This window comes from Schistocerca nitens, chromosome 1 (genome assembly GCF_023898315.1).
Source record: "Schistocerca nitens isolate TAMUIC-IGC-003100 chromosome 1, iqSchNite1.1, whole genome shotgun sequence".
NCBI lineage: Eukaryota > Metazoa > Arthropoda > Insecta > Orthoptera > Acrididae > Schistocerca > Schistocerca nitens.
In genome coordinates this window covers 766318534-766390622 of record NC_064614.1, presented here as the reverse complement: position 1 = coordinate 766390622, position 72089 = coordinate 766318534, and the positions used below count along the sequence as shown (strand labels likewise).

The 72089-nt window shown below is 41.1% G+C and overlaps 1 protein-coding gene across 1 annotated transcript; it reads left to right on the top strand.

The window, feature by feature from the left end:
• The first annotated feature begins 19091 nt into the window (after positions 1–19091).
• Positions 19092–56288, top strand: LOC126237041 (odorant receptor 85c-like). The gene is made up of 6 exons (XM_049946806.1): positions 19092–19156; positions 26915–27393; positions 44233–44332; positions 44697–44810; positions 48327–48482; positions 56177–56288. The coding sequence occupies exons 1-6, from the start codon at positions 19121–19123 to the stop codon at positions 56234–56236; spliced, it is 945 nt and encodes a 314-aa protein (XP_049802763.1). The 5' UTR covers positions 19092–19120; the 3' UTR covers positions 56237–56288.
• Positions 56289–72089: the final 15801 nt, after the last annotated feature.

Below are 72089 nucleotides of genomic sequence, written 5' to 3'. Positions count from 1 at the left end.
ACTGAATATTTCACTGCTATTTATTTATGGTTCCTACCAAACTTCTGTCTCATGCATGACAAGTAAATTCTTACTGTTAATGGTTCTGAGAAACGCTTCTGAAGTTAGATGGTAATAGGTCAAATATTATTTTTCTGACTTCTAATTATATGTTATCTCCTAATAAAAATTACAAATGACCAGTTTTTCACTGTTAAAGTCTTCGTCTTATTCCTCTTCTTCCTACGTAAAGCCTGTTTACTTCAGTACTCCTCAGTTTACCCCAAGGTTGAACCTTGATCTTTCCCTTGGACGGCAGGTATTTCTTTGAGCAGCTGGTGATTTATTCCTTACGATTTTCACAATCTTGCTTACATCTATCCTGTCTATGTGTTCGTTCCATTCATACTTTCTCTTATGTACCTATCCGTTAATGGAGTCCACTTTACATGCTTTTCTAATGCTTACACTTTTCTATCTCTCAGTGTCTTCCCTGTAATCCTTGCAGAATTTTCATTTCCATGTTTTCCCAAAGCTTATTTTTTTATGTTTCCGGTGTTGTCTCAATTTTGTATGTCATAGTTGAACTCACTACGTTTTGTATGTTCTTGCCATTGTATCTGTTCCTATATCCTTGTTTTACCAAACAGCGCCATTTAAATATCCTGCCACTTTGCTTTTGCTACTAGTTCTATGGATTCCTTTTCGATATTCCACTTTTGGAGAGTTCGTTGTCAAGATATACAAAAGTCATTGCCTGTAGAATAATTCTTCCATCCACTTTCAGTTTCCATCCAATCGGTTCCATACATTTGGTTCCATACATTTTGTTTTTGGAGTGGATATGACCACATTTAGTTTCTCGCTGCCACGTTTCTGCTGGTCATCCTCACTGTTTGCCTTCAGCATAACAAGCGATTTTTGTCTCTTCATCACCCATAACAGCTACCAGCCATTGCCTACTTTATCACATTGTCCATGGCCATATTAAAAAGTAGCGGGCTGGAATGTCACCTTATCTGATACCACTATTAACTGATATGCAGCTAGTTACCCTGGAACAAATTTTCGCCTGGATGAAGTTGTTGGAACAATTTTCTTCACCTGTTTTACTAAGTTAGAAGGGATCCTCCTAGTGTAGAGCACGCTTAAAGCATCCGTTAACTGAATCGTATCAAAAGCTTTCCGTAATTTAATAAATCAAAAATAATTTCGTCTGCTGGGTCAATGGACTTCTCTACAACCTAACTAAGAATGGATACTGCATCTGTCTGCATGACATACCGGCTCTAAACAATACCGCCTCTCTGCAAGGATTGTAATTCTTTTTATTTTAGTTGTTATTAGTGTCATCATCCGTTTAAGAACTAAAGTCGGTAGACTTATCCCTTTGTAGCTGGATGGGTCTCTCATATCGCCTTTTTTTGTACATGAGAATTGTAATACTTTTCTCCGTTCGTTTGGAATTTTATTACCAGTTACAACATTGTTAATCGACTTGATTCATTGTTCGGTGAGTGCATATCCTCCAAACTTTAATAATTCATTCGGAATCCTATCTTTCGCCGAAGACACTCTATTTTCTAACAGACTTACAGTTTCTTTTACCTCTGCATGTGAAATAGATTCATCATCATTTACTTGTAAACTGATCTCTAATCTATATTCATTTTCTGATGATTTGTTACCTTTGCACAACTCTATTAAATATTTAACCCATGAGTCCTGATACATTTCGTTCACTTTCAAAATATCATTTTATTCTTTCCTTTGCTGTCGTACCATTCTCCAAATTTGTTTCACTGTAAGGTGTTACACAAAATTGTTGACCTGTAATACAGAGGAGAACCTCCTCTCTAAGAACAAAGCTTCATACACATTAAACGCTACTCAGATACCTAGGTAGCTGCTTCTGGAGTGTAATGAAGCCCTGGGTCATTCAAGGGGTCACGCAATCTTACAGCTCATAACATAGGTCAAAAGCTTTTTACCAGAGATCGCCACACAATTCATTACACCTATGCTTCAGAACTCCCACGCGACTCCATAGCGAGCGCCACAGGCCGTCTTGGAGATGAAGCTACAAATCGTACGCTGGTCTCCAACGATTCATCCAGCTACCACATGGAATCAAAGATGGCCTTCCAGCCAAGGTAATATTGATGCCTGCATGAACTACAGTTTGCTGCTGGTTCTACTCACTGAATTCAATAGGTACCAATAAATCCTCTTCGACATTTTTAAAAAGGGCTCCTTGATAAGTACTCTAAGTAATTATTGGACGCTCGTGTTTGGTGTTTTCCTGAGAGTTCCATCACCGCTCTCACACTGGAGCAATCAATAAGATGCAACGCTACTCTTTCCGGGAAGATGACTCGTGCTGATTCAGCTGTACTTTAAGAATTTCGTATCAGTTCGTATGTGCCTGTTACGCTGCTTACGGACAGCTGCTGGCCATGGTGGTCGTGCGGTTCTAGGCGCTGCAGTCCGGAACCGCGTGACCGCTACGGTCGCCGGTTCGAATCCTGCCTCGGGCATGGATGTGCGTGAAGTCCTTAGGTTAGTTAGGTTTAAGTAGTTCTAAGTTCTAAGGGACTGATGACCTAAGATGTTAAGTCCCATAGTGCTCAGAGCCATTTGAACCATTACGGACAGCTGTTTGGTCAGTATACAGATTTGCACTCCCTCTACAGCCCCGCGACCGACGGGCATGAACCAGCCTGCTGAAGCCCATGTCCAAGGAAATCTACATCTACACCTATATCTACATCTATACTCCGAGAGCCTTCTGACAGAGGGTGCTTTGTGTACCGTTTTCGCTTATCCCGTTTCCTGCTACAGTCGCGTATGGTTCGCGAGTAGAACGATTGCTAATGAACCTCCGTGTGCGCTCAAATCTCTCTAATTTTATCTTCTAGGACTTTTCTCTAGTTATACTTGAAGGGAATCATGACATTGATTGGCTTTTCTAAGAACGCACCCTCACGGAATTTCAATAGCAGACCGTGCCGTAATCCAGGACGCCTCTCAGCCACCGTCTGCCACTGGCGTTGACTTCGGCATCTCCGTGACACCTTCACACTTATCAAATGAACCTTTAACGAGACATGTTACTCTTCTCTTGATCTTCTCTGTTTCCCTTGTCTATCCTGTCTGGTGCTGATTCCAGAACGAACAGTTATATTCAGCTATTGATGGAATGAGTATTTTGTAAGCTACTTCTTTTGTTGATGGAATATGTTTCCTGGATCTCAGTGTGCCGTCTGCCTTATGATCGATTAATTTTTTACGGTCGTTCCACTTTATATCGCTTCGTACACATACGCCTAGATATTTTGTGGAAGTAATTGCTTTCAATGCTTTTTCTGCAGTCGTGTAATCTTACAATAAAGGATCTTTCTGTCTATATAGTCGCAATACGTTACATTTGCTTATGTTGAGGGTCAACTGTCGTCCATGCACTGCAACTCGACAGTGGTTATTGTTCTCTCTGGAGAACGAATAAGTTTTAGAATCACCGTATGCCATTCGTGTCCAATTGACAAAAGATCCGGTGTTCTTTCAGGCCAGTGGAGTTCTTGCACTCTATGAAGAGCGCTTTGCGCCGCAGTGGCCGTTTGTGGACTCGCATTGTTCTGCTGGAAAACAACGTCACTTTCCTTTCGAAGGAACTGCACAAGCGCAGGGACAACAGACCGCAATGCAGGGGGCGCTCGTTTCTTTATGACACAAAAACATCAAATGTGACCACAGGTTGTAGCTGATGGCCTCCCTTCACTATGAAGCTTGCGATTGTGTTCGTCGTCAGTGTGACTGCATTGAGAAATAAATATATGGATATGAAGAATAAAGGTGTACAATGTTAAAAACCTTTGCTTTACTTTAAAAGTCTTAATAGTTTTGACATTAAATATTCGGGGGCATTACTTTCCTGCACGCCCTCGTACTAGTCACCACAGACTAGAGAGAGTTGATTATGGTACTCTTCCTCACAAAAGTACATCATAAGATAACAAAATGCTTTATACGAACTACTGCGTCTGTTTAGTACTGCACACAGATTTTTTTTACCGTGTACAAATTTCATGGACTGATCGATCAGAGGATACGGAACAGAAAAGTTCTAATGAACTTACATCCGAAAATTCTTGGTTTCCATGATAGGGACCGTTTATTAAATCACACTTTGTTACAGATTCTGCGATCTAATAAGCGCTGTACCATGCAGCCACAGTTACGCTATGCCTGGTTTCCTCCTAGAGGGTGGTACTGTTCCTGATACGTCATGGCCCAGTGCCCTCTCCTGCTGTAGTAATTGGTAATGTTGCGTCCGATTTACTTCTCTCGTTGACTCACCTTGTAATGGATGTGATACGGCGTTGTATACAATGGCTCCCTGCTTGAATCGAGAGCTTTCCGACATGCTGTTTACTCGCAGAAAGGCAAATGGCATCGAGTGGCGGGCATCGAAGATGTATCAGCGGACCTATACCCGCCGACAAAAATCACAGCATTCAAATTTTGCAACAGTGTTTCGCCACTTGTCTGAGAAAGGATCGTTTCAGGATGCAGGAAATCATCAAGGACGTACCCGAACTGTTCGGACACTAGACGTGGAGGGAAATGTGATTAACACTGCGGGAGGCGGCCGCCGTGTCATTACCATGCAGTTGACCCACCACTACAGGGTACGCCATACCCCCATGTGGAACATTCTCCAAGACAGTTTTTACTACACATATCTCTTACGACGTGCGCAGGGCATACTAGCGGCAAACTTTCCACATCGGGAGCAGTTTTGTCACTGGTTTATTCACCAGGCAACCACGATTCCGGGATGTGTGTCATCCATCCTATACACAGATGAGGCAACGTTTGTGCGGAGTGATATCTTCAATTTTTATAACAGTCATCTGTGGGATAATATGCAGAACCCCCATTGTATGGTCACAGCGAATCATCAGCATCGCTGTAGCCAGAATGTGTGGGCTGAGGTAAATGGCGACCATATTTTAAGACCAGTCTTCCTTTCACGTCGCCTAACAGGCCGGACCTACCGGCTGGTAGAAGTGCCATTGAATATTCGAAGGGTTATACGGCTTCTACATGATGGTGCTCCAATCCACTTCGCCATTTTCGTCCGGACGCGTTTCATTTCAATCGTGTCTTCCCTGGTCGATGGGTCGAACTATGGGGTCCAGTTTCATGCCCTGCTCGTTCACCGGATATGAACTCATGTGATTTCTGGTTATGGAGCTATCTAAAAAGTATATATGCAGAGCCCACTCCAGATGTGGAGATACTAGATCAGCGTATTCATGCTTCCTTTGACAAATGTTCGGATGCACCCTGACCGAAATCAACCTGTGAGACAGAACATGCTATGGTGCATGTACGCATACGCTGAGGCACACGGAAACAGATTCTGTAACTGTGGCTGCATGGTACAGTGCGTATTAGAGCGCAGTCTCTGCAACAATGTATGAAACTTCCTGGCAGATTAAAACTACGTGCCGGACCGAGACTCGAACTCGGGACCTTTGCCTTTCGCGGGCAAGTGCTCTACCAACTGAGCAACCGAAGCACGACTCACGCCCGGTCCTCACAGCTGTATTTCCGCCAGTACCTCGTCTCCTACCTTCCAAACTTCATAGAAGCTCTCCGGCGAACCTTGCAGAACTAGCACTCCTTGAAGAAAGGATATTGCGGAGACATGGCTTTGCCACAGCCTGGGGGATGTTTCTAGAATGAAATTTTCACTTTACAACGGAGTGTGCGCTGATATGAAACTGCCTGGCAGATTGAAACTGTGTGCCGGACCGAGACTCGAACTCGGGACCTTTGTCTTTCGCGGGCAAGTGCTCTACCAACATTTTTTTTTTTTAAAAAAAAGATCTCATTTTGTTCGTTCAGGGCGGACGTCGTAAGACATCCTTTTAAGTTCGTTGTTGATCGATTAACTGTTTTTTTTATTACAGAGGGTAGCTAACCCTCTGACCGAACACGCTGAGCTACCGTGCCGGCGTCAACTGAGCTACCCAAGCACGACTCACGCCCCGTCGTCACAGCTTTAATTCCGCCAGTACCGCGTCTCCTACCTTCCACCTGGAAACATCTCCCAGACTGTGGCTAAGCCATGTCCCCGCAACGTTCTTTCTTCCAGGAGTGCTATCTCTACAAGGTTCGCAGGAGAGCTTCTGTGAAGTTTGGAAGGTAGGAGACGAGGTACTGGCGGAATTAAGGCTGTGAGGACGGGGCGTGAGTCGTGCTTGGGTAGCTCAGTTGGTCTTGGCCTCTGTAATAAAAGAACTGAGTGGAAGGATCAATAAACGAACTTGAACGGATGTCAGGTGACGTCCGCAACGACCAAACACAACGATCAATTACGAACAAAATGCAAAAAAAAAAAAAAAAGTTGGTAGAGCACTTTCCCGCGAAAGGCAAAGTTCCCGAGTTCGAGTCTCGGTCCGGCACTCAGTTTTAATCTGCCAGGAAGTTTCATATTAGTGAAAATTTCATTCTGTAACAATGTATGAATAAATGGTCTCTAGCTTGGAAATCATGCCTTTCCGGACATAGGTACATTGTAACTTTTTGTCCCGTATCGTCTCATTGACCAATCCCCAGAATTTTTCTACAAGGTGTAATAAATGACTTTGTGTAGGCACGGTTTTTTCGAGTTTTTGATTAATTTTTTCCGGTTTCATCGCTTTACATTTATCTACTGTTTAAATTTTAACCTTATTAATTGCTTTATCACCATTGTATCAAAGATTACCTTTATTCTGTGTTCACTATTGATGTGTAACATCTTTTTAACGTCGAGCGCGGATATTGTATCCAGTTCCATTACGAGAGTCAGTTGAAGTCTGGTCATATACTTGTAAGCCGAAAACCTAACAAAAGAAATTTTTTTCTTAGAACATACGTTTTGTTATGATTTTCCTTTGGAATTATCTTTTTCTATCAAGAAAGGAGAGAACAATCAGTTAACATGAGTTTGTGTTCCGTCACGGGAAAACAACAAGATTGTTGAAACCAACTGTTGCTCTTCGTTGACTTTTTGATTCTTTGTTATTAGCACTACTGGACTCTGCAAACCAGCTCCAACTTTATGCTGGCTTTGAGCGTATACACTGACTCCACCCAGCACGACCTGTACATTGAGTTTTGCTACAATTGTACTTTCATTGATTTCACTTTTTCTCATCATACATATAATTCATTCTTTTTATGTGCCGCTACAAACACAGATTAAATAAATATGCGTAATTTGCGTGAGGAAAATAAAAATGATAAGTTAAAGGATTGGATAGTACTAAAAATACATAAAGCAAATTGTGTTGTGTAGTACTTTTACAGAGATTGCTTTTGAGACCAGAAAATCACCCCAAGAAACGAAATCAGCTAGGACAGCGTCATAGTAGTGACAAAAGACTGACAAATAAAAAAAAATTTTTTTGAAAGTTGAAATTATTATTCAGCTGTTACATTTCCCCCAGAATATCAGGCTAACATATTATCCCATTCATTAATTATTGTCTGAAATTACTCCTGGAAACGCCACATATTACTGAATTCTGAAGATAATTAATTCAAATAGATTTTTCTATTTGACGTATATACAATGACAGTCGTTGTTCTGTTGTAGCTTCAGAGATCTTATTTCGTGAATTACTTTCATTGCATGCTTTCAGGAAAACGGTTTTGTCATCTACAGTGGTACAGTTTTTGTTTGTATCATTTAAGTCATATCATTTCACTTGTTGAAAAACAATACAATTTTTTAAACTAGAGTGATGGTGTAGAAATTCATTGTTGATTTTCATCTAATGATCTCCTACCAAAGATAGACAGAAAACAAAGCGGTGGCCAGAGGCTCGAATGCTGTCTCGTAAATAACTGTCCAGCCATTGTAATTTACGTTTGGGGAGATTGGTGTCATCAACTGCCCATATCAAAGCTGTGGAGGGCGGATGTTCGAAACGAGCAAAGAATGGTGTGCGTCAGAAGATACAGCACCGTCTCGTCTCAGAGCACCCGCTACAGAAGTGAGTGAAACGACAGCACATGTTTGATTATAACAGATTCTTTAAATTCATTTGTCGTTCAGTTTCAGAATCCTTCCAAAATTTTAGAATCTCTGCTAGTTCGTAGGGTAGTTTAGTTCCACATTACTCTTTTGAGCGTTTGGTGTCTCAGTCGATTCTTCGCCACTTTCGTTTCTGATCATTTCTCCCGTCATTCTTTCCGGTTGTGGTAGATCCATTGGATATTGTCCACTGTAACTTTCGCCTACCCTTGCCTTACATATCACCACCCTTTGAACTTAATTTTTGCACTGAATTTAGACAATGATTGAATCGTTGTCTAAATCAGTCAAAAATTTTATCTAAATTTTGTTGCCTACTGTTCAGCCACGTTATTCTGGTTCTATGCTAGTTTGTATTACTAATTTATATTTTTATATTCTTCCACATTATAATTAAAAATGACAAGAAAAGACTATTTTTATGCTATTATTAATTTTTAATTATTTTCTTTCTTTATTTAAGTGTGAAGTTTGTTTTTTAAGAAGTTTGCTATCGAAAGTGAGGAGTCTTTCACATCGATTTTCTTAGAAATATTGTTTTTGTAAATGTAGTAATTAAGTAAAATCTATTCCTAACACATTTTCTAAATATCATGTACAAGTAAAATGTTTTTGTTTCTAGACACTCATTTCAACATTGTTACACTAACAAATAAGAATTATTCCCAAGAATTGCTTTGACAAAGAAATATACATACACAACTATTGAGATATTATCCTAACAAATGGTACAAATTTTAAAAAAAAGGGAAAACATCCAACAAGTTAATTTTTTATTATTTGTTTTTATAAGTAGAAAATAAGTAAAATATAGTTATTCTTTTATTTTTATGAGGAGAAAATAAGTGGCATATAGTTTTAGTGTTTATTATGCCTTACTTTTGTTCTTTATATACTGTCCATTTCAGAACTAATGACTTATTTTTATCGTAGTCTGTTTTTTTATTTAAGTCCATAGTCAATGACTGTTAATTTGTAGTTTATTAGCTGTCTGGTGTGCTTAACTTATTTAGTTTTTCACACATTTCTTTTGCACAATTCCTACATCACATAATTTGATTTCACACATTCACACAATCCTATGAATGTTTAAGCATGAGGTTGGCAAATGTTTTTGCACGAAGGTGATGGACTTGAGCGAGATGGATGTGGGCAAGTATTTGATGTACAGATTCGTTCGTTGTTCCTTGTTGGTTTGCAAGTGTGTGTTGCTGTTGTGGAGGTCCCATAATGGAATGGAGCTGTGAGTGCAGAATATCATGGTTTACTGGCTTTGTATGCATGAAAGTCATCATTATGTGTCATTGAAAGCGGTCGTTTTTCGTTGTAATACTTCGCATACGACTAATTTACATTAGGATAGGGATTTGGGAAGGTATGTCGTCTATTCTTCACCCATCTTCTTCCTTGGTCTCAATCTTGCGAATCTTCAACTTCTGTTCTTCCTGCTTTTTCTCTCCTTACTTGATTCTTGGTTCTTCTCTGGGCAGGATATGGAAATATTTATTGATAACTAGTCGCTTTGAAGTTCTCCTCCTAGTAACAGTTTGATAAATTGTTTGGGCATGTCATTTTTACTTTGTGGAGGTTTCCTTCAGTTTTGTGCATCAGCGTGCTGTTTAATAGCGGTAGTGTGACTTTTACACATATTTTTTGCCAGTGGTGGCTTGCCCAAGCAGTCTTCTCGTCGGGCCGTTTTTTGCTCGCTCCGCTGAGTGGGGGCGCTCGGAGACCCTTCCGGCGTTCGGCGTCCCGTCGCGTCATTGTAGGGTGTTCTGTCCCAGCAGGGTTGCGCCTAGCAGCCAAATTTATTGCCCACTTCAGTTACAAGGGCCTTCTGTTGGTCTCGCTGTCCTTTCCCTTCTCTCGACGCTTCTGCCTTGTAGGAATCGTGTCTTGCTAATTACGTCCTTTTCTTTCTTGATACTTCTCGCGTTGCAACTTGTGGGTCGTTGCAACTCGTCCTTGCTGGAGTTTTTACAATGGTCTTACAAAACGTTTTACTTACAATCATCTAACATATGTCTAGTACCTACATTATTTTGAGCCTTTTTAAAAGCTTTACAAATTTCGGTGTTCTTTCCATGTTACAATTCTAAAATATTTTGAATCTTAACTTCTACAAAAATCCTCAAATTGGTTTTTTATTTTTGTGTAGTGTCGTGGTGTATAGCATTTTAGTATTTCATGCTGTTATACTATCTACGCTTTATCCCTTCACCTTAATCTATGGTACTATAGATGTTATTTTTGTTTTTGTTTTTATTGAAACTACTTTCTTTTTCCAACCTTCCTCTCTCTTCATTCTTCTTTCTCCTGACGATCATTTCTGCAACATAATCTTGAAATATTGTGCTGATTATTTACCAATAATAAAATTAATCTTCAAACTTGTACTGAAAGTGTTTAATACTGCCAGTCTTAGGTAAAAATACCTCTGCTTTATTTCGTAAAATACCCTCTAATTCTCTTTTACTGTGTTCCGAAATTCCTTGAACTTCTTGCAATTTATTCATCGATTTCTTTATGGACTTCTAACATGAGTTGAGGCGATTCCCCCTTTTGTGCATACCATTTTAATTCTTCATCCTCTTTATCTCACATTATTCTTATTTGTTTGTTTATGACTGGTATTTCTTCTAATTTTAGCTTTTGCTCAAAGAGAAGTGTGACATTCCCGAATGTTACACTTCCTTTCCCCATATCTATTATCGCTCATCTCTCATTTAAAAAATCTGCACCTATAATCAAATCGACAGTTAGTTTAGGTATAATCACGAAGTTGGCTTCGATCTTTTGACCTTGGCACGAAAGAGTTAACCTTGTTTGTCTCGTAACTTCCGCAGCATTGTTTCTAATAGGACCTCTTACTTTAATCTTATGTGTTTTCAGAACTGGCAATTCCTCATTGGTATTACACTGCATGAATAAATTTTCTGAGATCGCAGTCAGTTCACTTCCGCTATCAATTACAATATTGACTGGGATATGCTTTACCATGGCCTTCACAATTGGTTGAATTTGAAAGGGTTGGTTCTGTTCTTCTTCTTCTTCTTGCATCAACGAATCCTCCACTGAATCATACATGAGTCCTTTTAGGAATTTCCCTTGTGAATTCGAACATTCTGTAGGATAAGCTTCGACTACTACTTCTCTCTCTTTTATTTCCTCTTCCCTATTTCTTCCTTCATTTACGCTTTCTTCAACATCCTCTACTTTTTCCTCATCCTCGTCTATCTTCTCCTTCTTCGTCGTTACTTCCACATAATCGCATCTAAATGCTCTAATTATTGCTTCATAACTTCCTTCATTATATACGTTGGGTTGTGTGCCCACTCGTAATTTATTTTCAACTTCTGTCGACTGCGCATTATCCTCATTGTATTCGCTTTCCCTGGATTCCATCTCAAATAGCTCTGCAATACTCATTACTTCGTACTTTCCTCCTACATTCGTTGTGCATGCCTCTGGTAATTCATCTTCCTCGTCAGTATTCTCCCAATTAATTTCGTCCCAACATGGTATTGTTATTTTCTTGTCTTCGTTTTCATCTGGTCCCTGCGGATTTGTTTCTTCCTTCTTCTCTTCTCGTGATAAGATTTTTACTTCTCTGTTCAAGGTGCTGCAATTATCCTGGGTCGGTGCGTCATTCTCTTTGGCATGGGCGCTTAGCTGTCAATTCGAACGTTTATCGGGATTTGGTGGTCTTACCTCCACCTCTTCTCTGTGTATTCTTTTTTCTTGTTCAGCTTGTTGATAGTGGTTTCTTTGTTGATAATTTGTCGGTCTATTGGTTCTCCAGTACCCGCTCCGGTTGTCGTTATTCCCTCTGTAATAGTTGTTGCCGTTCCTGGGTGAATTATAGTTATTGCCATATTCTCTTCTAAATCGATAACGGTTCTTTGTTGAAATCTATTGTCGTTTCTTGGTGCGAAGTTATCACATGGTTCGTAATTATAGTTTCTTCGTACTGTGTCTTGTGGATTCCAGTGCTTTTTGCTTTCGTTTTCACGTGCGCTTCGTCTTTTTCTTGCGTCATCTTCCGAAAATATGAGCTCTAGTTCCCTTAGAATACCTTTAAATGCTTCGACGTCATTGCCGCCGCGACCTACTAATGATTGCTGGTATTTCAATGGTAGCTTCATCGCGCATAATTTAATCAACTCTCCGTCACTGTAAGGTACATCGAAGCATTGATTTTTCTTTGCCATTAATTCGGAAAACTTCACGGGACTCTTCTCTCCTGAATTTTCAAAATATGGATTCTGTAATAATTCGTACTTCACTCTGTTCTGTGCTTCGCTGGACCAGTATCGTGAGAGAAACTTCTCTCTGAAATCTTCGTACGATCGGCATGTCGCTGCAACATTCTGCATGGTTTCTGCGACTGTGTGCACATATAAACTCTAATTTGTGTGCTAGCGTCCAGTGTTCTGGTAATCCTACTCGGAATTGATCAATAAAAGTTCGTGGATGTAATGAGTTTCCTTCTCGAAAGTGTTGAAATTTTCTGACTGTGAGGAAATGATCGTTGTCGTACTTCGTCATAGTTCCATACGAAATTCGCGATTCTTCGCCACTTTTGTTTCTGATTATTTCTCCCGTCGTTCTTTCCGGTTGTGGTAGATCCATTGGATATTGTCCACTGTAACTTTCGCCTACCCATGCGTAGGATCGTTGGAGTGGTACGCAATAATTTTGTTCCATCGGTTGTGAACGTGTAGCTCAATGCATTGCACTGTACTCTTCGCGACCTGGCTTTCCATTGTCACGTATGTTACTTTCCGCCTGTGATTGGAATCGCAAATGCATGATATCTTCGTTAATTGCTTGTTTTTACGGTGCTGTTACAGACACGGATGAGGTTGCAGACTCTGTGCTTCTTCGATCCTGTTCACTACGCTCTTCAATGGTTTGCAACAACTCTGTTCGCAGTTTCTGAAATTGTCGCTTCGTTTGCGCTTCTATTTTGACTATGCGGTTATCATATCATTTCAGCGCTGCTATTGTGATACGTTTATGTAGCACACTGTTTTCAACAATTTCACGCGCTCTACTCACTGCTTGTCTAGTAATTTCGTTTATCTGTTTCTCTAGTTTCTTGACTTCTCCCTGGGTGTTGTTACGTAATGTTTTGATCTCGTCCTGAATGTCATTACGCAATGTTTGTACGTCCACTTGAACCTTGTCAATGTCGGTTCTTAATTGATTGTGACCTGTTCTTAAGTTTCCCATTACTTCTCGAGATTCTTTTGTCTCGTATTCAATATGACTTAGGTGTAACTGAATTTTTTTATTTTGTTCTTTATTCTCACGCATTTGTCTCATGGTTTCTGCATTTTGTTTCGTCATTTCTGCATTCTGAATTTTAATTTGGTTCGCAATTTCTTTATTTTGTCTTGTCATGGTTTCTGTCATTAATTTTAATAATTCTGCCAGATTGGTGGGTCCTATTGCGTTTCCTTCCGACGTCCTACGCTCTGTGTTTTCGCCCAAGTGTTGGTTCGCAACCGATTGCATTGCACTGTGCTGTGACACGTTTCTGCTCGCATTCCTTGTACTCTGTGGTGAGGGAGCTCTGATTACTTGTACTATGGGTTCTACGTATACAAGACGCAAGTTAGAATCCTCATCGACTGTCTCTCTGCTTTCCTGCTCCTCTGTCGTATGCTGACTTACGTTTTCTATGCCTTGACGTACATTATCCTCGTTATGGTGCGTTATATGTCCTATTTCTCACGATACTGCATCGTCTGTTGTACTGTCCTCTATTCTCTGTCCATTTTCGTGCTGGGTCTCTACCTCAATTCGGTCAAGGTCTCGATCTGCCATTGCTAATTTTTCCTAATCCCTTATTTTCTGTTTTAAAAGCAATTCACGCGCCCTACTTCGCGTCAACATGCGCTCATACGATCTCACGCGTTTCATAAACTTTTTGTTCACACGACTTGACACTACCAAGACTGACAATCCATTCACTTACTTGTTGGGTCAGAACCAACTTGTCAACGATGTATCCGCCACCTGTGCGCTTGCATTGGGGAGAAAACTCAATTCTAACAATTTTTAAAATTCATAACTTAATTATGCTATTGTCTCTGACACTTTCTTACTATCTATCGCTGCAGCTACTGTTTTCGAGCATTTAAAACTTTAGGAAAAAAAAATTTTTACTACGAAAATTTTTCGATAGGATATTTTTCTGACCTAGTTAGGCATGTGGTCGACCTTCAATCATGGTATTTTACCATCCTGGCAGGGTCGCCATTTTCTAAACATTCTGCGTGGTGTCTGTTTGTTCTATATCGTGTCTCCCTACCACTTTCGAGCAACGACGTTCTGAGCATGTTTTTTAGGGAATTGACTAGTTTGAACCTGGGACCTGTTGCTGGTAAGGAGACGCCAGACCACACATGACATGTAGAATTCAGAAGAGTTCAGTGAGACTAGCGATGATATAACCAAATACTTAATGATTTCAGCGTCAGCTCCACTGTACTCCCTGTAAAAGAATCTTAATACTATCTAAATTTAGTGGAAGGGGTTCAAGGCTTTCCTATTTTTAGTTATCTGGTAAAATAACGTCGAAAAAGCAGTTAAATTTACCATTGGAAATTTTATTCTACTCACGAAACATTGTTTATAAATTGCACTATTGATAAAAGGAAATGTTTTAATACAGGATGGTAAAAACCAACTGCGTTCAACAAAAATGTGAACGAATATTCCCTGAGAGGGTTTCCAAGTTCTACAATGGATCGAAGGATGACCTATGCCATATCACAACTATAATCTAGGTTTAAATTAAGTTTCACAAAAGAGAAAACTATCAAAATGGTCTACAGTGACCCTCAATTATCTTTAATTACTTATCTAACTTGTCGTAAATTACAGTGGCTGATGTGGCTTCTCAATAACTATATAACAGAAAAATCATCGCGTTTCAGATTTTTACTTCAAGTGGCAAATGTGAACACCATGAGCTTTAATTGACGATTTACACTAGTATTACGCAAAAATGGGGTGTAACAGATGAGACTTCTGCAGTTCTGACTGAAGCTTTATGCACTGTTATGCGGCATCGCGTGCGTTCATTACCTTGTCGGTGTTCGTCAGGGGGCGACGGGCAGCACAGCTCCGCTCACCTCACTGTCTCGGAAGCAACCCTTCCTAACTTCTCCTTACTACAATTTACCGAAGTTGGTTTAAAAAAAGCTGTCTGGCTGTGTTTTCATCTGACCAATCGGGGTCTCAATGTTAACCTTAAGCTCCGCCTACAAAAATTCTGTCTAACCAATGAGAAACGTTATACTTTTCGTGGTGGGGCAATGTTTTTAAAGTTTGCAACGTAACAGAGACGCGAAAAAGTCCCACGCTAAAAACTTGCGGGTGGTGTGGTCCTAGCAGTTAGCTGGCGACGTGGGTGTCCGTCCGTGTCTTATCGTTTCTCCCCTCGGAACTGCGTCTGTCTCACAGTGGGAAGGTATGACATGCATTTAGGCATTCTTGTGTTAGTCTGTGGTATTCCATTTGCTCACTCGTTACTCGTATTACTTTGGTTAATTTAATGTCACGATTTATTCGGAGCTATGTGACATACTACTGGATTTGCTTATCATGTCAGGGTTTTCATGGAAGGTGTTGGATTTGCCTGACATCTTACAGCCTGTCTGTCTGGACGTCTGCCTGCCTGTCTGCTCAAAATCATTGTTTCTCAGGAACGGATTGACATATCAAGTTGAGTTTTATCTGAAATAGTATGGTATATAGTCACTTGACGGTCTACTAAATGTAAACTTGTAAGTCAGTACAACAAACAGGCAAAGCCATTTATGTCACATAATTTGTAATTGGCAAACTCACTTATCGAAACATACAGGATACTTCACGTCGACATATGATCATGAAATTTGGCAAGAAACAGGATTTCACCCTACAACGTAAGGAAAAATTCTGAACATTATTAATTCATAGACTACTTATATCACAGGAAAAAATACTTCTTTTGTCATTTGCTATCCGACTTCAAATCTGAAATCACAATGTTCTCGGAAGTCTTGGAAACCGTGGAAACGATGTCTTGCCACTATCAATGTCGACAGGATGGAAAATTTTCCGAGATTCTCGATCCCGAGAATGGGTAAACTGCCTGTATAGACTACGTGATTACGTCTGTACAGAGCCCTCAGTGCGCGAGTCCTACTCACAGCTGGTCCTATATTTTTGTTTCCGTCCAGATACAGTTAGCTACAAATTTCTCATATGTCCCACAAATAATTGGTAATAACGTCTGTAGAGTGACTGGGAGTTTAAAAAATCATGTTGGAGAGATAAATCGTCGAGCTCCAACACGAGTAGTTAAAGTCCCAAGTAAACTGCTCACCAAATAATGTTCGTAGAGTGAAGGTTGGAATGTTGCCACTCATAGAAATACAGTTCCTGTATGACTCTATCAACTACTCATAAGCCGCACTGACTGACGGCTATGAATAGTCGCAGGCTGACCTGCTCCTAGGTGCCAATTATACGCCATCTTTCAATTTTGCAGTATGGTTTATTAATTCTACAATATCGGGACAATCCAAATACTTTTTACACCATTTGACGCACATTGGTCAACCTGATGCCTTAAAATTTATAAATTACTTATTACTCGTAAGTGACAGAAAATTTAAGATTCTTCAATTTCTGCATTGATAAACACTATGATAACTCTGAATACCGTTACAGCCATAACACTTACAAGCTGATTGTTTTTGCACCATATTTTATGCTGCAGTCTTGAGGTTTAGCCGCGATTTTTGCACGGGGAAGAGCATTTTAACAAATGAGTTGATTAGACAAAGAGTAGTTTTGTCCTAATCTGACTTACTACGGGTTGTCGTGATTAATGTTCTTTCTGTGTACTTATTAACCTTAATTACAGAGTACTCTCGTTATCTAATCTCTCATCTGAATTTCAAAATGTTGACAGAAATTCCGAGTAGCTCACCCGATAGCACTTTTTCCCGCTGATGGCTGATTGATACTTTGTTTCCAGCACATCACAATTAGTATTTAGGAGATACAATACTTTTAATGAAACTTCCTGGCAGATTAAAACTGTGTGCCGGACCGAGACTCGAAATCGGTACCTTTGCCTTTCGCGGGCAAGTGCTCTACCGACTGAGCTACCCAAGAACGACTCACGCCCCGTCCTCACAGCTTTACTTCTGCCAGTACCTCGTCTCCTACCTTCCAAACTCTACAGAAGCTCTCATATCAGCGCACACTCCGCTGCAGAGTGAATCTCATTCTGGAAACATCCCCCAGGCTGTGGCTATGCCATGTCTCCGCAATATCCTTTCTTTCAGGAGTGCTAGTTCTGCAAGGTTCGCAGGAGAGCTTCTGTAAAGTTTAGAAGGTAGGAGACGAGTTACTGGCAGAAGTAAAGCTGTGAGGAGGGGCCGTGAGTCGTGCTTAGGTAGCTCAGTCGGTAGAGCACTTGCCCGCGAAAGGCAGAGGTCCCGAGTTCGAGTCTCGGTCCGGCAAACAGTTTTAATCTGCCAGGAAGTTTCATATAAGTGCACACTCCGCTGCAGAGTGAAAATATCATTCTAAAATACTTTTAATGTTCTTGATTAACAAACATCTTCCATCCTGAACCATAGTTTGCACACAGCAGATATTTAAATGAGGTTATACTCCTAGTTAAGATTTTAAGTACTGCGCTGTTCACTCGTCTATCTTTGTTGGACGGTACGTTTCCTTTCACGTTACCTGGTGACAATTTTCCCACACCAGAACCTGACATAAGACCATTACTCTAAACCGTTGCTGTAGTCGCAAAATTCTGATTCACAGTAACTTTGTTTCGCCATCAGCGTGCATACACCCCACATATTCGTACTCGTACGTGTTTGGCGCCAGTGACTGGATTCCACTTGGAGAAGTCGGCATGAAGCCTGACGAGCAGGCGGTTTTGGTTTACAGTCTTGCGGCTGCGTACTGTTTGTTCCATTGGAGAGGGCATATCAGCTAGATTTTGTCCTTGTTTTCAGGCACAGAAAGAAACATACAAGTCTGGCGTTGTCTGGAAGGACAAACGCACTCTCTGCTAGAATTGCGGTGATTCTGTGATGCTGTCTTACAGACGTGCTACAACAAATGTCTCTACTGATAGTAGTACGGTACAGTATTTTATAATCTCAGAAGGTGATGGGCATAAAGGGCATGGGCATGAGGAATGACTTTTGTGGAAGTTGTTTACAACGTACTCACCGAAATGTTATCACACCTGCCATTCTGTTTGGGGTCTGCGAATTACAACTACTTTTGTTCACCAGAGTAAAGCTGCAAATGTTGCCAATAAGTCATCTTCCTCAAAGTCTTACACCGTGGTCCAATTCCTTATCCACTCACTAGCGTGTAATATTGTGATACCTCACGTAATCGCAAGCGACATGAGACAGATCGGTATACGTAATCTGAAGATCCTTGTAAACGATGCAAGAGCACAGGCCGGTATTTTACATTCACTGCACCGCCAAGGGCAGTTTTGTAGATGTGTCCATATGAGACGTCACTTGATAGCTCATCGTCTCTAAGCTCTTGTTGAGCTGTCGTCAACACATAGTGAAAGAATCTACTGTGCACGGGTTGGTAGCAAAGCTCTAGGAAGACACCGCACACTTTTTAAATGAGAAGTCCATTGCCTGCATTTTCTTAAAAATATTAGAGTGTGTTCTTTTAAAATAACAACATTCACTGATCTCACTAGGTGCACGTGTTTCACGGAAAAGCAGTCATTGAAAGACTAGCAATTTCCTCCGCCTAGTTTTCAGCTATAGTGTTCGGTGTAAAGGTCTCTCTCGATAGCGCAATACTGTGGTGCTGACTGTTTGGCTTTTAGATGGGTAGATCGAACTTTGTGCAGACCATAGTGCTTTGTTCCAGGACATTGTCTTCATAATGGAAGGCTCCACACTACTCAGCCTGGTAACGAGGCTCTCGGCGATGAGGAGCGAATATGGCGGTGGAGAATCCAGCGAGAATAAACGGAGACGTTACATGCAGATCTCAGAGCGCATGTACCGCTACTTCCAGGTTAGATATTCCACTCATTAGCTCTGAGTGCTTCAAACTTAAATGATTGTGATGCTGAATCAAACACTTCCTTAGAATACCGACAGAAATAATTTTATTTTATAAGTTCTAACTAGTACACCTGTACGAAAGGTTGGTAGGGCACAGTATTCTTTCACTAATTTTATTAAGGGGATTGTTATTATTACATTTATTATTACTGTTGTTGTTTTTTATTTCTTCTTCCAAAGGATATCTTATAACACTCATCTTATCACGGAACAAGTCACTATGACTCTCCTGTTCGTTGCGGCAGTCTCAGAACCGAATTAATTCTGACCAAATACGGTTCTTCAGGCCCGCGATGTTTTTGTCCTGGGTCTAACCCTATCCTGGAAATGTATTTTAACTTGAATCTTTCATTTGAAAGTCGCCCAGTTGTTATACCTCTGTTTCCTGTATTACTACTTCTTCATCGTCCCTTTGCACGTCTTGAATGCAGCGCAGTTTGGTTCTCTTGTTAACAAGAAACTGGAGTCGTGTATGAACCTCCCCTGGGCGAATTATAAGGATATGTTCGAAGAGTAGAGTACATCCTTTCGTGACGATATCTGACAGCCTCTCATCTAGATATACAATTCTTGGTTCGCAAGTCTTCTGTACTGGTCATCTTCTGATCATGGAGATGACACTGTCTTTTCGTTTATCCTTCGTTCCACAAATTCTACTTTTTTAAGTAGTTCTTTTCTTACGAGGTTCAGATTTTCCACTACGAATAAGGCTTCAGAGTAGATCACTGAAAAAAAAGTTTTAATTTTGCACTGATTGAAAGCTCTAAAGATGCTAATACCATTTGTTTGTTCCACCTCATATAGTTTTCCTTTGTGAGCCCAGTTTCAATATATTCTCCTAGATATCTGTATCGCTCTATCTTGTCAATTTTGCCGCCATCCAATACCTTCCACCTATGAGCTGCCTTGATGTTCGTCACATACTTTAGCCTCTAGGAGTTGAGTACTTTGAGCAGTCGCCTCTTGTATAGATGCAATCACCGTCTTATTTATGGTTGCCAGTCTAGCTGCATTCCTTTCTTTTCCTGCATCCAAGTCGTATTCCACCAGCGTCTGTCATTTACTGTCGCAATTCCCTGATGAACTCATGAAGGACGCAAAGTTATGAGCAAGTGGAGTATCCTTGTCCCTGTCTGACTCTGGTTTTGATTTTGAAGATCTCTGAAAGCTTTCCTCTGTACTCCACATTTGAGGTCGTTTTGATTAACGTGTGTTACATGAGTTCTTGATTTTTCTATCTAAATTCCTCTTCACCAAAAATTTGAACGGTTTTAATCTACCTACTAAAACATAGGCTTTCTTTAAGCTCTAAATGTGAACATGAAATTCTTGCCTCTCAGTTACTGGAATTCATATTGCAAGTTTATGTTCCAAATTTTGTTCCGCTTATGATCTGCTCTTTTTGAAGCCTCCTTGTCCTCACAAAATTGAGGATTTACCTGTTTCACCACATTGTTTAGCAATGCTTCTGAGAGTATCTTACCGGCCACTTGTATCAACAATATTCTTCGGTAGTTCCCAGACTCCAACGCATCTCCAGTTTTGTGTATTAGTTCCACCCTTCACGAAACTGCTCCTCTTCCAAATCTTGGCTTGAATCAATCATGAGTTATCACAATGATCATTTTCTCGTTATCACACTTTAAAAGTCCTGCAGTTCGCTCATCTTCAGAGATTTATTACTCTTCAATATATTTATGATCATTCTAACCTCTTCTACTGTCGATGATCCTGAGTCTGAACTCGGTTCTTTCTGATTATAGTTAAATATTTCAGACCGAGTTTCACACGTTAGGGTCTCTTGAAAGTATTTGCCCAACATCAGACTGTCCATTTCACCATGTACTACTTCCCATTCCTGTTCCGCCCCGACGTAGGGAAGTCTATGGTAAGCGAAAAGAAGTTATAGTTGCAAATATTATGTAGCTATAAATAAGGACTATAGTATTACTTTTCTAACATCAATGACAGGAGAAGCCAATATATTAAATTAAAGTAGCTCTGTGACCATCGAATATAAAGGATGACCCACAAATAAACTATTTTTTTTCTCAAATTTCATCAGTTGGTCCATAAGTTATCTAGAACGCTCTCACAAGCTGTTGAAAACACATGCACTTACTTGTGTTCGCTATTTTATAATAATATTAAATGTTTCCAGTCTTCGTAAAAATGTGTTTCATAACAAATGGTTGGCTGGCTCTGAGCACTATGGGACTCAACATCTTAGGTCATAAGTCCCCTAGAACTTAGAACTACTTAAACCTAACTAACCTAAGGACATCACACACACCCATGCCCGAGGCAGGATTCGAACCTGCGACCGTAGTAGTCCCGCGGTTCCGGACTGCAGCGCCAGAACCGCTAGACCACCGCGGCCGGCAAACAAATGGTTCAAATGGCTCTGAGCACTATGGGACTTAACATCTGTGGTCATCAGTCCCCTAGAACTTAGAACTACTTAAACCTAACTAACCTAAGGACATCACACACATCCATGCCCGAGGCAGGATTCGAACCTGGGACCGTAGCGGTCACGCGGTTCCAGACTGAAGCGCCTAGAACCGCACGGCCACACAGGCCGGCTGTTTCATAACGCTTTCCACTTTTTTATAAGGGCAAAGAAATGTTGCCAACGACACAGTACTTCAACAAGTATATGTTTCATTAAAGGTGTCAAAATAACACGATTTCAAAAGAAACTATTAGTTTTGGTTGAAATCTATTCTTTACACACGGTCTTCTTCAACCTGAATTAGGGAAAAGGAGCTGTCAGACTTCCAAAATACCATCCCTGGGTGGATAAGTACTGATTACGTGTCCCTGAAACACTTTATTTTCCAGTGGGCCACACGGTTGTCTAGATATGACACAGACGTGTCATACAGGTCTATTTTAACGTAAGTGGTAAGTTGCATTAAATGAACCCTTAGGCCGACCATTAATAGATGTTTCGTGACGATACGATCTGACAGTGACATGACTGAAAGTGAATGATAGATACATTCACGGCCACTTACAGATGCGAACAGAACTGTCGGAAGAATGTCAGAGGGTACTCACCATTTCACAGTTTCCAGAAATTTCCTCACCGACCTAGCGGATAACAGCGGGCACGTCTCATGGCGATGTGTTTTCACTTGCTCTACCGGCATAGAAAAATTAGAATGACTGCCGGCGGACATAGTAGTGAAGTCTCTTAGACAGAATCTGCATCCGAGTACGAAAATGCGACTTATTTGGAGATGCATTGTTATTCATTTTGAAGCGGGAAATGCCGAGAAATACTACATTCAGTTGGGTATTTACGGGGAAAATGCTGTTTAAAAGGATTGAACTACACAATAAGATTGAAATTCGTAATCCGAACGTGTAAAATCGAAATTCCTTTTTTTCAAGACAGGTACTCCAGGAGATTTCCAGTTTATAAACTTGTTTCACCTACACCTTGTTCAAACTATTTCCATAATTAATCAACACTGGACATTCAGCATATGTACCTTACTAGGGCATGTGCCCAAAGTTGAGTTTTTTCGATAGTGACATTTACTATCTCTCTTCGGCTCTGACTTCGTAGCCGAAAAGACAGCCTACCTGACTGAAAAGTAGAGGACGCGGATTCGAATCCCAGTCATAGTTAAGAATTTTCCTTAATGGGGAACTGAAATTGTGTGCAGCCGGTCTCGTGAGGCTACATGGAAAACTACTTGAAGGTATGACCGCTCTGACTCTAATAAAGTGACATCTATCTAGAGAGAGCTTGGTGCGTCAACGATGTGCCCCTCCATAGCAACGCTCACGCTCATTGCTTAATGTTCGAGTGTAATGATACAGCGGCCGCCAACAAATGGCATCAAGTGATGCTCGTGTTGTTATTGTGATCTTCAGTCCAAAGACGTTTGATGCATCTTTGCTTGCTACTCTATCCTACGCAAGCCTCTTCATCTCCGTGTAACTACTGGGACGTACACCCTTCTGAACCTGTTCACTGTTTTCATCTCTTGGTCTCCCTCTACGATTTTTACGCCCACGCATCCCTCCAGTTAAAATTTTTGATGCTTTGATGCCTCAGAAAGTGATCTACCAACCGATTCTTCCTTCTAGTCAAATTGTGCCACAAATTTCCCTTCTCTCCATTTCCATCCAGTACCTTCTCATTAGTAATGTGATCCATCTAATTTTCAACATTCTTCTGTAGCACCACATTTCAAAACCTTCTATTCTCTTCCTGTGTAAACTGTTTATCGTCCACGTTTCACTCCCATACATGGCTACACTCCAAACAAATACTTCCAGAAAAAACTTCCCGACACTTAAATTTACATTCGACGTTAACATATTTCTCTTCTTCAGAGACGCTTTTCTTGTCGTTGCCAGTCTTATATCCTGTCTACTTCGACCAGCATCAGTTATTTAGCGCGCAAATAGGAAAGCTCTTCTACTACTTTAAGTGTCTCATTTCCTAACCTAATTCCCTCGGCGTCACCTCATTTAATTCCATTACATTTTATTATCCTCATTTTACTTTTATTGATGTTCCTCTTATATCCTCATTTCAAGACCATTTCCGTTTCGTTCAACTGGTCTTCCAAGTCCTTTGTTGTCTCTGAAAGAACTACAATCTCACAGGCAAACCTCAAAGTTATTATTTCTTCTCCCTGGACTGTAATTCCTATCCCAAATTTTTCTCTCGGTTCTTGTTCAAAGTGCACATTGACTGCCGCACGGAATGGCCTGGCGGTTTGAGGCGCCATGCACGGATTGTGCTGTCCCTCCCACTGGAGGTTCGAGTCCTCCATCGGGCATGGGTGTGTTTGTTGTCCTCACACATATTTGAACATTTTCCAGATTGAGTAACATCTGTGATAGGTCACAGACTTGTCTCACTGCTTTATCAACCATTGATTCCCTTTCGTGCCAATCGACTCTTATAACTGCCATCCGGTTTCTGTACAAAATGTAAACAGCCTTTCGCTCTCAATATTTTACCTCCGCCAATTTTAGAATTTGAAAGAGAGTATTCCAGTCAACACTGTCAAAAGCTTTCTCTAAGTTTACATGTACTATAAATGTAGGTTTGCCTTTCCATAACCTGCCTTCTGTAAGAAGTCATAGGGTCAGAATTGACTCTCGTGTTCCTACATTTCTTCGAAATCCACACTGATTTTCCCCGAAGTCGACTTCTACCAGTTTTTCCATTCTTCTTCAAAGAATTCATGCTAGTATTTTGTAACCGTGACTTGTCAAACTGATAGTCCGGTAATTTTCACACATTTCAGCATCTGCTTTCTTTGTAATTGCAAGTATTACATTCTTCTTGAAGTCTGAGGGTATTTCGTCTGTCGCATACATCGTGCTCTCCAGATGGAAGAGTTTTGTCACGGCTGTCTCTCCCAAGGTTAGCAGTAGTTCTAACGGAATGTTATTTACTCCTGGGGCTTTGTTTCCACTTAGATCTTTCAGTGCTCTGTCAAATCTCTGTTGTCTCATATTCATATACATCCTATTCCATTTCCATAATATGGAAATTAATCTCATTTGTGTAGACCCTTTGCTTTCCCTTCTTTGCTTCTTTGTTTAGTACTGGATTTCCGTCTGAGCTCTTGATATTCACACAACTGCTTTTCTTTTCTCCAAAAGTCTCTTTAATTTTCCTGCAGGTGGCATCTCTCTTACATCTAGTGATATATGCTTCCAGAACCTTAGTTTTGTCCTCTAGCCATTCCTGCTTAATCATTGTGCACTTTCTGTCGATCTCATTACTATACGTTTGTATACTCTTTCGCCTGCTTCATTTTTTATGTTTTCTGTCCGCAACTCATGGTCTCGCGGTGGCGTTCTCGCTTACCGAGCACGAGGTCCCGAGGTCGATTCCCGGCGGCGCCAGGGATTTTCGTCTGCCCCGAGATGACTGCGTTTTGTTGTCTCGTCTACATCATCATTCATCCCCATTACGATCGGAGGAAGGCAACGCCAAACCACCTCCCCACTAGGACCTTGCCTAGTACGGCGGTGCGGGTCTCCCGCATCGTTCCCCTATGCTCTGTCAAGAAGCATGGGACTTCATTTCCATTATATTTTCTCCTTTCATTACCCTTAACAAAGGACTGCTACTAGCTCCCGTCCTTTCACCTACTTAATCCTCTGCTGTCTTCACTATTTCATGTCTCAAAGCTACCCATTCCTCTTCTACTCTATTTATTTCACCTGTTCTTGCTAATCATTTCCTAACGCTTCCTCCGAAACTCTCTTCAACTTCTGCCTCTTTCAGTTAATCCAGGTCTCGTCACCTTAAATACCTTACTTTTTGCAGTTTCTTCAGTTTTAATCTAATGATCATAACAATAAATTGTAGTCTGAGTCCACATCTTCCCCTGGAAATGTCTTACACTTTTAAAACCTCGTTCCGAAATCTCACTCTTACCATTATACTGTATAATCAATCTGAAACCTTTCGGTGTCTCCAGGTCTTTCCTACGTATTCAACCTTTTTTCTTCACTGCTCTTAAACCAAGTGTTAACTATGGTTAAAGAGTGCTCAATGCAAAATTCTATGAGGCGGCTTCCTCTTTCATTCCTTTCCCCCAGTTTTTGCTCATCTACCACTTTTCCTGCTTTTCCTTTTCTTACTATCAAATTTCAGTCCCTCATGACTAGTAATCATTCATTACCCTTAACAATCTGAATAATTTCTTTGTTCTCTTCATACATTTCTTAAATCTCTTCCACATCTGCGGAGCTAGTTGACATATAAACTTGTACTACTGAGGAGGGTGTGCGTTTTATGTGTATCTTGGCTACAATAATACTTTCTCTACGCTGTTCGTAATAGCTTACCGGCGTTCCCATATTTTTATTCATTCTTAAACCTACTCCCACATTACCGATATTTTATTTGAATTTATAACCCAGTATTAACCTCACCTGAAGTCCTATTCCTCCTGCCGCCGAGATTCACTAATTTCCACTATATCTAACTTTAACCTATCGATTTCCCTCTTTAAATTTTCTAACTTAACTGCCCGATTAAGGGATCTGACATTCCACGACCGATCCGTAAAACACCAGTTTTGTTTCTCTTGAGAACAACGCCCTCGTGAGTAGTCCTCGCCCGGAGATCCGAATCGGGGTTTATTTTACCTCCCGAATATTTTCCCCAAGAGGATGCTCTCGTCATTTAGCCACACAGTAGTGCTGCATGCCCTCGGGAAAATTTATGGTTGTAATTTCACCTTGCTTTCAGCAGCTCGCAGAACCAGCACATCAAGGCCGTTTTGGTTGATGTTAGAAGGTCAGATCAGTCAGTCACCGAGTATTGTGGCCCCTGCAACTACTGAAAAGGCTGCTACCCCTCTTCAGGAAGCACATGTTTGTATGGCCTCTCAACAGGTACCCCTCCGTTGTAGTTGCACCTACGGTACGGCTATCTGTATCGCTGAGGCACGCAAGCCTCCCACCAACTGCAAGGTCCATGGTTCATGGGGGAGCGTTATTAGGTGTAGAAGCTATATTCTTTTTTCTTCTATTTCCGCTATATTTATGCAAGTACTGGTTCACGGTTAATGGTGGGCGTGATATCCATATGAAAGCTTATTTCCGGAGCGCCTATGTTAGGACAAGCACCACAATCGCATTCTACTGCAATAATACGTTATGATCAACATTGACTTGTTATAAAATGTGCGTGCATGTTTTTGTTTTGTTTCAGGCAATGGCGATACCTGCGGTGACATGCTGGGTGTGTGTTCCTCTCGTCTCCAGCGTCATGACGTCGGCCGACAAGAAATCAACTGAACAACGCCGACAGTTCCCCTTGCCCGCCTGGGTTCCAACAAGTTTCGATGCGTCACCTACGTACGAGATACTTTACGCCATTCAGTCGGCATTCGCCATGATCACAGCAGAGTCTACAGTCTGCACGGACATTTTCTTTTTCCACCTCATGCTGATGGTTGCGGCAGAGCTGGAAATTTTAAATGACTGCATAGCTGCCATGCAAGAAAGCCGATCGAAAACTGAGGGCTCCAAAGACAAACAAGACAGCATAAAACGCCAAACTTATACTGAAATATCAGATTTTTATGGCAGTAGATGCCCTCAAACGAATCTGAAGATACTACCAGAAGATAAATCGTTGTTGTATCTTGAATTAAGAAAGAATGCTCGACACCATCAATCAGTTCTCCGGTTGGTAATTAAACAACCTACACATTCACAAGAACTCCAGTAACGTTAGTGTAAAGGAAAGAGTGATGAAGTAAAAGCATCCATTCCCAGTGGGATATTTCTCTTTGTTTTTTGGTATAAAACTGGTGGAATATTAGTTTAAGCTATGTCTATTTTACGCAAAATTATTGACCTAGATGTAAATGTTAAACGGTACCTTCCTTGCGTTCAGTAAGTCTCCCTTCCTCTACATCATTTTTTCTGCTTAAATAATGTAGACATTTAGGATATGCTATACGATAATACACTGACGGAAGCTGAATGTGCTAAACTATGGAGCACTAGCCCGATATTTATGGAACTTTGAAATGGCTACCAAGTAACAGGTATAAAATGATTAATCAATAAATATCGTCCACGTCAACATCAATATGAGGGGTAACCCAAACGAATGCGAAAACATTGTGGTATTCGTTGCGACATGGAAGCAAACAGCCTCTCACTGTTCAATTTATTGCAGTACTTAAAGGAAATGCTGTGTTGGTTTATGACTGGTGTGTTTGAAATCTGTTATGAAAGTAAGCTTCTTCCCATCACACTTCCTTATTTTTTGGGGTAATTCTTCTGATTCAAAAAGGGTATTTTTGGCTCAAAAACGGGCTGTTAGAGCTATATGTGGTGTAAGTTCGAGAACGTCTTGTCGACCCCTATTCAAAAATCTGGGAATTCTGACATTGCCCTCACAGTATATATTTTCTTTAATGTCGTTTGTTGTTAGCAATATTAGCCTATTACCAAGAGTTAGCAGCTTTCACTCAGTTAATACTAGGCAGAAATCAAATCTGCATGTAGAATGCACTTCCTTGACTCTTGTGCAGAAAGGAGTGCAGTATTCTGCTGCATCCATTTTCAATAAGCTACCACAAGAACTCAAAAATCTTAGCAGTAGCCCAAACTCTTTTAAGTCTAAACTGAAGAGTTTCCTCATGGCTCACTCCTTCTATTCTGTCGAGGAGCTCCTGGAAGAGCTAAAAAATTAAGCAAATTCCAGTGTTACATTGTTGATTTTCTTCATTTAAACTTACGACTTGTCACCTGAATATGTTTTTATATATTTCATTTTATCTGTTTCTAATATCGTGTTATAATTTCATGTATTGCTGCAGTAGTGACAGTGCCAGAAAGGAAGACCATATGACCCCACGTACTATGTAGCGAATCACAAGAGGACAGGGTTCTCATTAACCTCATCAAACAGCTCTGAACTTCTATGGAGTTTCACGACCAAATGCCTCTAATGGCAGAGCTATTTAGTACCTTGTGTTGTCATCAAATATGACTCCTGACTACACACAAATACTCTGTCATAAAAAATAGCTCTAAGCACTTTGGGACTTAAAATTTGAGGTCATCAGTCCACTAGACTTAGAACTACTTAAACCTAACTAACCTAAGGACATCACACATATCCAAGCCCGAGGCAGGATTCGAACCTGCGACCTTAGCAGCAGCGCAATTCCGGACTGAAGCGCTTAGAACCCCTCGGCCACAGCGGCTGGCACTCTGCCATAGATCTATCACAATGTTCTCCAGTGACAACTTCTTACTCTGGCTGCATTTACTATAAAGAGCAATGCCCGAAAGGACGTCCCCTACATTCGTATCCAGATAGGCTACCTGGACTCCGTACCCTCTACGCAGTACACTTTAAAGCCCACGGACTAAACGTAGAGATAGTGTCCATAATTGGTTGGATCATATCACCTGGACGATCCATTTTGGAGATGATGTATCCAATTCGAAGACCGCCTTTTCCTTGGTAGACTGACAGAGTGGGCAGACCTTGCGGAGGTTAAAGTGCTGGACATCTGATGAGAAGCCTGCAGACTTTTGGATGGCAAGGACTAAAAGCCGTCCTATTATTAGGTATACCAGATATAAGTGGTGGCCATAGTTCGCGAACTCCGTCAACACACGAATGGAAAGCAATTAGGACCATATCAGCAAGAAGTCGATGGAGCCCCCTTAATTCTGTAACGAAAAATGACAGTCATCTAAAAACAAGAGTTGAGAAAATCATGGCGGAGAACTTCGATAAAATCACTGCCATCGCCACTAAGATCCAGCTTTCCGTCACTGTTCAATGCTTGCGGAGAGGAGCAGTTTGGACCTTACATCTCTGGGCTGTTTTGTTCCACTCAGAATGTATTTGCTACATAATCAGTTTGTTTTATTTATTTATTATTGTTTTACGATTGGAGTAAACCCTACTCCAACTACACTGTTCCTGTAAAAAAAGAAAAAAAAAAGGATCACATAGAACATCGCATTAGCGACTTTCAGAAACGCAGTCTTTCCAATCTAAACAGATGTTCTTCCAAAATTCTGGATTCACTTCGTATCTATCAGACGTAAGCGTGATTGCCACCAACACACAACACATACGCTCTTTCTCCCGGGCCGGCGGCGGTGGTCTAGCGGTTCTAGGCGCTCAGTCCGGAATCGCGCGACTGCTACGGTCGCAGTTTCGAATCCTGCCTCGGGCATGGATGTGTGTGATGTCCTTAGGTTAGTTAGGTTTAAGTAGTTCTAAGTTCTAGGGGACTGATGACCACAGATGTTAAGTCCCATAGTGCTCAGAGCCATTTTCTCCCGGCCGGCTCGGACTTTTTCTCCGTTCGGGGACTGGGCGTTGTGTTTTCTTTCCTCTGCTTTCATTCTTCTGTTGAGATGGTTGTATGAGCACCTACCGAAAGCTAATAAATTTTTAAAAAATAACGAGCAATATTTTACACAATGAAACTGTAGAACCAACAAATGATTGTACTCACAGATAGATGCTTACATGTGAATAAAAAAAGGTCCTTTTCATCTTCCTTTCCTCCAGTGATGAAGTTTGTCATTTCCCCCTCTCTATGTGGGAGCTGGGGTTGAGCATTTACTGCAACATGCGACACAGCACTATATCACGACCAAATCCATTACAGTTTGTTGCGGTACCTTACTAGGACTGCTAAGGATATCTTCCTTTAAATTTTAATGTAAAATGGTAAAATGGACATGGAAGGACGCTATTACAGTTCCTCTTTCTGAATCTGGGAAGAATGGGTAATGCGCTCTTTGCTGTCCTAGTGTTGCCTTGCAACTGATGGTCCAAGATCGCCCTGTAGAGGGCTGAAATGAGCACCGTGCACTCACCTTAAACTCGCCAATGGATGCGATGACCTCATCACCGAACATTATTAAAATAAATCACAGAAATGAATGATATGCTACACAACTTGCGCTGTTAGCCCCAAAAGGGAAGTTGTTTTAATGAAATGATTACAGAAGTAGCGGGCTTTTTGTCGCAGGGCTATAACAACATTGTTGTTCTGTGCCCAATTTTCGTTTTGACGCAGCACATATGTTTTTTCGTGGTGGAGGACGAAAAAACAAGAATACAACCATTTTGTTTGCATTGGACGAAATTTCTATGTTTTTCTTCTGAAGTGTGCTATATAGCGTGAAAATTTTCCATGTATCACCCCTCCTCTACTGGAACACATTTACAGTTGTGTACTTTGCATCAACTTATTTTCACCTTAGACCTTCCAAGATCTCACAAAATATAGATTCGTTAAAGGCCATCTAATCCCTCAATTTCACCTTGTCAGGTCTACTATACAGCAGCAAGATTTTTTATTTTATATTTTATTTATTTATTTATTGTTCCGTGGGACCAAATTAAGGAGAAGTCTCCATGGTCATGGAACGAGTCAATACATGAAATTATAACACGATATTAGAAACAGATAAAATGAAATATATAAAAACATATTCAGGTGACAAGTCGTAAGTTTAAATGAAGAAAATCAACAATGTAACACTGGAATTTGCTTAATTTTTTAGCTCTTCCAGGAGCTCCTCGACAGAATAGAAGGAGTGAGCCATGAGGAAACTCTTCAGTTTAGACTTAAAAGAGTTTGGGCTACTGCTAAGATTTTTGAGTTCTTGTGGTAACTTATTGAAAATGGATGCAGCAGAATACTGCACTCCTTTCTGCACAAGAGTCAAGGAAGTGCATTCTACATGCAGATTTGATTTCTGCCTAGTATTAACTGAGTGAAAGCTGCTAACTCTTGGTAATAGGCTAATATTGCTAACAACAAACGACATTAAAGAAAATATATACTGTGAGGGCAATGTCAGAATTCCCAGATTTTTGAATAGGGGTCGACAAGACGTTCTCGAACTTACACCACATATAGCTCGAACAGCCCGTTTTTGAGCCAAAAATACCCTTTTTGAATCAGAAGAATTACCGCAAAAAATAATACCATACGACATAAGCGTATGAAAATATGCGAAGTAGACTACTTTTCGTGTTGAAGTGTCACTTATTTCAGATACTGTTCTAATGGTAAATAAAGCAGCATTTAGCTTCTGAACAAGATCCTGGACATGGGCTTTCCACAACAGCTTACTATCTATCCGAACGCCTAGGAACTTGAACAGTTCCGTCTCGCTTATAATATGCCTATTCTGTCTGTTCAAAATATCGGTTCTTGTTGAATTGTGAGTTAGAAACTGTAAAAACTGAGTCTTACTGTGATTTCGCATCAAATTATTTTCCACAAGCCACGAACTTATTTCATGAACTACATTATTTGTTACTGTTTCAATATTACACACAAGATCCTTCACTATCAAGCTGGTGTCATCAGCAAACAGAAATATTTTTGAATCACCTGTAATACTAGAAGGCGTATCATTTATATAAATAAGAAACAGCAGTGGCCCCAGCACCGACCCCTGTGGAACGCCCCACTTAACAGTGCCCCATTGGGACTGAACATCACTACCACTCTCAATATTGCGGAGAATTACCCTCTGCTTTCTGTTCTTAAAGTAAGAGGCGAACCAATTGTAAGCTACTCCCCTTACTCTATAATGGTCCAACTTCTGCAGTAATATTTTGTGGTCAACACAGTCAAAAGCCTTCGTTAAATCAAAGAAAACACCTAGCGTTCGCAACCTTTTATTTAATCCGTCCAAAACCTCACAGAGAAAAGAGAATATAGCATTTTCAGTTTTTAAACCATTTCTAAAACCAAACTGAACATTTGAAAGCAAATTATATGAATTTAAATGCTCCAGTAACCTTGTATATACAACCTTCTCGATAACTTTAGCAAACACCGATGGCATAGAAATAGGTCTAAAATTGTCAGCATTATCAATGTCTCCCTTTTTATAAAGTGGCTTCACTACCGAGTACTTTAATTGGTCAGGAAACCGACCACTCCTAAAGGAAAAGTTACAGATATGGCTGAGAACTGGGCTAACATACATAGAACAATACTTCAGTATTCTGCTAGATACCCCGTCATATCCATGAGAGTTCTTCGTCTTTAGTGATTTAATTATTAACTCAATCTCCCTCTTGTCAGTATCATGGAGGAGCATTTCAGGTAAGAGTCTCGGAACACTTTTTTCTAAGAGCGCTGTATGATTCCCTGTTGGGACTAGGTTTCTATTTAGTTCACCTGCTATATTCAGAAAGTTATTATTAAATACTGTACATATATGCGACTTATCAGTTACACGGACATTCCCAGTACGCACTGATTCTATATCCTCGACCTGTCTCTGCAGACCAGCAACTTCCTTTACGGCTGACCATATGGTTTTAATTTTATCCTGAGACTTAGCAATTCTATCTGCATACCACATACTTTTTGCCTTCCTAATAACAATTTAAACACCTTACAATACTGTTTGTAATGGGCTGCTGCATTTAGATTTTGACTGTTTCTAACGTTTTGATATAATTGCCACTTTGTTTTACAAGATATTCTTATCCCTCTAGTCAGCCACCCAGGCTGCCTGTTTGTGTTAGTACCCTGTTTTAAACGTTCTAACGCAAAGCAACTTTCAAAGAGCATGAGAAAAGTCTTGATAAAAGCATTATATTTATTGTCTACTGTATCAGCGCTATAAACATCTTGCCACTCTTGTTCCTTGATAAGGTTTACAAAGGTCTCTACAGCAACTGGATCAGCTTTCCTGAACAGCTGATGACTATATTTAACACGTGTTGCAGCACAAAAATCTTTTAAAGTTAAAATTTGTGCATCATGATCTGAAAGGCCATTCACCTTTTTGCTAACAGAATGCCCTTCTAGTAATGAGGAATGAAAAAAAAAACGTTGTGTATGGTTGTTCTACTGTTCCCTTGCACTCTCGTTGGAAAGAATACGGTTTGCATAAGATTATATGAATTAAGGAGGTCTACCAGCATCCTCTTCCTTGCACAATCACTTATACAATTAATATTGAAGTCACCACATATAACTAACTTTTTGTATTTCCTATAAAGTGAACCAAGAACCTCCTCTAGCTTTAACAAAAATGTTGTGAAATCGGAGTCTGGGGATCTATAAATAACAACAGTTAGAAGTTTAGCTCCGTTAAATTTAACCACACCTGCACAACATTCAAACACCTTTTCAGTGCAGTACTTTGAAACATCAATTGACTCAAATGGGATGCCGTTTTTCACATACATGGCTACTCCCCCACACCGCAAAGAGCTCCTCGAAAAGCTGCCAGCCAACCTGTATCCTGGTAAACTGCGGAGAATTATCCTCTGCTTTCTGTTCTTAAAGTAAGAGGCGAACCAATTGTAAGCTACTCCCCTTACTCCACAATGGTCCAACTTCTGCAGTAATATTTTGTGGTCAACACAGTCAAAAGCCTTCGTTAAATCAAAGAAAACACCTAGCGTTCGCAACCTTTTATTTAATCCGTCCAAAACCTCACAGAGAAAAGAGAATATAGCATTTTCAGATTGTGTAGTGATCTTCCGTAATATTTAATAAGTTACGACTAGTCTTTCACCCATGCATGCTTCAGCAAGGGGGAACGAGTCGATGAGTATGAAGCGACCGCACCGCCACAATTTTCTATCTCATCATACACGCGGAACTACAGTGGGGACGAAGGAAGGCAGTTAGCATGAATGTGACAACGGTGCCTTCATTTGTGAAGTAAGCAAACCGATCATTCGACTCGTACTCGCTGCTTTTCTAAACTTTATCGCCTTGTACAGATCTAATTCTCCAGGCAGCTCCTTAGTCGCTTACAGTGTGGATTCATGATAATATGATAATCCCTCCGCTGTCGATAAACTAGGTCTGTAGGAGGCGACTATACACCAGACTTTCGTACGCAAACATCATTTATCTAATGGGCTTTCGACTTCGAGAATGGCTGCGACACGATTTGAAGGCATAATTCCCACAGACAAATCCACGCATAGGATTTCTGGAGACGTATTCCGGTTCTTTTTTTTTTTTTTTTTTTTTTTTTACAAACTCCCTTTCCCCACGTTATTATTACAGTTTAAGCTAGAGATGTTTCAATACATCATTTTACACGAGAAAAGTGTGGCCCTTTAATATGGTTTGTAGTATGACATTGTGCTTAACAGCAATAGATAGCATTGCGTTTAGACTACGCAGTTATATTAAGTGCACGTCATTTGTGAGCACTTCCCAGATTGTATTCGTCTTCCAGTCATACAGCAAGAACAGGGCAACTGCAGATGACTGCTAAGAGGCCGGAGGAATGGTCATCACATGTTATTTTAAGGTTCCGTCAGAATGATCTTCCTCTGTGGTTGCTAATTGTTCTCGTTCTCCCTGCAATCTTCCAGAACTTACATTGAGGGATATTGCTTTAAATTTAAAAACTCAGTGACTTATCATGGCCTCTGCTTTTATACCCAGAAACTTAGCTGCCATCCCCTTCAGGCTTGAGAACTCGGTTCCTCGAAGGCCCCAACATTTTAAAATCTGTGGCTTACCGAGTATGAATATCAGGTTTGGCTTTTCTGCTGCAGTTTTATAGAACATTTGTACAATTCTGACTTGATTATAGAGGCACGTGTATCCTAGACAACCATACCTTAAGGTCCTGTTAAGGTTCTGGGTACAGTACACCATAGAATATTAGGTTGGTTATAGCTACAGTGCGTTTAGAAGGAGTCCCATTCCCAGTTTCAATGCGGAGGCTGGTGAGCCAGCATTGCAGATCAACCGGCAATTAGTCATGGTGAGACAAACATTCAAAATGTACTCCATTCCTCAGGTACCTGCATACGACAACGTTCTGGCCCAACAGTTGAGCGACTTTTCGATAGTCGTCTAAGAATAACGAGGCCATTTGGGATGCGCGCGAGCAGCTACCTTTCAGAAATTTGTTTGACGAATATCATTGTTTTGTGCCAAACGTTAAATCATTCTGGCTTCTTCAGTGGACTACAGATTTGTTTTCTTTATTTCTTTAATTTCGAAAGAGAAAACACTGACAATGTGATTTTAAGATACATCTTTGATAATAATTTAAATAATTACTACAATTTTAAGATTTCATATACTGATGGTTTATAGCTGTTATGGATCGAGTCTTCAGGAGCCGCCTACTCGGTTTCTTTATTATCTACCACTCTGAGCTGTACGTAGCAAATGAGAGAAGACCAAGTTAACATGTTTATTAACAACTCGCATTTCCCTAGTTCTCTACTGGCTTATCGACAAATACATCCGGTAGGACAAAAAACTAAAGAGAATATACGAGATGCTCTTCTCCCGTGAAAACGGCATGGAAAGTGGGTAAATTCTGCTGGGTACCCGGGCACTTGGGAACAAGCTGACATAGCGTCAAGGACACCTATAATGGTGACAGAGCTGAATAATGTGTCATTTCTGCCCCGGCTGTGAACTCGTTGTTGAGGGAGGAGGTCATGCATCAGGGGCAGTAAGAGTGGCTGAAGGTGAGGGACTACAAGCCGTGGGATGTCAAATCCACTTTGCTTTCCTGGCGCTCCTCCTCTTGGCGATGCTGGCGAGATGAAGTCGCACTCACTCGGCTCTGTATAGGACATCAGGCCATGCCCACCAAGTTTCTTGCTCCGGACAGAGTATCCATCTGTTCGTAATTCCTGAGGACTACACAATTCATACTTCACAATTTATTGCGTATATATGCTGATAAAGAGAGCGGAAGCAGACTTAAGTGGGGTTGTGGTGACAATTCAGCGGATAAAAAGATGAATATTGTCTCCGTTTTAAAAATTTTTGGACCTGTTCATACTCTAGCGTTTTAACTTCATATTAATCACACTCGTTTATTAAATATATGCGTAAGGGTGGTAAGCACCCGGATGCCGTTCTCGCATTAACATATATCATTATCGTCACCTGTGTGTGTCACATCGAGGAAACACTCGGGTCAGTAAAGTACCTGCACGTCCCTCAAGGCTTCTGTGGCGAGAATTCAGTGTGTTGCTTATATTCCATTTGCTACCCTGGCCATGTAGGGTGTGAGAGTACGGTCTTGTCACATACTGAAAGAGTTGAAAACAAATAAGTCGTCAGGTCCTCATAGACTCGCAGTTCGATTTTAGCAGAATACTCTACGGCGTTTGCACTCTACGTACCTTGCATTTATCGCGAATCACTCGCCCAACGCAGAGTTCCACGCGACTGGGCTAAAAATAAATGGAGGTGTCTCCTACATATAAGAAGGGTAAAAGAGCGGACCCACATAATTGCATACCAACACCCTCAACAAGAGTTTTCTGCAGAATTATTGAACATATCCAGAGTTCTGATATAACAAATATCCTTGAGACCGAGGGGATTCTGTCCGCGAATCAGCAAATTTTTAGGAAGCATCACACATGGGAAACAAAACTTCTCCTTTACTCACTTGATATACTGCGAATATGAATGACAGTCAACAAGTAGATCCCAAATTTCTACATTTTAGAAAATCCTTTGACACGGTGCCCTCTGCAGATTGTTAACCTAGGTACGAGCATATCCTACGTTCCCAAATATGTGAGTGGCTGAAAGACATTTTAAGTAATAGAACGCGGTACCTTGTCCTCGATAGCGATTGTTCATCAGAGACAAGGGTATCAAATGGTTCAAATGGCTCTGAGCACAATGGGACTTAACATCTGAGGTCATCAGTCCCCTAGAACTTAGAACTACTTAAACCTAACTAACCTAAGGACATCACACACATCCATGCCAGAGGCAGGATTCGAAACTGCGACCGTAACGGTCGCGCGGTTCCAGACTGTAGCGCCTAGAACCGCTCGGCCACAACAAGGGTATCGTCAGGTGTACCCCAAGGAAGTGTGATAGGACAGCTATTATTTTCTACATGCACTATGTGATCAAAAGTATACGGACACCCCCAAAAAACATACGTTTTTCATATTAGGTGCATTGTGATGCCACCTACTGCCACGTACTCCATATCAGTGACCTCAGTAGTCATTAGACATAATGAGAGAGCAGAATGGGGCGCTCCGCGGAACTCACTGACTACGAATGTGGTCAGGTGATTGGGTGTCACTTGCGTCATACGTCAGTAAGTGAGATTTCCACACTCCTAAACATCCATAGGTTCACTGTTTCCTATGTGATAGTGAAGTGGAAATGTGAAGGGACACGTACGGCTCAAAATCGTACAGGCGGACCTCTTATGATGACTGAAAGAGGCCGCGCACAGTTGAAGAGGGTCGTAATGTTGAATACGCAGATATCTATCCCGACCATCATCGGAATTCCAAACGGCATCAGGATCCACTGCAAGTACTATGACACTCAGGGAGGACGTGAGAAAACTTGGATTTAATGGTCTAGCGGCTACTCGTAAGCCACACATCACATCAGTAAATGCCAAACGACGCCTCGCTTGGTGTAAGCATGGTAAACATTGGACGATTGAACAGTGGAAAAACGTTATGTAGAGTGACGAATCACGGTTCACAATGTGGTGATTCGATGGCAGGGTGTGGGTATGGCGAATGCCCGGTGAGCGTTATCTGCAAGCGTGTGTGGTAAAATTTGAAGGCGGTGGTGTTATGGTGTGGCAGTGCTTTTCATGGAGGGGGCTTGCACCCCTTGTTGTGTTGCGTGGCACTATCACAGCTCAGGCCTACATTGATGTTTGAAGCACCTTCTTACTTCCCACTGTTGAAGAGCAATTCGGGGATGGCGATTGCATCTTTCAACTCGATCGAGCACCTTTTCATAATGCACGGCGTTGCGGAGTGGTTACACGACAATAACATCCCCGTTACGGATATTCCTGCACAAAGTCGTGACCTAAATCCTATAGAACACCTTTGGGACGTTTTGGAAAGCCGACTTCCTACACGTCCCCACCGACCGAAATCCCAGCACCTGATTGAACGTATGCCTGTGAGAGTGGAAGCCGTCATCGAGGCTAAGGGTGGGCCAACACCATACTGAATTCCAGCATTTGTGATGGAGGGCGCCACGAACCTGTAAGTCATTTTCATCCAGTTTTCCGGATACTTCTGATCATGTAGTGTACCTAAATTATCTGGTGAACAGGATAGGTAGCAATCTGCGGCTGTTTGCTGATGAGGCTGTTGTGTAAGGGAAGATGTCGTCGTTGAGTGACTGTGTGTGGATACAAGATGACTTAGATAAAATTTATAGGTTTTGTGATGAATGGCAGCTAGCTCTAAATGTAGAAGATTGTCGGTTATTGCAGATGATATAGGAAAAACAAAACCATAATGTTCGAATGCAGCATCAGCAGTGCCCTGCTTCACACAGTCACATCGTTTAAGTACCTCGCTTAACGTTGCAAAGCGATATGAAACGGAAAGTGTATGTGAGGATTGTGATACAGTAGGCGAATGGTCGACTGCGGTTTATTGGGAGAACTTAGGGAAAGTATGGCATATCTGTAAAGAAGACCGCATAAGCAGGATGCTAGTGCAACCTGTTCTCGAGTACTGCTTGAGTGTTTGAGAAGCGCACCAGGTTGGATTTAAGAAAGACATCGAAGTAATTCGGAGGCAGGCTGCTAGAATTCTTATCGGTGGGTCCAAGCAACACAGAAGTACTATGAAGGTGCCTCCGGATCTCAGATTGTAATCCCGGGAGGGAAGGCGACTTCCTTTTCGAGGAACACTATTGAGGAAATTGACAGATTCGGGATTTTATGTTGATTGCTCAAAGAGTTTATTGGCTCCGACATAAATTTCCCCGAAGGACCACGAAGACAAGATACGAGAAATTACGGCTCATACGGAGGCGTACAGACAGTCATCTTTTCCTCGGTCTATTTATGAGTGTAACAGGAAAGCATATGCTTAGTAGTGGTTCAGGGTACACTCCGCCACGCACCGTAATGTGTAATGTAGATGTACAGGTACGCAGCCTTCATCTAACCGCTGCAAACAGAACCAGGAGTCGTCGCTGAGTGCCACGCAGCGGCATTCAGTGTCTGAGATAACTCTATGTCAGTACCACTCAAATTTTGTTGTCTGTCGTATAGTGTCAGCTGTAAACGGCACATGCAACTCTAGATCGGAACGGAGCTTCCAGTAATCTGTTCCTGACGGTTCATTGTTTGTATGCCTGTAACCTGCACCCGGACTTCAGCTGTTGTCGTCCTTCCATTCGTTAGAGTCAGTCGAAGAGTGCTACAAATGCGGTCTAAGGCGCTGCAGTCATGGACTGTGCGGCTGGTCCCGGCGGAGGTTCGAGTCCTCCCTCGGGCATGGGTGTTGTGTGTGTGTTTGGCCTTAGTATAATTTAGGTTAAGTAGTGTGTAAGCTTATGGACTGATGATCTTAGCAGTTAAGTCACATAAGATTTCACACACATTTGAACATTTGAACTCATACTGCCACACCGTTATCCAACGTCATTTATTCGTTCTGCAACCATTGCACTACAGCCAACCATGTAAACCGTTCCATTAACGTTAGATGCACCCGATAGCCGTCGTGTAGTAACACCACTAATCACATGTAAGAATGACTTATAATTGTTGGTAAGAGAAGTTCATATAATGTTGAAATTTTAATGAACGTATCACACCGACAAGTAAACTAGAAGTGTACATAATGTCATTCAAAATATACACACTGATAATCCAAAACTTTGTGGCCACTGCCCACCGTGACGATGGATGCCGGCTAGTGGCGTCGCGGGCGCGTGACGCCGTAGCAAAAGTATGTAAGCGGAGCAGACACAGACGGGGAATCACCCTAATGAAGGAACGGGCCACAAATGGGCAAATACATTGAGATAAGCAACTTTGACAGAGGGCAGATTATTATTACACAGAGCCTGTTGACGAGTATCTCGAAAAAGGCGAAGCTGGTCGAATGCTCACTCGCAACTGTCGTGAGCATCTACTGAAAAAGGTAGAAGCACAGTGAAACAACCCCTAGGCGGTAAATACACTCCTGGAAATTGAAATAAGAACACCGTGAATTCATTGTCCCAGGAAGGGGAAACTTTATTGACACATTCCTGGGGTCAGATACATCACATGATCACACTGACAGAACCACAGGCACATAGACACAGGCAACAGAGCATGCACAATGTCGGCACTAATACAGTGTATATCCACCTTTCGCAGCAATGCAGGCTGCTATTCTCCCATGGAGACGATCGTAGAGATGCTGGATGTAGTCCTGTGGAACGGCTTGCCATGCCATTTCCACCTGGCGCCTCAGTTGGACCAGCGTTCGTGCTGGACGTGGAGACCGCGTGAGACGACGCTTCATCCAGTCCCAAACATGCTCAATGGGGAACAGATCCGGAGATCTTGCTGGCCAGGGTAGTTGACTTACACCTTCTAGAGCACGTTGGGTGGCACGGGATACATGCGGACGTGCATTGTCCTGTTGGAACAGCAAGTTCCCTTGCCGGTCTAGGAATGGTAGAACGATGGGTTCGATGACGGTTTGGATGTACCGTGCACTATTCAGTGTCCCCTCGACGATCACCAGTGGTGTACAGCCAGTGTAGGAGATCGCTCCCCACACCATGATGCCGGGTGTTGGCCCTGTGTGCCTCGGTCGTATGCAGTCCTGATTGTGGCGCTCACCTGCACGGCGCCAAACACGCATACGACCATCATTGGCACCAAGGCAGAAGCGACTCTCATCGCTGAAGACGACACGTCTCCATTCGTCCCTCCATTCACGCCTGTCGCGACACCACTGGAGGCGGGCTGCACGATGTTGGGGCGTGAGCGGAAGACGGCCTAACGGTGTGCGGGACCGTAGCCCAGCTTCATGGAGACGGTTGCGAATGGTCCTCGCCGATACCCCAGGAGCAACAGTGTCCCTAATTTGCTGGGAAGTGGCGGTGCGGTCCCCTACGGCACTGCGTAGGATCTTACGGTCTTGGCGTGCATCCGTGCGTCGCGGCGGTCCGGTACCAGGTCGACGGGCACGTGCACCTTCCGCCGACCACTGGCGACAACATCGATGTACTGTGGAGACCTCACGCCCCACGTGTTGAGCAATTCGGCGGTACGTCCACCCGGCCTCCCGCATGCCCACTATACGCCCTCGCTCAAAGTCCGTCAACTGCACATACGGTTCACGTCCACGCTGTCGCGGCATGCTACCAGTGTTAAAGACTGCGATGGAGCTCCGTATGCCACGGCAAACTGGCTGACACTGACGGCGGCGGTGCACAAATTCTGCGCAGCTAGCGCCATTCGACGGCCAACACCGCGGTTCCTGGTGTGTCCGCTGTGCCGTGCGTGTGATCATTGCTTGTACAGCCCTCTCGCAGTGTCCGGAGCAAGTATGGTGGGTCTGACACACCGGTGTCAATGTGTTCTTTTTTCCATTTCCAGGAGTGTAGTTAGATGTCCATGACGCTCCACAGAACGTGGGGTTCGGAAGCTCGTCTGTAAAGTAGGATAGATGGTGGTCTATGGCATCTCTGCCGAAAGAGCACAACACTGGTGAAGGCACAGGTTTTTCGGATCACACCGTACATGACTGAACATGGGTCTTCGCAACAGACCACCCTTGCGTGTTCACATGTTAACCCAACGATATCACCAAGTGCTGTTGCAGTGGGCATGGGACCATCAAGATTTCACCGTAGGTCAATGAAAATATGTCGGCTCTTCTGGAAAAACATATTTTTGGTACATTAGGACGCTGGTCGTCTACACAATGCCGTCATCGAGATGAAAGGCGGATCGAAACATGCAGCGCGCTGCCGATGCATGCTGGTGGGAGCTGTACGGAAGACATTCTCCTGTGCTTGCGTGGGGTAGTAATCGAAGACAAGCTGACAGCTGCGAATCACCTGCATCCCTTGATGGTTAATGTCTTCTGCGATGGCAATGCCATCTTTCAGCAGTATGGCTGTCCTCGTCTCAGAACCAGAGTGATTCAGTGGTTTGAGCAGCATTATACTGAACTCACATTGATGTCTCGGCGATCAAATTGGCCTGATGTAAATCCTATGGAACCCATGTGGGTCGCTATATGGCTCCATCATTACGTACGAAAATCAGCGGTCGGTTATTTACACGAACTGCATGACTTGTACGTATATATGTAATGCCACATACCTCCACAAACCTATCAAAAACCTGTGTGTACGTACTTAACTTTTGACATATCCTATTAAATTCACATTCACTTTATATGCAACAATGACCATATGTGTTATTGCTGCATTGCCAGCAGAAGAGTTATAACACTCCTATGTCCCTTCAAGTCACTTATGGTGTATGCTACGTTGACAATATGATCGTGAGATGTGATTAAAATGACGAAATGTTTGCCCCTGAAGTCCTACAGGCGTTCAGTGTGATTAATGTCTGATGAGCTGGGCTGGACCAGGCAATTAAGCTTTTTTTATATATACAGCTGATATATGTATAGCTCTGCTACCTAGAAAACAAATAATAATGGACTTTTTATAGTTTTTTAAACATATTGTTCTACAATTTAATTCAAGAAACTATTTTCTGGAAAATAACATTTTCAATGTAACTGCCTAGTTGTGAAAACAATATACACTAACTAAATTCGTATAAACACTAATTAAGGTATCTTTTTCTATTTACTCCATTCTGGGTTACATACTGTTAAGTGTATATAACATGTATGACATTTGTAGCTGCTATATACTTAAAATAGTTAAACACTGGACTCGCATTCGGGAGGACGACGGTTCAATCCCGCGTCCGGCCATCCTGATTTAGGTTTTCCGTGATTTCCCTAAATCGCTCCAGGCAAATGCCGGGATGGTTCCTTTCAAAGTGCACGCCCGACTTCCTTCCCCGTCCTTCCCTAATCCGATGAGACCGATGACCTCGCTGTCTGGTCTCCTTCCCCAAAACAACAACAACAACATACTTAAAATAGATACTACCAGATTTGCTTGTTGTGGCATTAGTTTAGTGTCTTTGTAATCTGGAAGACCACGTCTACGCTTGAAAGCCAAAATCTCACAATTTCTGAGTTACTTAAATAGTATCCACAGATCTACTAGCATTTTAAACTTCATAAAGTTCCATCTTCATTACTCCATCTAGTGTTTCGTTCTGTACCAGAAACCTACAAACCATATCTTCTGCTACCTAATATATTTCTGTTTGTTGTTTAGTTACAGACTGTCCTAAATATGACATTATTAGATGGTTTGTATTCAAAGGGTGGCAAGATGACAACTGTTTCACTGTCACATAGCGTCTCTCTCAATATTTTTTTAACCAAAGGTTCTCCTTGAGCTTAGACTTTCCTCTGAAATCCCATGTTTTAAAATACCTCAGAAGAACCTAAGAATACGTTTACCTAATTAATGAGTAATTACGCTCGTAAGTAATACTTTTCCTCGTTATTTTATTTTTGCGAAGTATATTTTAGGGTCTCTGTGTTTTCTTTTATAAATTCCTGTTATCACAAAATGAATGAAAGTAAAATGAGTAGAGACGGATGTGCTGATCTCTTTACCGCTTACTTGGTAACTGTTACTTCTGTTGCAGGTGCGTTTCTCTCCTGCAATCAGCAATGAGTGTGTCCATTTTCATCCTCCTGTCCATTAACATGGCCAATTTATGTTTCATTATGTTTGTCACTGTGGAAGTAAGTACATGTGAAATAATTTATTTGCCGATATACAATAAATTGTAAAATCCATTCACATATATCAGTACTGATTGAAGCAAGTTGATTTTTTTGCAAAGGAAATGACACACGTAATTGAACTTATACTGTGGGATTGCATGATTAGGTGCTAAAAATTAAAGTATCAGGTCGTGTATCATTGTACTACTAAAGTTGGATGGTATACATGTCAGCCTCATTACGCTACAGATTTATCAAATAATGCGGTGTATGTGGAGTCTTGTACCCTAATTTCTCTTTTAATATCGATTAGTAACAAATAATTCGATGCTAGCATTTTATGCAGAAATACTTATTAATACCAACACTGTTATGTGTTCAGCTTTTGCAGAGCGAAGGAAATATGTCTAAACCACTGAAGACTATATTCGTGATGCCTGCTCTTCTATACCAGACTTGGATGTATTGCATTTTTGGCCAGATCATAACTGATCAGGTAGGTATTACCTTGCAGTTAGACATTTCTTTCTTCTTCGAATCTTTATTCGTTTACATGTCTCCTCGTGATTTAGCTAGTCCTATTTCTAGCGGAAGACGATGAATATCCAAATACAATCATGTAAGGGATATCAGCAACTCGCAGAATAACTAGGGAAAATATTTTTTAATCAACCAAATGGTAAGTGCTTAATGACATTTTCCACCATGACTGGCTGTTTTCAGACCGGTGTTTATAACTCAGTGTACTGTATGTTGATACCTAAATGTCAGATAGATTGCAATTCCATTTGCCTGTAAGTTAGACATTGGGAAGGGGCCGTACTGGAGCTTTAGCCACCTGTCTAGCAATTAGTTTGTAAGTTAAGTAGATGTTCCAGGGATCATTTTGGTCGAAAAATCATAATGATGTGGAAAGAGTCATTTTACATTTACATCGCAAATTAATTCGAACTATGGTTACATTCTGAACACTTCGAAGTTTTTTCTTTTCTTTTTTTTCTTAAAAAGAAAAAAAAATACAAATATATACAGATGTGAGTTAGTAATTTCTACCTACCACTATTTACACATTACAATATTACAAATTCATCTGCGAAATAGGACTTGTCAACCAGAAACTTTCTAAGTTTCTTTCCTATTTATTTTGCTTTGCTATCTCTCAGATATTTTATATCACCGGGTAAGTATCAAAAACTTTGGTTTGCAGCACCGTGCAACCCTTTTTGAGTTTCAGAGGATTATTTGCTACAAACTTCATAACGAAATAAATTGTGAAGCAGCAGTCATTATGCCCTAGATTTGTTCCCTGTAGGACGATAAAGTTGCATCGTTCAATTGTTTCCGCAAGAACCGAAACTTCTCTAGGTCTCCACGAACGGCAACTGCCTTGGTTAGAATCTTCGTGCGGCGCAGATAGTTTCATCATGTCATTTCGAGCTATAGCATGTGCTATCCAAAATACAAGTGAAAAATAATGATGATAGGTAACGTCTCTGCATGTGTTGGCAACAACGATTGGTGGACCTTTAGACTCCCTGTCAGACAAGCAACTTTTCATCACGTCATTTCACGTTCAAACATGCCACACGTTGCTACTGGTGAAATAGTGAAGAACAACTCGATTTTTAACGTCTCTTGATGTGTAACTAACAACGATGAAATGTGCGGGTTCTATTCCTAATCAATATGAAACCTTTGGTCACATTATTTACAGTTCAGACATGTGAACATGTTGCTACTGGTAAAATATGCCGATATTTAACGTCTATTCGTGGCGAGAAGACGACGGTGATACATGCCGTGTTCTAACACAGGTAACGCAAAATTTCTTCGTCTGCTCATTTCAGTTTTAATCATCTCGCTACTAATGAAAATTTTTGATATGTAACATTTGATTGTGCTTAATTAACAATCGATTAGGTGCTGGATTAAACTCTCTTATCAACACAATACTTTACGTCACATCATTTTAAGTTGAAACATGTACACACTTTGTTACTGGTGAATGAAATCGTACGTAATATCGTTCTTGGCTAGTTAACGGGGACTATATTTGCTAGATAGGAGTTTCAAGTCTTCACTCAGGACAATTATTTTCGTCAGATAATTTGAAGCTGGAACTTACTTTTTGAAATATCATTTACTGTAACAAATTCAAGTTTATAAGCTTTAAAAACATTCATTTTTAATAACGTTTTAGCTGATATTTGCATTATTGTGGTGTTGATTTCCACCTGGGTTGATGGCCACGTAGAACAGTGTCCTCTAATAGCCTCTTGTAGTAACCGGTTTGTATGGTCAAAGGACTGTACCGAGAGGAGATTAGGGCAGCTGTAAGACACAGTTACATAGTGAGAGTTGCATAAAAATCAGGCAGAACGGAATTCACGTCATTCGGATACTTTCGACTGCGATAGTATGTACCGTGTTTCTGAAGACGATTGCACGAAAACTGCAACCCATTCGAAACATGACATATAAATGCCGACAGAGCTTTTCTATAAGTTTTGATTCCGGTAAGCGACTTTAAGTAGATGCAACAGAGGGCACGTAAGTCAGAATATGTAGACAAATAATTTGCTCCGTATTGTCCCATCGAATTATTTGCAGTTCGCTTCTCGTTACAGGAATTAAAATTCCTTTAGCTAATAATCTTATTAATACGGCTATCCAACAAGCAAGGCGAGGAAATCTGCACTGGCTTGCCTCAATACAAGTCGTCTGTTGACCCATTTGGCAGAAAATCCTTAACATTATTTGCGGCACAGATAAGTTTAGTTTGCCTTCACCACCCGCGGTGCTGCTTTCATTCTCTATGGAAGCCCAATATTCACAGCATTTGACGAACCCGCTAAGTATTCTCTGCAGAGATAAAAAAGGGCGTCTGCTCCAGCGTGGCATCAGCTTCGCAAAATTCAGATACAGCTTGTCACCTGAAGACGATGGCCAGATGGACAGTCGAAATACTGTGCACCTGTGTACCTTGATTTGCAGACCCGACTGCAAACCCTACTTATTTCGCCGGGAAAGGTAGTAATGTTATACGCAGTGGCTGGACAGTGCCGCATCCTTGGCAATAATGCACGTGGCAGAGTACCCATAGGGTCCTCAGAATACCAAGATATGGCTGCCCAGGTCATCAATCCCGCCATGTTTCACTCTTGGGAAACAAACTCGGCGAGAAGTTGGAAACAGTGTACAACAGGAGTCATCGGACCGAAGAATTTTCTTCCTTTGCTTCACAGTCGAGAATTTATAGCTTCGATACCACATTTCTAGCTGTTATGGCCATTTGCAACACAGTGAGTGGTTTTTGAATCCCAGATCGCCCTGCAGTTCCCTGCTTGTGGCGTTCCAGTTGTGTTAATTTGGTGCAGAAAGGATTCACGAGTGTGACATTGAGTTCCGTATTGTGTTTTGCAGCTTTTAGTCAAAATCTTCTTCAACGCCCGTTCGTCATGGACACTCAAACACTTGCTCGTCCGCGTTGTGAATTAGTGATTTGTGTATTTCCGCTATTCCTACGTGTTGTATAAATCTTTCATAGCGTGCCTCTTGAAATACGAAATGCTTCGGCTACCTTGGTTACGAAAGTGCCACCACACGAGCACTAAGCAACTCGCCCACCTTCGAATTCTCTTAGTCCCGACGTAAAGCATTCACAACTACACAGAACACTTTTCTGACCACACCTAACTCTTGCCTTGTATTGCACAGTTCTGTTCGTGGTCAATATGTCACCACAACCTGCAGGGTTGGCTAACAGCTGTATTTATGTCCACTCTACTTAGTCTTTAGCACATCTGCAGCGCCATATTTATTCCTAAATATCTCCACAATCTTGAGGATAGAATGTGGCTAAAGATAAAAGAAGAAAGTAATACCTAAGTGTAACTGAACGCGAAGTATAAAACCAGTTGTATAGGAAATCTTACGTAGATTATTTACACGTGATAATCAAATACAGATGTGAATGACAGTAATGTATGAAGCGGATACGTGAATGTTCCAGAATGAGAAGTTGGTGGACTCGGCCTTTGGATGCGGATGGACCGACACTGACTCTCGTTTCAAACGGAGTTTGGCGATCGTCATGATGGCGGCTACACGACCTCTCAAGATCAGAATAGGCAAGACGTGTGACCTATCCAGGGCACTTCTGCTTCAGGTGAGCTAGGAAATAATAAATCTACAATACAGTGTAGTGCAATGTATATGGCGGTATCAAAGCATAACATACGACGGTTGCTCAGAAAGTAATGCACAGCATTTTTTTTTCTTCAACAGTTCTTTACTGAACACAATGTGAATTACACATACGAAAGAATGGTGCTTCATCTACACACCCTATTTTTCCACGAAATCTCCATCTCATTTTATGGCCTTCCTCCAGCGCGAAACAAGGGCGTGTACGGCCTATCGGTAACAATCCTGGTCCTGGTGGCGGAGCCAGTGCTTCACTGTGTGCATCACCTCCTTATCGTTCTCAAAATGTCTGCCACGAATGGCTTCCTTTAATGGCCCAAACAACTGGAAGGCCCAGGGGGCTAGGTCACGTGTGTCAGATGTGACAGCCGTTTATGGTCTGCCCGACTGCTGCAAATCGTGGAGCTCCGCCGAACCGCCTTCTGATGACCTCACCCTCCGTGCCCAGCAACTAACTCTTACTTCTGTCGACAGCAGATGCTCCATAGACTTTCTCAAGCGCTTGTGAATATTCCCACAGTTTCTTTCTCTGCAGTGAGAAATTCAATGATGACATATTGCTTGTAACGTATATCACCCACAGACGCCATTTTGAAGTTGTCCTGCAGCCGCGGCATCTGTCGGAAGTGACTGAAACTTGGTGCGCTCACTCAGGACACTTCACAAAATACATACGTAACTGTAAGCGTAGGCTTCCGCGGCCATTGTCTTCTTCAATAAAATTCTTCAGGGTATCAGACCGCATCGTCATAATTTAAAATGCGCCAACGTTTCGACCAGCGTTGCAGCTAGCCTTCATCAGTCCAACGTAAGGCCCTGATGAAGGCTAGCTGCAACACTGGCCGAAACGTTGGCGCATTTTAAATTTTGACGATGCGGTCTGATACCCTGAAGAATTTTATTGAAGGAGTACATACGTAACGTTTCGCGTTCGTAGTGTTGTTTTCGGCTGACAAAAAGATGTGGTACATTACTTTCTCGGCAACCCATGTACAAACAAAACTGTGTGCCGAAGACAAACGATATTTCCATTGTTTCTCCCGAAATTAAAAAAAAAGCTCTGTAGCAGCAACTTCAAAAAGCCAACATAAACTAAGCACCTCCCGGTATCCGTTGTAATTTGTACATGTTATTAAATCTATGAATTTATGTAACTGATTTAGGTCGACAAACAAATTGTGGTTTTATTATGGTGATGTTTGTTTGTATCGAATCTGTTTTAAGCTTATAGGGCCATGATCCAAGCATGTTAAACTGTAGTGTAAATTTACAGTTTAAAATATGGATGGTATCAGATACAGTAGATAACGAAAACGCAGAACTTGTATGAATGTAATAGTAAAGCTTAGATGAATGTGATCATTGTAACTGAGATCTGAGAATATGCTTCAGTTTCTGTTAGATCACGTGATTAAGATTGAAAATGTACTGAACTGGAGCTGGTCATTTGGGAAAGGGTTTTAATCTTACATATTTACTTCAGATATTTCTAGAAGTACAGTTCACGGGTCAAGTTTTGCTGCAGTGGTAGGCTGCAATAGTGTAGCCGTTAACATTATTGCCAAGCGTCTGTAATATACACCGATATTGCGGTACATCCCCGTAATAATGCTGATGTAGAAGGCTGTGGCGGGTACCTGCGAGGTATGGCCGAGATGCTGTCAGTCCCGGCAGGAGAATATTTCGTGGGGCCGGACCGCATGTCTCTCTGCCCTTCTCTGTGTGTACTCCCCTCTCTTTCTCAGACTTCCTTCCTCTTTCTCACGCTGAAAGCGCTGCAATTTCAAGTCACATAATCTGAGCTGCGAAACAATGGCACAGTTCTTCCCTCTATTTCGGAAGCTGGTGCGCGTACGTAGAAGCACTCGACTTATTTTTTGTCTGCTGGAATTCAGAAATGGGCAAGCGAGTCAATCAGGAATTTCATGAGTGTGTTTCTTACATCCACAACCAGACCTATGGAGCGTAGTACATATAAAGGGTGCAGTCTGGAAAAGGACAATCTCAGTGCTACCCTCGTAGTAAATGAAGATTTGCAGCAGTTAGCCATAACTGTATAGTGTATTCTACGTAGCTTCTCAAGACTTGTAAACATTTCTGAGCAACATTGTTGGGTTACATTCCTGGCAGTTGCCATTTTTATAGTCCGTGTCAACTCACCATGACACGTTTTCTCCTTTGTTCGTTTTACCTTTGTGTCCAATTGTTTCCACGACCTTCCTCCAGAACATTTTCAGCAAACATGGATTCTGCCTTTTCCATATGCAATTACGTTCATGCTCTCTCAGTTTGGCTGCTATAACCTTGCCTACTTAACCAATACATAAGTTGGTAACAGTGAGTGCAATTGATTTTATAAACACCGTTATTACATGACATATTCGGTTTATCCTTGTTGCTGAGTAAGTTAAGAACCGCGTGAATCTTATATACACTATTGGCCACTACAACTGCTACACCAGGAAGAAACGCAGATCATAAACGGGTATTCATTGGACAAATATATTCTACTAGAACTGACACGTGATTAAATTTTCACGCAGTTTGGCTGCATAGAGCCTGAGAAATCAGTACCAAGAAACACCACCTCTGGCCGTAATAACGGCCTTCATACGCCTGGGCATTGAGTCAAACAGAGCTTGGATGCCGTGTACTGGTACAGCTGCCATTGCAGATTCAACACGATACCACAGATCATCAAGAGTAGTGACTGGCGTATTGTGACGAGCCAGTTGCTCGGCCGCCATTGACCAGACGTTTTCAGTTGGTGAGAAATCTGGAGAAAGTGCTGGCCAGGCCAGCAGTCGAACATTTTCTGTATCCAGAAAGGCCCGTACAGGAACTGCAACATGCGGTCGTGCATTATCCTGCTGAAATGGAGGGTTTCGCAGGGATCGAATGAAGGGTAGAACCACGGGTCGTAACACATCTGAAATGTGACGTCCACTGTTCAAAGTGCCGTCAATGCGAAAAAAAGGTGACCGAGACGTGTAACCAATGACACCCCATACCATCACGCCGCGTGATACGCCAGTATGGCGATGACGAATACATGCTTCCAGTGTGCGTTCACCGCGATGTCGCATCATGACGCTGTAAACAGAACCTGGATTCAAGAAGTGACGTTTTGCCATTGGTGCACCCAGGTCCGTCGTTGAGTACACCATCGCAGGCGCTCCTGTCTGTGATGCAACGTCAAGGGTAACCGCAGCCATGGTCTCCGAGCTGATAGTCCATGCTGCTGCAAACGTCGTCGAACTGTTCGTGTAGATGGTTGTTGTCTTGCAAACGTCCCCATCTGTTGACTCAGGGATCGAGACGTGGCTACGCGATCCGTTACAGCCATGCGGATAAGATGCCAGTCATCTCGACTGCTAGTGACACGAGGCCGTTGGGATCCAGCACGGCGTTCCGTATTACCCTCCTGAACTCACCGATTCCATATTCTGCTAACAGTCATTGGATCTCGACCAACGCGAGCAGCAATGTCGCAATACGATAAACCGTAATCGCGATAGTCTACAATCCGACCTTCATCAGAGTCGGAAACGTGATGGTACGCCTTTCTCCTCCTTACACGAGGCATCACAACAACGTTGCACCAGGAAATGCCGGTCAACTGCTGTTTGTGTATGAGAAATTGGTTGGAAACTTTCCTCATATCAGCACGTTGTAGGTGTCGCCACCGGCGCCAACCTTGTGTGAATGCTCTGAAAAGCTAATCAATTGCATATCACAGCATCTTCTTCCTGTCGGTTAAATTTCGCGTCTGTAGCACGTCATCTTCGTGGTGTAGCAATTTTAATGGCCAGTAGTGTAAAACGAAGATTGATAGATGCAAGGTTGGAGAATCTCAGCTATTTGTTGGATGACTCTCCTAAATATCGCGTAGTATACTTCTTATTTTAGGTGTAACTGTCACTGGGCAGGGAGCATAAATGTAGGGCCCCATGTTTCTTTTTGTTTCTTGAGTAAAATGTTTTTAACTATGTCAGGACTACAGCCATTGCTACACTCAGTAAATTTAACTTTCTCTATCTCTATTTGAAATTCCTTTTTTGATACTGCTGCGGTTCTGAGATGATACACCTTGGAATAGCAGGCAGCATGTTAAAGTGCTGTTTCATATTTTAAACAAGAGGGTATTACACTGTCCGTTGTTCTAGACTTCCTTTAAATTTTGAAACAATAAGTATTTGTAGTGAAATCTATAGCAAAATGTTAGAAGTCATTGAATACTTTAGCAAGCTCTATGATGAAATGTTTTGTATTGTGAATTTAGATGTTCCAGAAACGTGTTGAGCTGTCTCTTGGTGCCAGTTCACTGACATCGTCTACATGAAAACCGCTTCGAAGTAAACAGCTATACAACAGAAATACTGTTTGTTCTCAAACCTTAAATATCAAATTATTCTGCCGAGAAGTAACGATAGAACACACAAGTGCGATTAAGTAACTCTGCATATCACTTGTTTCATTTCCAAAGGGAGAGATCTCGCTTACGATGAAATGTGTTCAAACTTAGTCATACACATTGTTTCCCTCTGTCATCAGGCAGTTGTTGAAACTGTTAATGCCATCCCAGTTCTTCCCAAATGCAAACACCTTTGGCGAACGTTCAAATTCTTCTTAAGCAGACACATGATTACGACAATTTCTGACCGCCTAAAAAGAAATAAAACGATTCTGCGTTCTATGATGGGCCTGAGAATATCTTGTATTTTTCAGAATTAGTGTGATTGTAGTAATAGCTACATGAGACAGTGTCCTAGAACTATTTCCAAAGTTGAATAGTCGCACATAAGGTTCACAAATCTACTAAAACCAGTTGCACCCCAAAACAGCCTTTGCATTAGCGTAAAATACTTTCGAGCTTGAAACTTGAAACTTCCTGGCAGATTAAAACTGTGTGCCCGACCGAGACTCGAACTCGGGCATTTGCCTTTCGCGGGCAAGTGCTCTACCATCTGAGCTACCGAAGCACGACTCACGCCCGGTACTCACAGCTTTACTTCTGCCTCTATCTCGTCTCCTACCTTCCAAACTATACAGAAGCTCTCCTGCGAATCTTGCAGAACTAGCACTCCTGAAAGAAAGGATATAGCGGGGACATGGCTTAGCCACGGCCTGGTGGACGTTTCCAGATTGAGATTTTCACTCTGCAGCGGAGTGTGCGCTGATATGAAACTTCCTGGCAGATTATAACTGTGTGCCCGACCGAGACTCGAACTCGGGCACACAGTTTTAATCTGCCAGGAAGTTTCATATCAGCGCACACTCCGCTGCAGAGTGAAAATCTCATTCTGGACTTTCGAGGTTGCACAGATTCTAGCCTACTGTTGATACCTAATTGTCAACCGTTCAGAATTCACAAAAATAAGATGGTGCGTTAAGGTGAGCAGTACGCTTACAAACTTCAGTCCTCAAGTTGAGTAGAGGATGACATTTTTTTTAACAGATTCAGACCCTTCCGTTTCTCTTACCTATTCCATTCTTAAGTGGTGCACAAGAGGAAAGATCGTTTCTACCCTTCTACATGAGCCGAAATTGTTTAACTTTTTAATTCGATATCTATACACTAGGTGTACGTTGGAAAAGGTACTATGCTTGTTAACTAACTTAAGATTATTACCTACTGGAATTTTTTCAGCTGCCTCTCCGCTATGACAACATTTGTTTTGCAACGCCGCACTACTTTTCGTTGAGTACTTTTTCCACTCTCTCTCCGAAATGACTACACAAACTCTTGACTAGTCATACAGTGCTCCCTTTAATCCTCCGTATCTATTTCGTCAGACAAACTTGTCATGGGTGTCTGGCACATGGACCATAACCAAGGATTGCTCGAACAAGAGATTGTAAATGATCTCTTTTCTGCCCGGATTATGATCTCTTAGCAATCTTTCAAAAATTATAATGTCCAACCAACCTTCCCCACCACTAGATTTATATAAAAGTTCATCATTATCCGGATCCGGATAGAACACCTGGAGACTTCAATTTCTTGACTGATTACAGCTCTGACCGCCGAGTGCGTAGTCAAACTATATCAGATGGTTGCATGTATTTTCGCTCTTTACATTACATTTATTTTTGTTTATGGCCAATTTTTGCAGCAGGCATTGATGATCTGGAAGCCTTTCCCTGTCCACGGCACTGCTATAAATACCACTCGTAGAACATAAATTGAGTAGAACGCTTATTTTATGCACAAGTAGGATGCTTTATGGAACATACGAGACACCAACTGTTCCGACAAGTGGACTGCTATTTACAAAGCAGTAAAGGAAACGATCTCTGAAGCATGTTGCCAATCCCTCTAGCCGTTATTGCCAGCAGATGAAACGAAATGATCGTGTGGTAGTGAATCCGGACCTGGGTAAATTCGACCGCTGAGCTACAAGTCTCCTCAGTTGACGCCACATTCGGCGAGTTGCGTGTCGATAATGGTGAAATGATGGTGAAGACAACTCAACACCCAGTCCCTGAGCAGAGAAAATCGCCGATCCCGACGGAAATCGAACCCGGATCCGCTGCAGAGCAGCCAGATATTGGGTGGACGCCTGTAGATGAGTCCTGACGCAATGTTAATGCCACCAACATCTGTGTCTTCGCAAGAATCTTGAACACATTCATTACTATATTTGTGAATGCGACCTGTTTGTCTCGTTAAAAATCTCTGGTGTGTGAATTGGAGTTTTTACAGCCTCAATGGACTTTTGTGAATTTACATACCTTCCTGTATTGCATTTTCTTACCTGTAGTAACATATACTAATCTGAGCTTATTGGAAAAACCTTTTACAGTCTAAACCAGGGGTACACAACCTTTTTTACCTACTGCTCATTTTTGTGTTTCTGTTATTAGCAAAATTTTCAAACTACCCACTGGTTCCGTGTTAATAGTAATTTATTAGGTAGGGAAGTAACATTACGAAATTTATGCAGAAGAGTTACGGCAACTTAAAAAAATTAAGACTACTTACTTACCAAATACTTTATGTCAAAATTTTATTAAATCTTAATGAAAACCGTTTTAAACCCTCTACCACCTATCATCTACTACATAGCATTAAAACGAAATGCAGCCGAGGTACCTCATCTTCCCCATGGAGTCTCGTAGCAGACAATCTACATAGTATCTTTCTTTCCACTAGCGAACTGCAGAAACTGCCGCAGGACGCTACGGTCGCTTTCAAATGGTCATCTCGATCTTTTAGTTTAATGCAACGTCTTGCTATGTCCGTACAGGAGACTTGCCATTAATATGGTTCTCTTCATTAAGGTACGAATTAGAATATGCTACATCCCACATGATTTTGTAATGTGTCCGGAAGTTAAACGTATCCACTGTCTGAGTATAGATGTTTAATGTATTCAGTATCTGACTGAGTGATAGATTGGGAGAGATGAGGAAAATGCATCCAGGATAGCCAATATTTTCGAAATATAGTGAGAAGCGTCAACTGATTTTACGAACGCGATATCAGCTGCATTGTCTCAAGGTATAAGATAACATTTTCCAAATTGTGTCCTTTATAAAAACAGTTGACCCATCGAATTCATCAGACGCATAAATGTATGTAATTTTTGTCTTCACTCAGATATGTTATCCGCCATAAGTATTTTGATACATTCTTTTTTTTTTATTTTACAGGTTCTGAACGGAACGTATGGGCTGCTGAATATGCTGTGCAATTTTAATACACCAGTCTAAGCATGAACAAAACTTAAAGAAACACATTTTTCCTGATTACCTACTCACAACTGTGTGGAATAATGTAAAATTGTCGTGTAAGGAATTTATGCAGTTTTCTACGACGAAAAGCACATGTTGGTTAAAGCTCTAGTATGCACATATAGATTGATGAAGTTCGTTTCAATATGTATTCTTCCCTGAAGGGTTGTTACGCAAAAATAAAATTTTGTAAAAATCATGTACAACACGCAAGTGACTTTTGTTTTCATCTTTCTTACTCAGTATAAAACAACCAAATAATTACAGAATAATAAATTAAATTAAATATATCCCTATGGATGGCACTTTTCAGATGATTCGACAGTATTATTTACAACAGTTTTGTGGCTGCTTCGGAAAAGCAATTTATTAGTGTTTACTTGAGTTTACACCATATTCACTCACACCTAAACACAAAAATCTAAGAGAATCGACAACGATGACCGCGAATAATGAGACGCAGCCCATTTCGTTTTTCATGGAACGTTTTTATTTATTTATTTCATGTGACCTTCAGCAGTACAACACTATTTAGCCACGGGCAGGTGAAAAGGGAAAGTTGTACACAGCATATAACTTCACCTCACGACTCTCTGTCTCTCTCCCTCTTTCTCTCTCTCTCTGTCTCTCTCTCTCTCTCTCTCTCTCTCTCTCTCTCTAAATGGGTCACGGCTGCTGGCACAGAACTCTATTCTTGTGCAGAGGGACATCTTCACAAGCTCATTGGATATATATTTTACAACGAGCGTATGTGCACTTACCACTCTAACAATACGCTAAAATACTGGTCCTATTAAATGAAATCAGACATCTTCTCACGCTTAGCCTGAATGACTACTGGATTTAAAACTGTAGCATCATGTTTTAGTATAATGTAATCAGTGGAGGAATTATCTGAATTGGGAGGTGATTGGCATTTATACAATATCATAATAATCTAAAGTATTTAGAGAAGAAATTATACCTATCAAGTATGGGCGCCATCGTCAAGATAAGAGTCGTAAAGTTGACTATTGTTTATAACAGTTGCTCTTATTGCTATTCGGTAAAAATCTGATGTTTCTAATTAAACTACATAAATTATTAATTTCATTCAGGTTTGTAAGAACAAGTGTGATACAAATATGAATTAAGTGTTTAAGAATATGGTTAACTCTCCTCAAAATAGTTTCATCAAATTGTTTAATGCCATTACCAAATTCTGTCACTTCACAAGTTTTCTCTCACAAGATAGGTATGCTATGCTATGAATTTTGGAATTACATGCGCCATTAGTATAAGAAAATAATGAGAGTTCCAAGAAAAATACATGGTTTCTGTTACTATCAAAATCAGCAGTGTGAAGAAAACATCCATTGCTAATCATTAGAGGCCGGATAATATGCCTTTGTATGTTGCATATGCATTTGCATATTTGACTCCTTTTCACCGGTTATTGCATATTTCAACTAAAAACTAGTGACGATGCATATTTTCGCTCTATGTTTACAATATTTTAAAAATGTAGACGGGCGGTCACTTAGAGCTGCGTGTAATAGCTAACCGAGAGGCCACTGCCTAGCGAAATCATTACAGAAGAGGAACAGGAACGGACACACAGAGTCAATGCTCCTGCGGCCGCGCCCCCTGTTAATCCCCTCGTCTGTCACACAGTACGTGTCGATAACAGTTAAATTACGCAAGCTTTTAGTCGCACGTACACTGTTTCATTTTAGTTTTCTATTTACTTGTACACAGTTGAACGTGTTTACGACGTGCAGTATGTAACGTGTTGTGCGCCTTGCCACCCGAAAAAGAAATGTCGTTTCGTTGATAGCTGACCATCCTGAAACTTTTACAAAAGAGGGAATTGATTTATATTGTCGAATTAGCGAGAAAAACGTTTCTCGCAAAAAAAAGTTTCATATAGACCAGCCTGGCAAGACAAGTCTTCATATCGCAGGAATGCAGAAGAAAGGACCACGACAACAACTCCTGACAACAGCAAGTTGCAGTAGCAGGGATTTGTCCAAAGGTAACCACAAAAGTCGGATTAACATAGAGCTCTCTGAAGCATTGATTGCAAGCAATATTCCTCCTGACAAAATTACAAAACCCATCCTCAAAGGCTTTCTGCGCAAATATTGCTTAAATCAAAATATACCATTTGAAGCAACACTACGTAAAAATCACATAACGACATTTTACGTTAATGCTCTCGAAGAAATATGCAGTGAACTCAAGGACAACATTATCTGGATTTCAGCTGACGAAACTACAGACACTTGTGGCCGTTACATTGACAGTTTAATTTTAGGTGCTTTTAAAGAAGAGCCTGCTTCTTCCTGTTTAGCGGCCTGCAAAGAACACGAAAAGTAAATCTTTCTACAATCGCCAGTTGTGTGAATGAGGGTAATAGAAAAATATTTCCAGAATCTTCTGCTGATGAAAGGGTGTTTATTTCAGATGTTGCTCCCTATATGATCAAAGCAGGAAAAGCCCTCCGAGTATTTTATTCCAATTTGCTTCATGTGATGTGTTTTGCTCATGGAGTACATCGCGTTGCAGAAGAATAACGTGTCACGTTTGTGTTTATGTTTACAAGAGTAGAAAAATGTAAAATGAATTGTAAATGATGCTTTGGCCCAATAGTATTAATTAAAGTTAATCCTGTTCAAAAAAATTCATGATTGTATGTTGTTTTTTAAATAAAATATTACGGAGTTTTTGAGCGTGTCCCTCTGCGTATGATATATCTCGAAGTTGGTCCTTTCGCTGCTACTTACTCACGTCGCATCCGCTTGTTACCGACAACAATAGCAAAATAGGAACAATTCTTGAAACGCAGTATGTGTCCCCATTGGGCAAATTTTTTGAAAATAATACCTCAAAGGGCTCCTTCCTAACCTCTAAGAGAAAGTATTTAGAAAATGATACCAGCGTTCTAAATGTATCGATTCTTCCCGTGGCTGGCGATATTCGTCTTAATTGATAGGCGAAGGTTTGACTTTGAGGTACAATGCACGCAGTAACTAGCATGTTTTTTTAATATTTGTTCTTGCATATTTCGACACTTTTCATGCATTTTTAAGCATTTTTCAAGGATATTTTAAGGTTTTTATAGTGCGTATAATCCGGTCTCTACTAGTCATATTTAGTACGCGACCCAAACACTTGCGCTGTATACAAGGATGCATCACTCTAGTGTTTTGTAATCAGTGACTTTTAGATGGAATTAATTTTTCCAGTATCATGGCGATGAACTAAAGTCTGATACCTGCCATAATCTACGACAGAACCTATGCAATCGTGACATTTCATATCATTACAGATTATTAGAATTCGGTATCCCTTTGAGATGACCGAATGCAGTTTGGCTTATCAACCCTGTAGTCATAGTTTTTTTTTTCATTTTCTGAAGTGCATAATTTTACATTTCAGAACATCGAAAGCTAGCTGACAATCTGTGCACCACTATGGAGTTTATCAACATTTGAATTGATCTTTGTGAAGTATTCTCTCGGCTACAGATAACTACATTATTTGCAAAAAAAAATGTCTAATATTACTACTAATACACTTTATAGGGTCATAAATATACAAAATGAACATAACTGCTCGCGGTACACTTCCCTGAGGCATACATAAAGTTACATGTACATCTGTCGATGACTCTCAGTCCTACATAAACTGCTGCCTCCTCTGTAGGGTAAGAGCCTCTTATCTCTGCTGTTTGCAGAACTACGAAAGAGGGAAGTGCATGATCACAGTCCGGAGACAAAATTCCCTGCCGTGTCCACCCTCCACACACCCACTCACCCACCTTCCACCCTGCTGGAACCCCCAGAACTAAATTTACCCCTTAATAAGGCTCTACTGCACCTAGATGAGGTACATACATTTAATACTCGTTCGTAACCCACACCATTAAAAAATAAATATTACTTTTATGACACTAAAAACCTTATTTTTTTTACTAATATTCAGTTTTTTTCATTCCTTTCAACTTGCGAACCGTTAGTCTTAGAGAAAACAATGAGTAGGACCTTATTTGTAAAAAGTTTAATAAAATTTAGTTTCCCAAGGGAAAACAATTTCGCTGGAAGCCGGGGTTTTCGAGTTATTAAAGAAAATCGTAAAGAAGTGACGTTGTAACGCTTGCCCCCCCCCCCCCCCCACCGCGCCCCATATTCCCGTCCTCCATCCTCCTGTTCCGCCCCCCTCCCGCCCCCGCAACACAAACACACACATGCTCACTCCCCACCGGTGAGGATTTTTAGTACGCTGTTCAAGGCTCTCCCTCCTATCTGTGTGCATAAATTTGCAGATATTTTTCCCTAATATATCTCAGCTCATTAGTCTACATGAACTGCTAGACAATGGATCTCAAATCTCGAGATCGATCGCCAGTCAGTGGTGGGATTTATCTGTCACCTTCCACTTCTTCCAGCCATGGTAAGTGATGTGGGAACTATCGAGTTGCGCCGTGTTTCGGAATCGACTTCAAACTATAGGTCCCCCTATAAATGTCTGGGTAAGTCAGTGGCGAAAGTTATGGTGGAGCCTCAGCCAAGATTGGAATACACAATGCTCTACACAAAAGAAAGAAATCGAGACACAACTAAATTCAGTCCTTAAAAGGAGTGTAGTGATCAATCAAGATACAGTTCTTCATTTAGGAAACTCACAAAAAAATCTGAAGTCTTGATTGTTACTATGTCGTCAGTTTAAAAAAATGGAGCAATATAGTAAAGAATGAGACACTAAAATTGAATTGGGAAAATGAGGAAAATACTGTAGAGGCAAATAATGAACTGATCATAGGTAGTACTTAAATTATACACGGTTTAAATAGGCTTTTTTAGTGTCCTGAATACTTCCTTAGTGACTTAGTGAGTAAATTACTTTTCCAATTAAAAACTCCTGTAAAAAATTATAATAAAATTCTTTCTTTACGCGTATAGGTCGACATAAAAAACTGCTGCTAAACAAAGCAGTTCATTTCTCATAACAAAGCTTCGAGATATAATGATGTTCGTAACACTGGTTTAAATTCGTTCGTAAATCGCATCCGTGTAGCAGGGTTGATGAGAGGGACCGATTGTAGGTGACATCGCTGCCAGCGATGTATCCTTGATTGTGGGACCCTTAGTGTTGTCGACGGTATGCTAGATGTGCCAGACCAAGGGAAGTAGAAGGGTGTAAGAGGTCATGTTCATGTGATACTGCAATAAAATGCCCCCGAAATAGAACACAGCATTAAACAATGACAAATATACGATCAGGTCTCTTCCTCACAGAATATTTTTCGCAAATCAAAATATTAGCTGCTCGAATTCCAGTGACCTCTAGCTACTCAGTATTAGGGAGACGAAGAGTCAAATGGCTCTGAGCACTATGAGACATAACTTCTGAGGTCATCAGTCCCCTAGAACTTAGAACTATTTAAACCTAACTAACCTAAGGACATCACACACATCCATGCCCGAGGCAGGATTGGAACCTGCGACCGTAGCGGTCACGCTGCTCCAGGTTGTAACGCCTAGAACCACTCGGCCACACCGGCTGGCGACGAAGAGTCGATCAGATAAGTACCCACTGCACATTTATTATGGATTTGAATTTTACTGAAAAAATGGCGATGTAGCTGAAACTACATTTTCGAATCATGTTTCAGTCCTTTGATGTCCAAGTTTTTAAGGCTCCTGTGATTTAATTGGCAAATCACTATTTCCATACCCTTCAAAACAAGTTATTAAAGCATTAAAATGTATTATTTCTTAAGGTATACACATGGAAAACGTCTCACGTTGACATATTCGGTCTGTTGCACATCATATGTATTAACGAATGCACAAGTACATTTCCCACAGAGACTTCGTAAGAGACTGTGCAATTTACAGTACTCGAATTTCGTTGTGATCACCAGATTTATAACAGTCAGGCTTCTCCAACGTAAACTGTTTCAAAAAAGCTGTGACATAAAATCTGGTAGTCTGGTTTGCAAAAACAGATTATGTTGAACGAACTTCACACACACACACACACACACACACACACACACAGTGAGAATTAATGTTATGGGCCCCCATAAAGGTGCAATCGATTTGACGCCCGTATTTTGGGTGCCACGGATTGCCAGAATCAGACCGTTATTGATGTCTTACCTGCCGACTGCCATCTGTGGACGGTGATCTTATTGCATTTCACGGTTTTCTTAAGACTTTGTTGGCTGCGTATAGTCACAGTTACGTTTATCGCAATCGTTCGGACTGCAACAGACGCCAAGCAACGCCGCAGGCGTCATTTCGCGATTAGCTGTTTACTCTTAGAGGACATGCGGAAAATGGTAACACTCATTTTACAACACTTTCTGCAAACGTGACGTCGTTTCGACGTCACGCGCAATATCAACAACTGCAGGCATTCCTATCGACTTTCGCTAGTGATCGATACGTGCCTCTCACAAGACTTCATGCACGCGTGTCATAGATTTATAAAAACAAGTCATTCTCGGAATGATTTATTATAAATGTTGTTGTAATGAGTGACACATAAAAATTTGAAGACAGTTCATGCCTTCATATAAGAGTGCTCTCTCAGGAGTGAGTTGTTATCGTTAATAATTTTCAAATTCAGCATGAATTTATATTACTATAAATATTTTGAATGGGGGGAAATGGAGAGAGTATTTTGCTGTTAACTATGGTACCTGATTTTGTAGAAGATGTCGTCTTTTAGCCTCGTGCGAGTACGCCAGATTTCGACATAAGCGCACATTGTTCCGTGCAGTGACGTGTCGGATACTTGAAAGAAGCGATCAATAATATCGATACACTTTTCTGGGAAACAAAAACGGGGATTGTTATCAAATTTTCGCCGGATAGCTCCTGAGTCTGGATTTGAACAAGATTACCGAAGGGACCTACGTTTGGAAATAAAGTACAGCGAATTACAGTTCAGTGACGAATAGTAGTTTGCTGATTACGACTTCTTTCAAGTTCCTTCGTCCTGTGGAACCGTCCATGATTTCTGTGAACATTTATCCTAAAATGCCAACTAAACATTTATGAACATGGGGCATGAGATATTGACTGTCGATTGCTATTTAAATAACAAGTCAAATAATTGCGTTCAGTTTATAATTAGTTTTTTAATAAGCTAAAGAGAAACTTACTTTAAATATTTTTCCACACATTATCGTGGCTGACAATGTCACGTAAACCAGCTATTGTGCTAATAATTACAATTCCTCAGAAATAGGCAAATATCCATTGCTTTTTTATATGTTGTACTTCTTGATCTATTGAGTCGTTTCACATCGAAACTATCCACATTACATATTTTTAATTACAAATTACAATGAACTGTAATAACGTGCGTCCACACGTAAGACAGAAAAAACATAAATGGAATAGGATTTAGCACACATTTTGTTTTCACATTGTATCTCGTATTTTGTTTTACCGCGGTCGGGCTGAAAAAATGTCTTTGACCGCTTTCGAGTACATCGGATCGCAATAGTAATCTGTGACGCTCTGCGCCGAAACAGGTCACGTCTTATCACGCGACTTTTACAATTTCACTCAATCTTTCATTCTCTGGAGAACTTATTCAATTAAATTCGGTCGATAGACACACGTAATGTTAGAAAGTCTTGTATTATACTTTGTAGTATGCCGTTTCTAGGCAACGGAACACTGAAAATTCATCAAAGCACAACTCCATTATTATTAAATATCATTTACTAACGAATCAACGATATTAGTTTTCAAAAGGTAAATATAACCAAGACAGGATACAAATACCACATGAATAGATGCTAGTGTAAAAGAAACGTTGTGGTTTCTGCAAATGGCACTCTAGAGTAATTCACACTTTCTGGGACTTGCTTACGAATCTAATATCAGTATGTTCTGCAATATTCCATGTTATTTGCGATGCCGTCTGATTAGAGAACTAAGGATTGAATAAATGTTCCGCGATTTCTGAGTGTGTTGTTAGGCAGGAACCTAAAAGAAAAGCTGAAATTGTTGCAGTTTAAAGAAGCAGAAATAGATTGGGATTCTTCCTTCTTCCAAACATTTGGCTCTCTATTTCCGAATATGTGGTGAGTTCCGAGTACGTGGTTAGGGAGGGACCTAAGAGGAGAGTTTAAATTGCTGCGAGTGAATCGAAGAACAGCAGCATTCGTATTCTTCCTTGTCACAAAGTTGATAGCAGATCATGAGATCGTCAATATTGTGCGTGATCTAAAAATGACATGAAATTTGCAGTGTTGTAAAGTGAGTGATACCCTGCGGAAAATAATCGCCACTTACGTAAGGGAATACTCCAGTGTTAAATTCAGGGCGTAACTGGGTCTGGAGCATGCGGCGCTTTGTTCTCATAACCCCCCCCCCCCCCTCAAAGACAGAGTTGACGAAGGAAAGCAAAAGTAAGCAAGGTTTAAGACAGGAAGGAGAAATAGAAAAATCGGTCAGAGGCAAAGAAACAAAATATCCAAGACTGGAGATGTTTCACAGAATCTCGAAGTTTATCGCGGACTTAAATGCAATGCTTTTATTAGAATCAAAATGGAACTCCCTCTCGAAATCTAGCAGAAAATCCAAAGACATTCTTGCTGTATGTAAATTACGCCATTGGCTAGACGCAGTCAACACCTTCACTGTGCGATAGATAATATTACTGATGACAGTGCCATTACAGTGAACTTAACTAAGTATAGTTTCTCGAAAATACTTCATTTAAGAAGAAGTAAATATTCCACGACTAGAATCAAGAGCAGCTGCCATCATGAGTATCTTAGAAGCAGATACCTTCTGAGCAGTGGAGGAACTTAAATCCCTTATTAAAGGCGTCTTCCGGTCCACATTGCATACCAATTAGGTTCATTTCAGAGTATGCTCATATAATAGCTCCATACTAAACCATCGTAACTGAAAGCTGCCCAGGTCGCACCAACGTACAAGAAAGGAAACAGAAGTAATCTGTTGCATAATAATTGACGCCGATTTACAGTGAGATTTTGGAACGTGTACTTACTTCGACCAGAACGATGTATTGACTTTCAGCCGGAACAGTTTCGAAAATATCGTGCTTGTGAAATACAACTGGCTCTTTATTCACAGGAGGAAGTGAGTATTATTGATAGGGAATTTAAAACTGGTTTCGCATTTCTAGATATCCAGAAGGTTTTTGACGCCGTTTCTCATACGCGGCTTTTAATCAAATTGCGTTCCTGTGGAGTGTCGTTTCAGTTGTGGATCAGGATTCGTGATTTTCCCATCAGAAAGGTCGCAGTTCGTAGTAATTGGCGCAAAGTAATCGGACAAAACAGAAGCAATATCTGGCGTTACACATAAAACTTATATCTGAGAATGAAAACCAATTGCAAAATGATTCACACGAGATATCTGCGTGGTGCAAAACGTGGCAACTGACTTTAAACAATAAGAAGTGTGGGGTCATCTACATGAACACTAAAGACAACCCATTAAATTTCAACAACAAGATAAATCTGACTAATTTGTTGACTGTCAGTTGAGCTAACTACCCTGCGACTACACTTACGTGCTAACTGAGCTGGGACTAATACATTGAGAATATTGTGTGGAATGCAAATCAAAGTTTTCGTTCCGTATGTATAAAACGTGGTTGCTGTGCAAGAGAGAGATCTCGCCTGCGAGAGAACTCGAATCCCTTACAACTGCAGTGCTACTCCCTACACAGTCAATTTTCTTGCCACGTTAATGTGGGAAACAGTCGTTTCACGAAGGGCTGCCAACCGTACCGATGTAGCAGGATCGTCGCTGTCATGCACCTTTTCGTCCCGACATTCCGACAAGACCCAGATTTGTCCCAGTTTTGCAAACTACTTTCGCGAGCTCGGCTGAAGCACTGAAGTAACGCTGTCTGTTAGCGGAGCAAGTAAATTCAACTTCAGTTAGATTTTATCGACGATGCAAGCACCTTCTAGCTGTAGCATTATCATTCGAGAAAATACCCAGAGTTCTCCAGGTGTATGGGGTTGGAACTAAAAGCAGCGCCACGCTGAATAATGGGGTAGTTCCCTTTTGAATAAGGAGCCGATAAGACGAGTCTTTCTAAACGTAATACATACAAACAACGAGTGCTAGTTAGTAATGTTTCAAGTGTTCACTACAGGTATATAGGGCGTGCAGCGTATTTTGACGTGTGCTTCGACGACTAAAGTGTTACTGGCATCTGTATATCGCCTAATAAACTTATCACAGCTTATGAAATTTGTAGCTGTTTCATCTGAGTAACTCAAGGGCTACGGCAAATTTGAAGCATCACATTTCTACGACAAACCGTACAAACAGATTCACTGTAGCAACGACATCGTAGCCTATTTCTACAATCATGACTAAAGAAGATACTCAGGAGGTACTGCTCGTTGTGGCTGCAGAACTAATAACAGCTTATAAAGTTGTCAAGCATCATCAGTCCTTCATTTCTCTGGACTGTACCGTGAAACTGAATGCTGCAGTGTATTATGACTGTAAAGTCGCCGCGAAGCAGTCTACAGCCAGATCCAAAGCTACAGTGATTGTTTGACATATTTTAGCACCACACTCCATGTCCGAATGCATGAAACAATTGCAAGAAGTTTCATTTTGCGGCACAGGCACCGACGCCTCGAACCACAAGGCAGAAAAGATGTTTCCTTTAGTTGTTCAATACTTTGCTGAAACTGACGGAATCCAACATAAGCTGTTGAAGTTTGATTCTCTGAATAAAGAAACATCGGAGACAGTTGTAAAGTTACGTCTAGACACTTTAAGAAAACTGCAAATTCCATTAGATAACTTAATCACTATTTGTTGGAGCAATACCAGTACCAACTTCGGAGGGCTTCATCGACGCGGCAAGCGGAATGTGTTTCTCGAAATTAAAGGAGAACTAGGAAAAAATATATAAGGAATTGGATGCCCTGCCCATATTCTCCACAATACTATATCAAGCGCTGCTGGAATTTTATATATTGACATTCAAATAATCGTCATGAAAATATTTGGCAATTTTTCAGTATGCACGGTAAGGACAGGAAAGCTGAAAGATTTCTGCGTTTGCTTGCGTGGCCATCTTCCCGCAGCAGCTGTTAATATCTGTTACTACAGGTCGTCTGTCTTGAGCTGACTGCAGTGTAATTACAAAGAATTACACCAGACTCGTTTCGCTTTAATTTACAAAGTATTTTTCGTGGTTGTTCTGTAATTGGATACATTCGTTTGTACATTTTTGATTGTTTTAAGTTAAAAACAGCGTCTTCTACGTAAAGTTGGTCCGCAAGCTACGTACAGTGTTTCTTTACACAATCTGCTCCTTTCCTTCTCGCTGGCAGTGGTTGGTGCCGACAGGCTTCATTTCACATCTGCACTTGGAAGTTTTTGGCATTCTGCAGTATCTCCTGCGCTGCAGTATTTATAATTATCTTTCTTAACCGTTTTTCATGTAATTATGTTTGTTTGTGTGTGTGTGTGTGTGTGTGGGTGGGTGGGTGCGTTTGTGTGTGTGAATGTGTGTGCGTGTGTTAATGTGTGTGTGAGTGTGTGTGAGAGAGAGAGAGAGAGGGAGAGAGAGAGAGAGAGAGAGAGAGAGAGAGAGAGAGAGAGAGAGAGTGTTAGTGAAATTTTCTTCTACATAGGTAGAGATATGCGAGGAGTGTAACTTTTTTTACGGTGGGAGGCGGGGTGGGGGGCGGGGAAGGAAAGAAAGACAGAGACGAGCCTGGACAGTGATTATAGGACATAATCTGGGGAAATAGTAGTAGTAAATGGAGCCTGTGTTTATATGTGTACTTTTAATGTTATTTTATGAACTATACATTTTACAATAGAGAAAGAGCAAAATAGACTGTTAAATTTCTTGGACATCACCATAAAGATTCAAAACACCCAACACACATTTGCCGTATGCCGAAAACCTATAACAACAGACACAATTATATATGAGACATCAAAACACCAAAATTCTCAAAAGCAAGCAGCACTTACATATGTGCTCCACAGACTAAACAGAGTACCATTAGATACAGACAGCTACAGAAAAGAAATGATTACTATAATACAAATAACCACAAACAATGAATACAAAAAGAACTTAGTAACAAAGCTGAACAAGAAAATCAAAAAACAGGAACGAACAAACACCCAACTGTCACCAACAAAAGAACAAAATCACACACAAACAAATATACAAAATACAGTAATAGAAACAACGTAAATTGTGAAAGAAACAGAAAGTAAAAGATGGTACACAATGACATACAACCACAAATACACACACAGAAATCCCAATATTTTCAAAAAACAAGGCATAAAAGCAGCACAGCAAACAAACAACACAGTTCAGAAATACTTCCCAAAAACAATAGGAAAAACTGCTCTATATCAGAAATCAGGAATATACCATCAGAAATGCAGTACATGCTGTGGAACATACATACATCAGACCAGTAGGACATCTGACACCAGATACAAAGAACTCGTTAGAGCATGAAAGTATATGACAAATCATTCAATTTTTGCAGAAAACTTACACCAAATTTCAACCAGAGGCACATACATGGAAATCATAAACAACAACAAAAAACACCTCCTCACCTTACAAGAAAACTACCACATCCCAAAAACCATAACAGAAAAGAAACAACTCATTAATCATCAGATCAGCTTGGCAAACCACACAGTCTTTAAACTGATTGACCACTTAATATAACATAAAGGTACACGTACAACCACAGGCTCCATTTACTAGTACCATTTCCACCTAGATTCTGTCCCATAATCACTGTAAAGGCCGATCTCTGTCTTTCCTACCCTCCCCCCCCCCCCCCCCCCAAAAAAGGCTCAAATGGTTCTGAGCATTATGGGAATTATCGTCTGAGGTCATCAGTCCCCTAGAACTTAGGACTACTTAAACCTAACTAACCTAAGGACACCACACACATCCATGCCCGAGGCAGGACTCGAACCTGCGGCCGTAGCGGTCGCGCGGTTCCAGACTGAAGCGCCTAGAACCGCTCGGTCACCCCGGTCGGCCGCAAAGTGTATTTGGCAGAATGCCAAAGACTACTATGTGCAGATGTGAAATGAAGCCTGTAGACACCCACCACTGCTAGCTAGGAAGGAAGAAGCAAATTAAGTAAAGAAACAGCGTAAGTAGCTTGCAGACCAACTTTATAAAGAAAACGCTGTTTCTAACCTAAAAAAATAAAAAAATGTACAAACGTATGTATCCAGTTTACAGAATAAATAAATAAAGAAATGTAAATAAAAGCCAAACTCTCCTGGTGTAATTCTTTGTAATTAGATTGCAGTCAGATCACGACAGATAAATGAAAGACTTCTGTTTATAAGTTGATGTCAGTCATCGGACTCTTCTGCCTCACTCGAAAACAAGACGGCTCTCATTAATGCATGCAGTTGAGAGAATTCTTAAGCTTTGGATTCCATTAAAACAATTATTTGAGGCCACTTAAAATAATCTCACATTTATTTCAGTAGTCCGACCAATAATATTTACTTCATGTTTCCACTCTCAGACTTGGCTTTATTTGAAAAAAATATATAAAAAGCATGGAGAATAAATACGAAATACATTATTCAACACTCAATGATGTCTGAATGAAAGGAAGACTTTGAATTTTATTGGCATACAAAGAACAAACTAAAGAATGAGAACTCCAACCAAGAAATAATTAATTTGATTTCGAAGTTTGAGGAAGAGACAATGACTTTCTATACCATAGCAGTTGATTACTGAAAAAATGGGCTATTTGTTTCAATGAATGTCAAGTATTGGATTGGATGACGCTATCTGAAACCCCAGTTTCGGTGATGATTGAAAACTTTGTTATATACCTACAAATGGTGCAAAGATTTCAGGCGACAATTGTTTCCTGCAAAATACGTGTCTGACGAGTTTTTAGAAACCAAGCGTAGCTCAGAAGAATGGGAGTGTAAACACTTTGTGGAGGAGAGGTGGATTTACTTTCTTAAGGAAATCGAAAATCCTTAACGCAAATTCCAACTGCTAAAATTATGCGAGTATTTTTTTCTCTATTCCCACACACAACACCACAGTGGTAACGATATTTTCACTGGTTTCGGCCGAGTGGACTGATGAAAGAAATCGAAGGCTGCCGTGGACTGTGGAATCAATCTTATAATTCCAGTTTAACTACAAGCTGACTTGCATGGAGTTTTATAGGTAAGTAAAAGAGGAAAAAGACTTGCTCAAAAAGGTGAAACTTTCTGAAAAATGTGGTGTACCAACTACTGCTGCCGAAATCAGTTCCATGTAATTGTGCTCTAAATAAAAATTAATTATATTAAATAAATGTTTTACTTCATTTTCACTTTTCACTGTCCCGACGAGATACCAGATACGTATGGCTACCCTAGTTTCAAATCACCTGCAAATGACGTCATTTTGACATCATACGTAATATCGACGACCGCATGATGTGTTACCGAATTTCGATAGCTAGCGTTACGGATCTCTCACAAGACTTCATGCACACCTATCGGGGACTTATAAAGGCACTTCATTCTTGGAATAATTTATTATAATTATAACTGTAACTAAATGTCACATAGTGGTTTATCGACGGTTAATGCCATAATATAAGTTTTCCTTTCAGGAGTGAGTTGTTGTCGTCAATAAATTACAAATTAATCGTTAAACACGTTTGTATTATAAATTTCAGTACGCAGTTTCAAGACAACGATGTAGTGTGACGTCAGAAATTCGTTCCAGGGCTCGTATACCTCGTTGGCCCAGCTACCTTGCCAGGCTTCACCATTATCATTAAATGTCGCTTAATAACGTATCAACGATATAAACAGTCAAGAGATACTATAAAATCCAAAACAGGAGACAAATATCACATGATTGAGTGCTAACGTAATGGACAACGTCGTGATATCTGTAATCGAAAGGGTAGCTTTGCATCTTGCAACATGCAAATACTTTTTTTTTTCGTGTTAGCATCGTTAACACATTCAGGGAATTTCTTATGAATGTAACACAAGTATGTTCTGCAGTATTCGTTGTTACTTTCACCCGTCTGATTTGAGAGCTACGGATGAAATAAATATCTAAGCAGGAATCTTAAATCGCAGCGATTGAATCAAGGAGCAATAAAACTCATGTTCTTCCTTCCGAGGCCCACGACAAAGACAGGCCGTAACGCTGCGGCTCTTACGAGCGCCAGCAGCCGTCTCCGGTAGGGAGCGATTCAGACGAGTTTCATAGTTTTTGACTGCGTGTTTAAATGCATACAAGTTCTCGATAGAACGCGACAAAATTAAGAATTTTAGCGGCTACCTTTCCGATTAAATATTGATTTCCCGTGGCCTCCGCACGGAACCAAGCATTTGCGAAGTGTAGCGAATAAGCCGACTAATGTGACGTCACAAAGTCTCGTACATCATCATGCTACGGGCGCCACCTGCAGGTGGTGCCAAATGGTGTCAGAGACAACCAAGATTATCCGGAAAACATATTATAATTAGAGTAAATTGTGCTAAGTATATTACTATATGTGTTTCTGGAGGTCTGGAGAAGACAGGGCGCCAATGAAGTACAGTCAAACACTGGGCGCTGTGGAGAGGGGCGATGATGGGGTTGTAGGGGGGAAGGCGGGGGGAGTGAGAGGTGCAAATAAAGTGTTTCCACCTGGTGGCGATGGGGGCGGGGGGGGGGGGGGGGGGAGCGGGGGTGCACAGAAGTGTTGCGCCCCGGCCACCACTTCGCTAGGTCACCACTGTCAGCTTCAGCTAAAGCAGTTCATCATGCACGATACCAGTGCACTTTAACAAAA

Excerpts from the sequence above, each read along its gene's own strand:
- LOC126237041 (XM_049946806.1), top strand. The coding sequence starts at position 19,121 with ATGCAGATCTCAGAGCGCATGTACCGCTACTTCCAG. Across the intron at positions 44,333-44,696 it reads TTATGTTTGTCACTGTGGAA|CTTTTGCAGAGCGAAGGAAA; the intron begins GTAAGTACATGT and ends TTATGTGTTCAG. Across the intron at positions 44,811-48,326 it reads GCCAGATCATAACTGATCAG|AATGAGAAGTTGGTGGACTC; the intron begins GTAGGTATTACC and ends TGAATGTTCCAG.